At 45.1% G+C, this 72,089-nt stretch overlaps 1 protein-coding gene across 1 annotated transcript; it reads left to right on the top strand.

Moving 5' to 3' along the window:
* Positions 1 to 16,065: 16,065 nt before the first annotated feature.
* On the top strand, positions 16,066 to 60,720 carry ddo (D-aspartate oxidase). Its single transcript, XM_052024896.1, has 5 exons — positions 16,066 to 16,253; positions 23,975 to 24,149; positions 29,756 to 29,864; positions 35,577 to 35,753; positions 59,648 to 60,720. Exons 2-5 carry the CDS (start codon positions 23,978 to 23,980, stop codon positions 60,219 to 60,221), a joined length of 1,032 nt encoding a protein of 343 aa, XP_051880856.1. The 5' UTR covers positions 16,066 to 16,253; positions 23,975 to 23,977; the 3' UTR covers positions 60,222 to 60,720.
* The last annotated feature ends 11,369 nt before the right edge of the window (positions 60,721 to 72,089 follow it).

Genomic DNA, 72,089 nt, shown 5'->3' with positions numbered 1-72,089 from the left:
TCGTACAGACTGGCATAGAAGGATCTGCAGACCCTTAATATGTCCATCTGCGAGGATGTTACTTAGCTATCCTCTTCCTTAAGGCTGTGGATCACAGAGCTCCCCCTGTGCACCTTTTGGAAGAAGAAACGTAAGCACATCTCATCCTGCTCCAGTGAGCGGACCCTGGATCAGAAGATAATCTTGGAGGATTCAGAGGTGTGGAGCTGGGCTTGCTGGCTCTTTGCTGTCGGAGTCCCTCCCTCATATCCACCCCCTTCGACTGCAGAAGGAGGAGTTGCTGCAGGTCTGTCTGGAGTTGGCACAGTTCCCTCTGACCCTGTCCTGCTTTCTGGACCCCTCTGCAGATGAAGAACCTCTTGATGTTCTCCTTTGTCGCTTCCCACCAGTGCACAGGGGAGTCAAAGAGGGGTTTCACGGTTCTCCAACCTGCGTAATCCCTCTTTAGTTCCTCAATGCTCTCTGGGGTCAGCAGCTTCACGTTCAACTTCCACGTCCCCCTACCTGCCTTCTGGTCCTCCTGTAGGAGACAGGAGGCCTGAAGGAGACGGTGGTCAGAGAAGAACACCGGCATGATGTCGGTGGATCTGACCGTGATTGGCTCCGACACAAAGAGGAAGTCGATCCGGAACCAGGCTGAGCCATCCAATCTCGACCAGGTGTTTTGCGGCTGTGCTCTGCCTGCAGGGATGCTGAAGGCGTCACGCAACTTGGCATCCTTTACCGTTTCCATCAGGAGTCTGGAGGTGCTGTCCAGTCTGCTGTCAGCATTGTCAGATTGTCCAGCCGCACCGATGATGCAGTTGAAGTCACCGGCCAGAACAACTGGCCGGGGCGTCGCCAGCTGTGGTGGGAACTGCTGGAGGATGGCCAGCTGCTCACTCCGCATGGGCAAGGCATACACATTAATTAACTGGAGCGGAGTGTTCCAGTACATCACATCTGCCATGAGGAACCGCCCCCCCATCCCCCCACCACCTCTCTGACCTCGGTGATTGAGAAGTTGCCCCCCTGCATCAGAATCCCCAGGCCGGAAGCACGACAATCATTGCCCCCTGACCACACCGACAGTCCGTGAGACCACCATCGCGACCACCTCCGATAGTTGTGGAGGTGCGTAGCCCGCACTCTTGCAAGAAAATCACATCTGCCTTTACCTTGGCGAGGAACTGCAAGGCGTTAACACATCGCGCAGTGCGCTTCACACTGTGCACGTTTAGAGATGCCAGTTTTACCTCCATGGCTCTTTTGGAGTTCAGTACCACTCACATAGTCCATTTTCATTTGTTCTGGGCCCTCATGCCCACAGCTTTGGTGAACTGCCTCACCGATTCCGGGCTCAGATATTGGGAGTGGTCTCCCCCTGGGTGTGAGGCCCTGGGTGTGACCCTTGTGGCAAGGCCGGTGGTGTCGCTGGGGTGGGGAGGGGCATCCGTCTGTGCCCCTGTTCCTTTCACTGGTGGTCCAGCTTCTTTCCTCTCCCGGTGCTGGGTTGCATCAGATGTGGTGATGCTTCAGGTCTCCCGGGGCTGGGGGGCGATGGCCTCTGCGCTGCTCCTGGTCTCCCGGAGATGGGGGTCGGCGGGCAGGGCTGTTCCCTCACTTGTTCCTGTCTGTTGGTTCTCTTCCATGTTCTCTCCTCCATTTTGCCGCTTCCTCTGCCTCCGTCGTCGGCTTCTGCTGTTGCCTTCATCCTCTGACGAGGAGAGGTCTCTGGTGTCCACCTGTTGCATTATTCTTTTCTTTCCAGTCCCCTTGTTCTCTGTGGCCCGTTGTCTCTTGGGTGGTGTCTGCTCTTCCTCTTCACCACCTGCCATTCCCTTTCCTGTCCCTCCCCCACTCCCTCTTCCATTGACTCCTCCTCTTGGGGAGGGGGCTGGGAGCTCATGGCTGGGGGTTGGGAGCTCGGGGCGGTCGGGCTGTCCTCACCCCCCTGGTCTCGGTCTCATCTGGGGCCACTGTGCTGGTGGGAGGTACGTCGGTGTTCCTCGGGGTGTTGTTGGTGCTGACACCCCCTCTTATTGCCTGTGCGTAGGTACAGGCCCGTTTTGGGCAGGCCTTGTAGAGGTGGCCCTGCTTCCCTGCACAGGTTGCAACATTTGCTTTCTTGACAGTCCTTTGTTTGGTGACCTTCCTGCTTGCAGTTCTTGCAGATGACTGCGCTGCACTGGGCCGCCACGTGTCCGGGTTTGCTGCAGTTGTGACACACCCTGGGTTGTCCCGTGTACACCATGTATCCTCGGTTCCCTCTGATGGCGAACACTGGGGGGGGGGGGGGGGGGGAGGTGGATGATGGATCCATTTGCGTCAACTCTCAACTTGACCTTCATCTGGCACTTGCTGGTCCAGATCCCAAACAGGTCCTTGATGTCGACGCAGCTTCCCGTTCCCTCGACGTATCGAGCCAGGAAGGTGAGGACATCCACCACGGGCACGTGGGTTAAACATGTGCACCATTACCATGTGTTCCTTCTGGGTGGGGAGGGTGAAGAGAGGCTGCACCTTCAGCAGTGACAGCAGAGCTTCATTCTCCTTCTCCCGAAAGTCCTGCAGCAGCTTCTGCCATCCTGCCGGGTGCTTGAAGGTAACGTCAAAGTATCCGTTACCCGTGAAGTCCTGGAGGCAGTAGATGTCCTTCACCTCAAACTTGCATGTATCCAGCAGGACCTTCCTGATGAAGAGGTCCCTTGTGAAAGGGTTACCATTGCTGAGGTCCTTCACCGTCACTCTGACGGTACTGCGGATCCCTCCTCCAGAGGTGCTCGTCGCTGCCGCCACCCTGATGTGGTTGCTGAGCAGAGGAGTTAGACTGGATTCTCAATCAGTTGGCAGATTGATCAGCGTCTGCGACCAGTTTGAGTTGGCATCAAGGGCCAGAGTCAACCGCGCGAAGAGTGAGGCCATGCTCTTCGACAAGTGGCCCGACCGATCCAACGTCCCCTTCACCGTCAGGCCTGACTATCTGAAGGTGCTGGGGATCTGGTTCGGAGGGGCCGGGGCGTGCAACAAAAATTGGTGGGAGCGGATTGGGAAGGTGAAGCAGAAACTGGGACTGTGGGAACGGCGCTCCCTATCGATAACCGGGAAGAACCTGGTCATCAGGTGTGAGGTGCTCTCAGGGCTGCTGCACTTGGCACAGGTGTGGCCTGTTCCTCGCTCCTCTGGCTTGGGAATCACCCGCGCCGTTTTCCGGTTCGTCTGGGGATCCAAGATGGAGCGGGTCTGATGGGTCACCATGCACAAGTCCCGGGACAATGGGGGTAAAGGTGTCCCCAATGTCGCCCTCATCCTGATGACCACCTTCATCTGTGGCTGTATCAGGCTCCGCGTGGAACCCAAGTACGTGGGCACCAAGTGTCACTACGTACCGAGGTTCTGCCTGTCCCTGCTGTTGCGAAGGATGGGCCTGGCCCCGTGGCCACACAGCGTCCCAGTCAGCTGGACGTTGCCGCACTACCTGTCCTTCGTGGAAAAGTTCTTCTGGACCAATCCCTTGGACCATAAGTCCATCAGGAAGTGGTCAGCATGGAACATCCTGCAGACACTGCAGGAGAAGGACTCGATAGACACCGTGGGGTGGTTCCCTGAGCAGACTGTCCAGATCATCTGGCAGAATGCCTCATCTCCAGGACTCACCAACAAGCACCGAGACCTCGCTTGGCTGGCGGTGAGAGGGGCCCTCCCAGTCAGATCCGTCCTGCACGGTTGGGGCATCACCCCCAGTGCACGCTGCCCCCGGGAGGACTGCACTGGGGATGAGATGGTCGCCCACCTCTTTGCAGGCTGTGGGTTTGCGAGGAGGGTGTGGTGAAAGATGCAGGGGTCCTTGTCACGTTTCATCCCCAGCAGCAGCGTAACAGAGGATTGTCTGATCTACGGGCTGTTCCCAGGGACACACACAGAGACGGACATCAACTGCTGCTGGAAGGTCATCAACTCAGTGAAAGGCGCCCTTTGGTCTGCCTGGAAATTGTTGGTCTCCCAGCACTGCGAGATGTCCGTAGGGGAATGCTGCCGACTGGTACATTCCAGGCTGCAGGAGTACGTGCTGAGGGACGCACTGAAGCTGGGTGCAGCCAGCACGAGGGCTCGGTGGGGAAGGACGACAGTTTAGGGCTCTTCTGCTACAGGAGAAGGAGGGGCGGGGTCAGGCGAGGAAGCCGCTCAAATGTTGTAAATATGGGATTGGGGTATCACCCCAGGGAGCCACGCGTGTGGCATCGGTGCTGTGTTTTTTATATATAAAAAGGTAACACTAAGAATTGAACTGTACATGAATGTAAAGGTTTGAACAGTTTTATTATTGTATATAGTTTCTTTTATTATGAATAAAGTTTATTTTGTTAAAAAAAAATCAGCATTAGGATCCTCCTCTGTGTCAGCTGGTTAAGCTCTCATCAGGCAGCTGCTTGATCGCGAAGAGTCCTCGATATCTTCCCTTCAATGTCGGTGTCTGCAGAGATCTGCCATGATCTACCACGAACCCGTCCTGGGAGAACCACCTTTCTGATCACCTGGAACCTTGGCCTTCCTGATCACTGACGGTTCCCTGCCAGGTATTGAGCCAAGTTCATTCCAATTTCAGGTTAAGAGTTTGAATGCTTGAACCAGTGCCATTCAGATTGCCTTCCAGCAGCTCTGAGTCAAGGAGAGAGAATGCGCTACGATCTTCCCATGACTAAATAGACCCTGGAGTCGCTGGGGAGTAGGTATAGAGGAGATGTCAGGGGTAAGTTTTTTACTCAGAGAGTGGTGAGTGCGTGGAATGGGCTGCCGGAAACGGTGGTGGAGACGGATACGATAAGGTCTTTCAAGAGACTGTTAGATAGGTACATGGAGCTGAGTAAAATAGAGGGCTATGGGTAAGCCTAGTAATTTCTAGGGTAGGGACATGTTCGGCACAGCTTTGTGGGCCGAAGGGCCTGAATTGTGCTGTAGTTTTTCTATGTTCTATGTTCTATTTGTGCATTATTTCTTTCTTCTGAGATCAACTGGGCATGACTGTGTAAGGGACAAATGTAACATGATATGGATCCTTCTGACTTTCACAGGCTTGGAATATTCATGAGATGGTATGAATATATTGATTTCCCTACTGGCTGGTTTTAAAGAGGCGCTGTCTTGGAGTTCCACGATGCAATTTGCGCTGACATTGTGCCTTTAATGTAGAAAACATTCCAAGCTGCAGGAAGAGGAAAGTGAAAAAAAAGCCGACTCTTGAGAGAAGGGAGGAGAGTTCAGGGAGATGTAAAGATGGGTTTTTAGACTACCTTCAAAGACATGGAGAGACAGGTTTTGCAGAAAGGGTTCAGGAGGGCTGGCTGAAGGCTTTACCATAAATGGGGGCAAAGGAAGGACAAGAGGTGCAGGAAATCACAGTGAAACTGAATAGGCGGGTGGAAATCACACAGATTGGTTTATTTATGTAAATAAGTCACATGGTATAGAACATAATGGCATCATCGTAGGTGTTAATGATGTAAGTACAAGTTGGTTTGCCTTGTTGTTGCACTAGGATAAAGTGCTCACTCCTGTTTGAATGCTTCTGTATCCCATAAATATATTTTAGTTTGCAATTGCCAGGAAGCTGCTGTAACTCAAACTACACCTCAGATACATTACAGACAGGGGCGGCAATGTATTGGTATTGGTTTATTATTGTCACTTGTACTGAGGTACAGTGAAAAACTTGTCTTGCATACCAATCGTACAGATCAATTCATTACGCAGTGCATTTACATCGAGTTAGTACAGAGTGCATTGATGTAGTACAGGTAAAAACAACAACAGTACAGAATAAAGTGTAAAAGAAAATTATTAGTAATAGTAAGTGACATAGAATTTAAATTTAAAAGTGTAGAACGATTATAGTAAGGGTAATGAGTAGATCTGTAGAGAGCAGCTTGCAATGAGTCACCACGCTCCGGTGCCATCTGTCTAGACAGGGGTGGCAATGTCTAGACAGGGATGTTAGAATGGTGATGGGATGGCAGGGAAACTGAAGAGTGAACAAGGACTGGAGCCAGAGCAGGAAACCAGGGAAGGGGGAGGCAAGCAGAGGAGACGACTATAACAAATGGAGAAAATGGATTTAGAGAAAGGCTGGCGTTTCTACTGTGCATTCATAACTTCAAGACGTCCAAAAGTGCAGCCCATCCTCAGTGACGGCAGGGTCCCCCATGTAAGTGCTAAAGACGAAGCATTCACAGTTGTGTTCAACCAGAAGGGCTGAGCAGTGGTGTGCTGCAGGGCTCGGTGCTGGGTCCACTGTTGTTTGTCATCTATATCAACGATTTGGATGAGAATGTTCTTAACGTCGTTAGTAAGTTTGCGGACGAGGGTTATCTAAGTTTTCAAGTGGATCTAGACCAATTTGGGAAGTGGGTCAGAGAATGGCAAATGGAATTTAACTCAAGAAAGTGTGAAGTGTTGCACATTGGTCAGTTAAACCAGGGCAGGACTTGCACAATAAATGGTAGAGCCCTGGAGAGTGTTGTAGAATGGAGGGACCTAGGGGTACAGGTACATAGTTTACTAAAAGTGGAGACACAGGTAGACAGGGTGGTGAAGGTGGTGTTTAGCATGATTGCATTCATTGGTCAGGGCACTGAGTACAAGAGTTGGGACATCATGTTACAGCTGTACAATATGTTGGTGGGACCGCCCTTGGAATACTGTGAGCAGTTCTGGTCTTCTGTTATAGGAAGGATGTCATTAAGCTGCAAAGGATGTAGAAAAGACTCACAAGGAGTTACTGGGACAGGAGGGCTTGAGCTATAAGGAAAAACTGGATAGGCTGGGACGTTTTTCCCTGGAGTGTAGGAAGCTGAGGATTGACTTTATAGAGGTGTATAAAACCATAAGGGGCATAGATAAGGTGAGACCATAGGTTTAAGGTGAGAGGGGAAAGATTTAAAGGGTCCTGAAGAGCAAGTTTTTCCACACAGAAGGTGGTAGGTATATGGAACGAGTTGCCAGAGAAAGTGGTAGAGGCGGGTATAATTTCAATGTTTGAAAGACATTTGACCAGGTACATGGATAGGAAAAGTTTAGAGGTCAAGGTGCAGGCTTTGGTGAAAGCCGGGCATTGGTGAGGAGGGTGAGCAGCATCAAGGCAACATCTTTCCTTTTCTTTTAATCCACAAGTTATTAAGGAGGCAGTAGTGGCAGTCAGCAGAGTGGCATGTTCCTCCTGTGAGATGTAGGAGATCAGGGAGTAGTCAAGTATCCATGACAACTGTATCTGTAGGAAATGTGTCCAGCTGCAGATCCTGTCAGATCACATGAATAGGTTGGAGTGGCAGCTGGACTCACTGAGGAGCAGACAGGAGGCAGAGAGTGTAGGAGCTTCAGGGAGATGGTCACATTGCAAGTTCAGCCAGGTAGATGGGTGAACACCAGGAGGGGGAGGCATGGAGTGTAGGAGTCCCCTGTGGCTATTCCCCTCTCTAACAAGTAAACCGCCTTGGATACTTTTGGAGGGGATGGCATCTCAGGAGAAAGCAACAGCAACCAGATCAGTGGCACCACGACTATCTCTGTTGTACATTAGGGATGGTCAAAGTCTCAGCAAGCTGTAGTGACAGGGGACCAGATAACCATCGGCACAGATAGGTGGTTCTATGGCAGTGAGCCGGATGGTGTGTTGTCTCCCTGGTGCCAGTATAAAGGATGTCTCTGAGTGGACATTTGACATTCTGAAAGGGGAAGGTGAGCAGCCAGAGTTCACAGTTCATATTTGTACTAACAACATAGGCAGGAAGAGAGAAGAGGTCCTACAAAATGAAAATAGGGATGCAGGTTACAAAGCTGTACCTCTAAGGCTGTAGTCTTGGGATTACTCCCTGTGCCACGTGAGACAAGAACTAGGAAGGTAGTACAGTTGAATGTGTGGCTAAAGGAATGATGCAGGAGGGAAGACTTCAGATACCTGGATCATTGGACTCTCTTCTAGGGCAGGTTGCAGTCGAGGAGGAGCACCAATATCCTTGCAGGGAGGTTTTCCAGTGCTACTCAGGAGGGTTTAAACTAGTGTGGCAAAGGGGTGGGAACCAGAGCAGTAGCTCAGCAGATGAAGAGGTTGAGGGGAAGGTAGAGATTAGGTCAAGTCTAATAGGAAGAACAGTCAGGGCCAGGTTAATGAACACAGTGGGACTGGTGGTCTGAAATGTATTTACTCTTAATGCATGGAACATTAAGGCAGATGAACTTAGAGCCTGAATTAGTACATGGAACTATGATGTTGTAGCAATTACAGAAACTTGGTTGGAGCAGGGTAAGACTAGCAGCTCAATGTTCCAGGGTTTAGATGCTTCAGACATGAGAGAGAGGGATGCAAGAGGTGAGGAGTTTCATTACTGATCAGGGAGAATGTCACAGCTGCAGTTAGAGGGGACAACTTGGAGAGCTCATTCAGTGGAGCCATATGGGTAGAGCTCAGGAATAAGAAAGGTGCAATCAATTATGCTATAAGCCTCCAATATCCAGCAGGAGATAGAGGAATAGCTATGCAGGCAGATCACTGAGAGAAGTAAAAACAACAGGGTTGTTGTAGAGGGAGATTTTGTCTTCCCAATATTGACTGGGACTCTGTTAGTGCCAAGGACTTAGATGGGGCAGAATTTATTAGGTGCACCGAGGAGGGTTTTTTGAAACAATGTGTAGATAGTCCAGCTAATGGCCATACTAGACCTTGTACTGGGAATGAACCTGGCCAAGTGATCGGAGTTTCATTGGGAGAGCTTTTTGGGGACAGTGATCATAACCCTAAATTTTCCGTTATGGATAAGGATAAGACGACCTCAGGGGAAAGTGTACAGTAAATGGCAGGACTCTTAGGAGCATTGATGTACAGAGGGATCTTGGGATGCAAGTCCATAGCTCCCTGAAAGTGACAAAACAAGTGGATAAGGTGGTAAAGAAGGCATATAGCATGCTTGCTTTTATTGGTCAAGGCACTGAATATAAAAGTCAGGAAGTCACGTCTGTATAAAACTAGGCCACATTTGGAGTATTGTGTTCTGGTCACCACACTGTAGCAAGAATGTGAAGGCTTTGGAAAGGGTGCAGAAGAGGTTCACCAGGATGTGCCCTGGATTGGAGAGTATTAGCTACAAGGTTGGACGAACTTGGATTGTTTCCTCTGGAGCACTGGAGGCTGAGGGGGCGACCTGATAGAAGGATATAAAATTATGAGAGGGACAGATAAGGTAGATGGTCAGAGTCTATTTCCCCAGAAATGTCAACTACCAGAGGGCAAAACTTTAAGGCGAGAGAGAGAAAGTTTAAAGGAGATTTACAAAGCAAGGTTTGTTTGTTTTACTTTACACATATGCCTGGGACACATTGCCAGGGGAGGTGGTAGAAGCAGACATGATAGTGATGTTTAAAAGGCATTTAGACAGACACATGAACAGCAAGGAACAGAAGGGTATGGACCATATGCAGGCAGATGGGATTAGTTTGGATTGGCATCATAGTCAGCAAAGATACCATGGGCTGAAGGGCCTGTTCCTGTTCAATGTTCTATAACCCTCCATGAGTTGTGAATCCCTCAAAGAAATGAATATTCCTCTAGCAAGTGTTTTGGGCAGGCTGCCAAAGAAAGCTTACTGTACCTTTGATTAAGAGAGAGGTAATCTATCTCTATTTTGATCAGAATTCCCAGACGTTCTTTTCTCATTAGAAGCATTCTCCCCTTTCTCCATTTTAGCAACACAACTTAATGCCAGTGCTTTCCTTAACTTCCTTTCACATCCTGCATATGCTTCCCTTTACCCACATTACTAATGTTCAGAAATTGAGGGTTATCTCAAAACATGGAATCCTTTACATTGTACAACTTTCTTGTATAAATTTTATTCCAAACTCGATGTTGCTTATCATTACTTACTGAATTTTTTCATGGCTTAGACTAATTAGAAGTTGTTTTCCTGGATTTCTGTTTTGTTCAGTTTTTGTTTTCATCAGCAGGGGAGAAAATGCCTTGATAAAATAACATGTCCTTGGGTGGAATGGGAAAATACCCCCAAAAAATTATAAAGATGAAACTTCTGAAATTTTTTCTCTTTATATTCATTGTAGTTATCAAGCATTCACGGTTAAGACAACCACTGTCATTGACAGTAAAACATCAGGAAAAGAAAACAAGTTAGTTTTAGGAAGGAGACCCCCCCCCCCCCCCATTTTCTGTCCTACTTAAGCCAACTTTCTCTGTTTCTCAGTTCTGACAAGACTCCCTGACCTGAAACATTAACCCTGTTTCTTTTTCCATTGAAGTTGCCTAACCTGCTTAGTGTTTCCAGCATCTTCTGTTCTTATTTTAATCTTTTGTCAATGTTTTATTATGGAAAAAAAACATGATGATGATTAAAAGCAGGGGAGCAGGAGGCATTCACCTCCTCAGTACCTTAAAGCAAATCACAATTTTACATCTTATACAAGATTCTAGACAATGATCTGAGGTGGAGGCTGAGGAAAGACCAGATAGAAGTTTATAAAATTATGAGAGACATGATAGACTGGTACATTTTCCTCAGGGTTGAAATGTCTAATACTAGAGGGCATGCATTTAAGGGGAGAGGGGGAAAGTTCAAAGGAGATGTGTGGGGAATTTTTAAAAAAAATATACACAGAGTGATACATTTAAGAGGCTCTTAGATAGGCACATGAATATGCAGAGAATGGAGGAATATGGACCGTGTGCAGGCAGAAGAGATTAGGTGTCACTAGCTTAATTGGTTCAGCACAACATTGTGGGCTGAAGGGCCTGTTCCTGTGCTGTACTGTTCCATGTTCTATGATATAAATATCATATTGATAGCCAACAGGTGGCAGTCAGATGGAAATGATCTAAACAGAATGGAAAATGGGAATCGTTTAAGTTTACAAGAAAAGGAGTGAAAATTCTGGTAACACAGCAGGTTAACTGCATTTCCATTCAAGAATTGGCTTGCATTTTCAGAGAATGAAGGAAATGATTTTTACCATGTTTTTGAGGTGCAGCCACTTTTGTTTCAAATTCTCATTTAATTGCAGAAGAATTGCAACAGTGACTCTACTCATAACACCACAGAGCTCAATGTTCAAAATCAAAGTTGAGTTTATTGTCATATGCACAAGTACATGTGTGCACAGGTGCAATGAAAAACTTACTTGCAGCAGCATCACAGGCACATAGCATCAGATAAGCAGCATTCACAAGAAAAAAAACATAAATTATACACAATTTTTTTTTACAAGAAAACACAATAAGAACAAAAAAAAGTCCATTTTAGTGCGCAATGATCACAGTGTTGCTAAACCATGGCGATTAGAGTTGTGCGGGTTGGTTCAAGAAGCGAATGGTTGAAGGGAAGTAGCTGTTCTTGTTCATGTGAGGGACCAGGGAGGTTCAACCTTCTGCTGACTCACTTTAACTCAGGTTGTACAAAGGGGAATGTGAGTCTTGAGAAAGGATGGGGAAAACTGGTTTCAAGTTCACCATTCTGATTATTATCCTTACCTAAAGGCAGATCTGTCTTCACTGCACTGGTCCTCAGCTGTAATTCTCTCCCTAAACCATTCCACCTCTCTCCTCCTTCAAGGTGTCTAGAAAAATCTAACTCTTGCTCTCTTGTCCCAACAGCCCTTGTGGTGTGGTGTCAAGTGCTGATTGCTGGCCCTCTCGTGAAGTGCTTTGGGACAGAGCTTGCTGTGGTGGTACCTGTGATCAGATAGCCAGCTGTTACCCGTCTTAACAGGAAAATGGATCAGTTTAGGCAGTTTCTGGGGGTCAACTCCCACTGGTGGGGGACATAACTTACTTATTATGATGCAAATGAGGCTATTTGGCCCTTTGGGCCCACGCTGGCTCCCAGCAGAGCAAGACCAACAGTCCCAATCACCACCTTATTTCCCTGCATCTCTGCAACTTATTGTCTCTCATGTGCCCCGTCGACTCCCCTTTGATTCATTTTCTACTTTACCTACTGAGGGTAATGTGCAGTGGATCCCCATCACCCCATTTCTTTCCCCTCCTCCACCCTCTGCATCTGCCCATCACCCACACACACCTCCCACTGGGTCCCCTCCCCCACTGTTCCCACCTGCCCTCACACCTCCCTCACCTGCTCCAGGCTCCACCGTCCTTCCCTATCAGATTCCATCATCTTCAGCCCTTTGTTGCCTCCACCTCTCACCTCCCAGCCTCTGTCACAACTTCCACTCTCCCCTCCTCACCTGGGTCCACCCACTACTTGCCAGCTCTTGCTCCACCCCTTCCCCTCACCTCTTTATACTGGCTATATCTCCTCTACTCTTTCAGTCCACATGAAGGGTCTCAACCCGAAACGTCAACTGTCCATTTCCCTCCACAGATGCTGCCTGACCTGCTGAGTCCGTTTGTTTTTTTTTGCTCCAGATTCCAGCATCTGCAGTCTCTTGCGTCTCCATAAAGACAGCACCTGAGGTCAGGATTAATCCCAGGTCACTGAAGCTCTGAGGCAGCAGCACTAACCTCTGCACCATTGTGGAAGCTTTTTTCCCCACAGGGGTTCACGAGGATGGAATTATATTTCAGTAGAGGGTAGGTGATGGTAGCGTACACTCCACAATGCATTTGATGTAGCTCTTTCACTGCTGAAGTCACAGCAATGGTCCAAGAAAGGGAGAAGTTATTAAGGTACAAGGAGGATCATGAGAAACAGAAATCTAAAACCAGGGGACCTTCTAACAATCAGAGCCAATCCCCTTGGCTATGTGCAGAGAGTGCTGGAAATTTGGAACTGACTGGGATATGGCGAAAAAGGATTGTATGTGGAGACCACCCAATGATCAGGTCAGATCCCATTGACCTGCAGGACCACTCCTCTCTTCCGGCAGACAGCAAGCCAAGAAAACCAAATGCAAAGTAAAATCTGATATTAGAAAAAGGCAAGCAACCCAAATGTTCATCAAAAGTTTAATAAAATTAAACTGAACTGTAGTGGTGCACAGAATTTAAACCAAGTAGTGTGCAAGAGACGCCACTAAAATCCAGGATCTGGTGCTTGCAGGAGAAGCAGCAACTACATTTCAATCCGTTATTTGCTCAGGAACTGGCACCTCACTAAACACTCAGAATGCATTCCCAGGATTGAGATTGCTGGTGGAATCAGCACTAAAAAGGGGTCATTTTTGCATCTGTCCTCCCTGCTGTTCTGCTGAGCACCTGGTTGAGGGCTCAGCTCTCTGTTGGGTCTCCTGCAGCAATGAAACAGTTAGAGTGATCTCATTGCCACACGGCTCAGTGTGGAGTGAGCTACCAAGGCAACGTGCAAAGGGCTGCCTGTGAGGGTAGTAATAAGCAGGCTGCAATGAGCTGTACGGCCACTCACTGCCGCAATGTGCGGCTCATTGCTGCGGCCTGGCCGGCCTGATGAGTGAGGCCTTAACTGAGGACCAGCAGCAGCTCCTCCATGTGTCGACAGACCACTTGGATCCTATGGTCTCTCTCAACACCTCCTGTTGATGTGATGGAAGCCGCTGTCTCCCCCTCCCTTTGTTAGCTCTATACACAAGCACATGTCTGCACAGGTGCAATGAAAGCTTACTTGCAGCAGCATCACAGGCACATAGATAGCATCAGATAAGCAACATTCACAAGAACCTCAATGAAGTACTGTGCACAGTTATACTCTCTTTAGGAAAGGGTCTATTTATTGTAGAGGGAATGCAGAGGAGATTCAGGAGACTGGGCCCAGGGCGGCAGGGTTGTCATGATGTGGATTGTGCAGACTTGACCTCCAGAGTTATTCTCTCTGTTCAGAGGAATGAGAGGAGATGTCACTTAAGCCAAGAGGGCTCGGCTGGCTGGATATTTGCCATGGTTAAGGAGTTTAGAGCCAGGGTCACAGGTAGAATAAGGGATAGGCTGTTCAGGACTGAAATGGGGAGAAATTTCTTCAGTTAGAGGATAACTTGCCTTATTCTGACACAGGAGGCCATTCAGCCCATGCTTATCCACCAGAGCAATCCCATCAGTCCCATTACCCCTTTCCCTCTTTTCCCTGTTTTCTCTCATCAATTCCTTGTTTCTTTTTTGTGACCCACCTAATGAAGGAGTAGTTTACACTGGCCAATTAACCTATCAGCACATCTTTGGGATTGCGGGGGGGTGGTTATCCAGATCACCAGAGGAAACCCATGCAGTAACATGGAGTGTGTGCAATCCCTATGTGGGCAACACCTGAGGTGATGATCAAACCTGGGTCTCTGGAGCCGTGGGGCAGGGTGGTGAACCTTTAGAATCCTTTACCTTATAGAGGTGTACAGAATCATGAGGGGCATAGATAGGGTGAATGCACACAGTCATTTTCCCAGGGAAAGGGAACCAAGAACTAAAGGGCGTAGGTTTAGGAAGAGATGAAAAAGATTTAAAAGGGACACCAGGAGCAACTTCTTCACGCAGAGGGTGGTGCGTATATGGAATGAGCTGCCAGAGAAAGTAGTTGGGGCAGGTACAATAACAACATTTAAAAGACATTTGGATAAGTATATGGATAGGAGGGGCTTAAGAGGGATATGGGTCAAAAGCGGGCAAATGGGACTAGCTTAGGTGGGCACCTTGGTCAGTGTGAAAACAGTGGAAGATCAGTTGTGGAACTGATTCAAAACAGAGACTGATAAATTACTGGATGTGAAAGGAATCAAGGGATATGGGGATAGTTCAGGAAAATGGCACTGAGGTAGGGCCTTAGTCATGATCTTGATAGATGGCACAGCAGGTCTGCAGGGCTATTCCTGCTCCCAATTCTTATACTCACATCCAACAGGGTGTGGTGAGAGAGGCTGTTGGATCTGAGCAGTCTGTCAACAAATGGAACAGGCACTGCCAGCCCCCAGAAATGACCCACACTCACCATGCTGGCCAGAGTGTAGTCCTGAGTGCTCTCGGGTAGCCCCTATTCCGGGACTAACTCCACAACGACTGTGCACCATGAGATCAGCATTTCAGTGTCAGCCGGCGGGGATGAGTGGGTGGGGAAGGGTTTGGTGCCAGGGTTTCCAGCAGAGCATCATGCAACCCAAGCAGGTCAGAATGAAGTGGGCAAGTACCTGCAGGTGTCCTGACTCCAGGACCTGCAACAGCTACCATCCCATTGGACGCCAGGGTTGACATATCCATTTAGGCCACAGGTGCACCGCCCCAAAACTTGGCACTCAGGCGCAGGGAGTGGCCAGTGGAAGCTGACAGCACAGTGGCACAGCTAGCAGAGCTGGAGACACCAGAGACCGCAGATGCGGGAATCTGGATCAACAATCTGTTGGAGCAGCATTGGTGGGAGGAAAGGAATTGTTGACATTTCAGGTGGAAACCCTGTATCAGGACAGAAGATAAGATTTCTTTACTAGTCACATGTACATCGAAACACACAGTGAAAAGCACCTTTTGCGTAAAGTGTTCTGGGGGCAGCCCGCAAGTGTCGCCACTCTTCCGGCTCCAATATAGCATGCCCACAACTTCCTAACCCATACATCTTTTGGAACATGAGAGGAAACCGGAGCACCTGGAGGAAACACAGGGAGAACGTAAAAACTCCTTACAGACAGTGGCTGGAATTGAACCCGGGTCGCTGGCGCTGTAAAGCATTATGCTAACCGCTACACTACTGTGCTTGCTGCCGTACTGTACAGGACCTGCTGAATTCCTCCAGCAGGTTGTTTGTTGCTCCAGCGGCCCAGTTTTGGTCCTGACCTCTAGTCCTGTCTCTGGGGGAAGTCGCAGGTTCTCCCAGTGACCACACCAGTGCTCCAGCTTCCTCCCACATCCCAAAGACATGCGGGTTGGTGGGTTAATTGGCCACTGAAAATTGTCCCTGGTGTGTAGGTGAGTAGAGAAAACCGGGAAGGAAGTTGATAAGAATGTGGGGAAGAATAAAATAGGATTAGTGTAATTGGGTTAGAACACACCAAGTGGGCCGAAGGGCCAGTTTCCCTGCCCTGTGGCAGCCAAGGGTACATGACACAGCTACTCCCCGGGACTACACCTCCAAGCTCACTGATGGGATGAGGTGGGGAAGTTCCAGGAGGCAGGGGAGGGCGGTCTGCCGCGGGCCACCGGCTCTCCGCGCCCGGCGGGGACCGAGCCGGTTTGCCGATCAGCGAGTAACGTGACAAACCGCGGTCAGCGGAAGTTCTGCCGGAGGAACACCGGAAACTTCTGTAGGATCAGGGACTCTCCCGTCTGCAGAGAAACAGGCGTTCGTGGAAACTTCGCGCAGAACTGTGCAGAGGTTGGTTTTCTCCTGGTTGGCGGGGTCCAGGGAAGAGGGTGCATCCAAAAAAAAATAAAATTCAATACAGGGGGCTGAACTAAACTTCTCTGAACACCACTGTTCACATAATGTATCACATCATCTGCTTAATTTAATTAACAATTCATTATTGTAAGCGTTTCTTCTTTAAAATAGTGTTCAAAGCAGTCCTGTGTTAAGGTCTTCTCAGGGACGGTGTGTTTCAGACCCTCGACTGTTCAAGGTGCTTTTCTTCGCAGGTAGCAAAGTCCCCAGTGAATTTTACACCACAGCTGTGCAGGTGATTTCTCCTACAGTTTTTTTTGAGTTAGAAACTCGTCAACATGGGGAAAATAGGATATTACTCACGGAGCAGAACGACCCAGAACTCTTCAATAGTTTATTAAAACCCCAAACAATATAGTAAATCCAAGCATTACAAATTATGTTACATGAAATTACCCAAGGTACGATATAAAATGTTGCAAACAATTGTACTTTAACAGGATTTCTCTCTGTGTACCTTAAACACTTTAACGCCAAATTACAGCTGCCAACTCTCTCCCTACAGGTGGTCGTTCTAGTTCGCAGTTGCCTTACAAACTATCCTTTTAACTATAAAGAATACTTATCTCTAGATGTAGACGACTTTAGACAGAATGTGTCATGTTGTCTGTCCAGGTTATTCTGCCTCCAACTACTTGCAAGTCTCCCCCTTAGAATAGTTTAACCCTTAACCTGCATCTCTCTCTTACTGAAAATCCAAAAATCACAGATGAGATGATTTAATTAACACAGCCTTCCCCCTTAATTGGGTCAGCTTCTGTCCTGATTGACTGATAGGAATATTTGATGTCCTACCATTAGCACAACAAAGATGCTTTGATGGAGAAACTTTTTATTTTAAAAAAAAATATTAGCTATCTAAAACTTGTTAATAAATGTTTCTGCTAATATATACGCTTGTTAAGGGCAGAGCAAGATGCACTGGAATCAGGCTGTTATTTATGCAATGGCTTGTTACTTTTGTGACTTTGTCAAACAGTATGAGTCCAGGCAAAAATACATCAGGATTTCCTTTCCAGTTTACAGCCTGTTTGGAAGGTTCAGGTCTGACACTGGGGCCCCACAGCACCTTGGGATAGGAATTTCAGTTAACCTTTTGGTCAATTTTTGGTGCACCATGAGTTATGCATTCTTGCGGCAGGCATCTGACTACAGCTGTCCTTAATGCTGTTTTTAAAACCAGCTTTCAGTAGCTTATTTCTGCCGTGTTAAGGCTTTTTGGGTGTTTTGTGACAGTTGTGGTGTCTGGTTGCATGCATATCATTCAATAATAATGTTATCTTACCAATCTTTACCTCTCGCTGCCTCGGTAAAGCAGCCAGCATAATCAAAGAACCCACCCACCTCGGACATTCTCGCTTCTCCTCCCCTCCCATCGGGCAGAAGATACAAAACCCTGAAAGCACGTACCACCAGGCTCTAGGACAACTTCTATGCCACCGTTATAAGATTATTGAATGACCCCCTAGTACAATAAAATGGACTCTTAACCTCACAATCTACCTTGTTATGACCTTGCATCTTATTGTCTGCCTGCACTGCAATTCCTTTGTAACTAACACTTCATTCGGTATTGTTTTATGCTGTACTACCTCAATGCACTGTGTAATGAATTAATCTATATGAACCGTATGCAAGACAAGTTTTTCACTGTACCTCAGGACAAGTGACAATAATAAACCAATTCCATATTAGCTCATCTCAAACAAAGGCTTTTGTTACAGGCTGTAGATCTGCTGCAAAGATAAGACTAAGCAGAATATTGTTGTAATGTTTACAAAGTACATGGTTTAACTATAATTTTTACCTAAACTGTTCTATCTTTGTTTGATATTAAAATAACATGAATGGGTATCTCTGTATTCTCACACAGCCCTCCCAGTTTTCCTGATAGAATTACCTCTTTCCCATCAATCTGCCAGCCTCCCCTCTCTTTTGCAATTCATGTTTGTGCATTCCCTCTTCTCATCAGTTAATGCAGCAAACCCTTCCCTCCTAACTGCTACCCCTGCTTCTAACAATGCAGACAATATTGGTATGGGTTTATTATTGTTACTTGTACCGAGGTACAGTGAAAAACTTGTCTTGCATACTGTTTGTATAGATTAATTCAATACACAGTGCATTGAGGTAGTACAGGGTGCATTGAGGTTGTACAGGGTAAAAACTAACAGAATACAGAGTAAAGTGTCATAGCTACAGGGAAGTGCATTGCAGGAAGACAATAAGGTGCAAGGTCAAACAAAGTAGATTGTGAGGTTGAGAGTTTGTCTCATCGTATAAGGGAACCATTCAATAGTCTTATTACTATGAATATATCTTACCAATATGAATGGTGATGCTGTTTCCTGGGTCCCTCAGCGAGGTGACCCCTTTCTATTCTTACTACCCCAGGGGTGTTTGTTTCCTTGCTCAGTTAATGCAGACACTTTTCTTCCCTTTCCTGTTAGTGATGGCATCTGCTAAACCCTGGACTGAGGCGAGACTTGGCACAAGTAGACTGGAAGCAGTGACTTGAACATCAATCAGTCTCAGAGCATTGGGAGGATTCAAGGAGTTCCAATTTCCAACATGTTCCCACAAAAAAAAAGGATAGGATTGACAAATCTAGAGTGTTTGGATTAGAATGTGCTTAGAGGGTAAGATAAGATTTTAAAAAATGCTCATGTCAGACACTTAACACTGCAGAAAGCCTCAAAGAGTGTAGGGGATGTACAGGAGAAATTAGAAAGGACATTGGGAAACAGAGAAAGGGTATGGAAAAGTTACTGTTGTCGAAACAAAGAAAATCCAAAGGTGGTTTGGTCGTAGAATCCTACAGCAGGGGAACAGACTTTTAGCTCACCAAGTCTGTGCTAATCATCAAGTAATATTTTAGTTAATCCTACACCAATCCCATTTTATTCTCCTCATCTACTCCTTCCTCCTCCGTCCTGTCCACCCAGATTCTAACACTTAGCTGCATACCAGGGGCAATTTACAGTGGCCAATTAGCCAACCAACCCGCATGTCTTTGAGATGTGGGTGGAAACCAGAGACTTCAGGAAAGGGGGTGGTGCACATGCACCTGTCTACATCAGTGGTGCTGAGGTCGAGTGAACATCACCAATAGCCTGTCCTGGTCCAACCACGTAGATGCCACGGCCAAGAAAGCTCACCAGTGCCTCCACATCCTCAGGAGGCTAAAGAAATTTGGCATGTCCCCTTTGACACTCACCAATTTTTATTGATGCACCATAGAAAGCATCCTATCTGGAAGAATCACAGCTTGGTACGGCAACTGCTCTGCCCAGGACTGCAAGAAACAGCAGAGAGTTATGGACATAGCCCAGCGCATCATGGAAACCAGCCTCCCCGCCATGGACTCTGTCTATATCTCTCGCTGCCTTGGTGAGGCAGCCAGCATAATCAAAGACCACTCCCGCCTGGATCATTCTCTCTTCTCCCCTCTCCCATCAGGCAGAAGATATAGGAGCCTGAGGGCACGTACCACCAGGCTCAAGGACAGCTTCTATCCCACGGTGATAAGACTATTGAACGGTTCCCTTGTACGATGAGATGAACTCTTGACCTCACAATCTACCTTGTTTGACCTTATTGTCTACCTGCAATGCACTTCCTTGTAGCTATGACACTATACGCTGTATTCTGTTATTTTTACCCTGTACTACTTCAATGCACTGTGTAGTGAATTGATCTGTATGAACAGTATGCAAGGCAAGTTTTTCTCTGTACCTTGGGACAAGTGGCAATAATATACCAATACCACCTGGAAGAAGTCCACACAGTGATGGGGAGAATGTGTAAATTCCACATCGACAGCACCTAAAGTCAGGATTGAACCTTGGTTGCTGGAGCTGTGAAGCAGCAGCTTCACCAGTTGTGCCACTGTGTCAGCCTAATACATAAAAAGCAAAAGTTTAACTAAGGAGAAGGTAGGACTTATAGGGACCAAATGGGTTCCCTATAAAGGCAGAGTAAGTGAGCAAGCTTCTTAATGAATAAGTTGTGTCTCAAAAGAGAAGGACTGTGTTGTGGTTGAGGGGAACACGTGAACTTTGGATAAGAGAGCATCTTTGAAAATGGATGAGTCACCAAGTCCAAAGAAGCAGGGAAAGAACCCCTGACCAGCAGGTCTTAATCTTTCCCCGCTGCTGGAGTGGTGCCAGAGGTTTGTAGGACTCGGTATGTCCTTGTACCATTGTTTAAAAAGGGAGGAAGAGAGAAATTGAGGAATTGCAGGCCGTTAGCTTGACCAGAAATTTGTTGGATTCAGTTCCAAGGAGCAGTATAAAGCTTCATTGCTAAAGGCACAGATTAATCGGAGGCAGTCAGCATGAATTCGGTTTCAGGAAGGTCATGTCTGACTAAACCATAAGATGCTGGGAAAAACTGAGCTGGTCAGGCAGTAGAAAAAATAAATGGTCAACACTTTGGATCTGCGACCATTCATCAGAACTGGGAAAGAGAGAGATGCAAATTAGTTTTCAGTAGGAAAAGATGGAGGAGGGATGTGTAAAACAAAGAGAGCATTGTGATAGGATGAGTCAGAATGGCTTAATGGTGATGGTTATCAGCCCATTAAGTTTCTTGGTCTGTGTAAGGAGTTGTTACTGGTAACGTGGTGGCACTGGCTCGGTGCACTAGGCTTAACTTGTAGGATGAGAAAAACTGAGCCGACGTGATTAAGGTAAAAACACAAAAATGGAAAATGCTGGAAAGACTAAGCAAGTGAGGCAGTATCTGTGGAAAGAGAAGCTGTTAACATTTCAGATGTGGGACCCTTCATCAGAACTGAGAGAGAAATAAGGTAGCAGAGAAATGTTGGTGAAACCAGAAGAACTCTTCTGCTAGAGAAAAGAGGTTGTTGGGATAAGGTTAGACTCCTATGACTGAGTAATATGTTGCTGAAGTTGTTCTGGTGTACAGGGACATGTCCAGCAGGCCAGACTATACACAGAGAGGGGAAGAAAGAAGGTTGGCAGGCATAAAGTTGAGAGAATTCGATATTAAGCCTGGAAGGCTTCAACATGCCCAGGTGGAAGATAAGGTGATGTTTCTTGAACTTGCATTGGGTCTTGTTGTAACAGTGCAGGAAATCACATAGAAAGATCAGAGCAACAGGAAGCTCCAGGTCATTCCGACACTCTGAGTGCAGATGCTTCAAACTCAGAGCGTCACCCAATCTACATTTGTTTTCCCCAGTGCAGAGGAGGCCACATTGTGAACTCTGAACGCAATACCCTAGACTGGAAGGAGTGCAAGTAAATTGCTGCTTCACCCAGAAAGAACGTTTGTGTCCTGGATTGTGGAAACAGAAGAGGTAAATGGACAAGTGTGGCATCTCCTGCCATTGCATGGAAAATGCCATACGATGGGGACTGGTAGGCAGGGATAAAAGAGCAGAAGAGGGATCCGTGAAGGGAGCGATTCCTGTGAGATGTTGAAAGGGGAAGGGAACATGTCTAGTGACGGAATCTTGTTGGAGCTTGTGGAAATTGCCATGAATGATCTGTTGAATGAAGAGGCTGGTGGAGTGGAAGGGATCTCAGTTCTTGTTCTGTCTGAGGGAGAATGGGTGAGAGCAGAGGTGTGGGAAATCAGTGAGACTCTTTCAAGGGCTCTGTCCACTGTGGTAGAGTGGAAGCACCGGTTCAGGAAGAAAGAAGACGTTTCAGAGGCACCTATGCGAAATGTCTCATCATCGGAGCAAGTCTAGTCTGCTCGGAACTGCTATTAAGCCATTTCCATGTCTCCTAACACAGCCATGTCCTTTGTTCTACCTTCTCTCCTGCTGGATACTGATTGGTGTCTTTCTGTTTCCCAGTTCAGGTGAAGGGTCATAGATCTGAAACATTCTCTTTCCACAGATGCTGCCTGGCCTGCTTAGTTTTCCATGATTTTCTGTTTTTGTTTCAGATTTCCAGCATCTGCAGTTTTTAAAAAAAATTTTCATATCTGACTAACTTGATGGAAGGGTTTTGAGGAGTTAACAAGGAGAGTTGATAAGGGCACTACTTTTGATGTAGTCTGCACATATTCTTAAAAGGCTTTTGATGAATGAGGTCTAACATGGCAGGCTGGTTAAATAAGTAAAAGACCATCGGATCCAAAGGGGTATAGCAGATTGGATCCAAAACTGACTCAGTGGCAGGAAGCAAAAGGTAGTGGTTGACGCATCTTTTTGCGACTGACAAGATGTCACGGTGGAGTTCCACGGGACTCAGTCTTCCGTGCCTTGCATATTGTAGGTTCTATTAATGGTTTAGTGTAGCAGGCATAATGAAGGAGTTTAGATATGATACAAATATAACAGGGTGAAAGCTCTAGACTGCAGGAAGATACGGTGAGTTGGGCAGAGAAGTAACAAATGAAATTTAATCCAGAGAAGTGTGTGTGAATGCAGTTGGGGAGATGCACTAAGGCTGCGGAATTGCAATAAATAGCACAATGCTGGGATGTGTGGAGGAACAGAACGGATGTCCGCACATCCTTAAAAGTATCAGGGAAAGTCGTAAAGGTGGTTAAAATGAACGTGGGAAGTGTTGCTCTATTAGCTGAGGTAGCTAAAAGACTATGCCAGAACTTCAGATGGCACTAATCAGAGCAGGGCTTGAGGGCACTGAAACAAGTTGCCAAATGATCTCCTCCTGTTTCATGAGTTTGCTGTCATTCTGTGATTTCATGAATGCCTTGTCTTTTTGCTGTTCCATTGCTGAGCACCACAGTAGATAAGATACGGTTAGTGTAACGCTATTACGGTGCCAGTGACCTGGGTTCAATTCCCGCTGCTGCCCGTAAGGAGTTTGTACGTTCTCCCGTGTCTACTTGAGTTTCCTCTGGGTGCTCCGGTTTCCTCCCACATTCCAAAAATGAACAGGTTAGGAGCTGTGGGCATGCCATGTTAGCGCCAGAAGAGTGGTGACACTTGCGGGCTGACCCCAGCACATTCTTAGCAGTGCAAAAGATGCATTTCACTGTGTGTTTTGATGTACATGTGACTAATAAATAAATATCTTATCTTATTTCATGAATGCCTTATCTTTTTGCTGTTTCATCGCTGAGCACCACAGTCAGGTGAATGGTGCTGCTGTTTGAAGTAATTTCACCCGACATTAGGGGCACGGTAACAAAATGGTTGTTAGTGGACTAACAGACATGTATTCTGGAGCACACATGGAAGTTGTTGTGTAGTGGAAGGAATGTGCCATCTCACAGGCTACCGTCCCCCCCCCCCCCCCCACCCCATTAGACCCCACCTTCCCCAACTGTGGAGGAGACTGTGTTAACATGTTGGTGTCATCAATTGCTTCAGAAGGCACAGAATGGAAGCAGATTGTCCTCGATCCCAAGGGAACTGCTTATGAAGGAATAATAGTTCTGGACCACTGATCCAGACATGCAAATTCGGGGCAAAATTTTAAATAATTAAATAAACCAGGATGTTTTTTTTAACAAAAAAATCCTAGTCAGTAACTGGAGCCACGGATCTACCAGATTGTTGATCTAATTCATCTTTCAGATTTACAGCAGCTACAGTCACTTGATTTTCATTTATTATTGGATTGCATTTGTTGTTTTGGGGATTGTAATTGTGATCCTTGGAGTGAACGTTAATGCATTTGTCCCCCCCCCCCCCCCCCCCCCCCCTCCAGATCATGGATGAAGTCCGGGTTGCTGTGATCGGTGCCGGTGTGGTGGGGTTGTCCACTGCGCTGTGTGTTGCCGAGACTGTTCCTAACTGCTCCGTTACTGTGATTGCAGAAGAGTTCTCTCCACACACCACCAGCGATGTGGCTGCAGGAGTCCTCAGCCCACACCTCTCTCCCGGTAAGTTTACCGGGAATAAGTCTGATTCACATCTGACTTCAGGGTTTTGGTGCAAAGCAATAGGTAAGAATTAAGACCCTGCAGATTTCCGAGGAACTAAATAAACTATGTAATTGCATAGGCAATAACAAACACAAATTGCATTTATGTAGGACCTTGACATCATAAAAACATCCAGAGCACAGGAGGGCCATTGAATAAAATTTGACATCAACCTAAGCAGATATTAGGAAAGGTCACTAAAAGCCTGATGGGAGGATTTAGTGCATTGGAACAAAGGTGACACAGGAATGAAATTCTCGAACCTCCAGTCACCATAGCTGAAGGCACGGTCATCAAAGGAGCGGCAATGGAAATCAGATATCGCAAGATGTCAAGGTCGATCTCAGAAGGTTATTGGACTGGAGAGGCAGACAAGACCACGGACTGGTTAACATTGAAGGGATGTTTAACTAGATCGGGAGGCAGCAGATGACGAGAGAACAAGGCTGCTGTGGAAGGAGACAGGCAGCAAAGGTTTGGATGGACTGAGGGGTAGGGATCGTGCCATCCAGGAGAGTGAGTGTTGTGGCCACATGTCATTGAGGAATGAGCAGAAGCTGGGCCCACCAGGGGCAATTTTACAAAGGCAGGTGAAGTGCAGAGCCTAAGTAATTGCACTTCAGAGATACTTAACTGCCTGTGAAGCTCCTGTCCATGTTCCATGGTTTTAGAAAGGAGTCGTGTTAATGCAAGTCTTTTATTATTAGGTCAGAGTGACTTTCCTCCACCTCTGACAGCGAAGCAGATAGAACTGGGAAACCGAGTTGGTGGCAGAAAACAAAGATCACGTTCTTCTATTTTTATACTTTCTCATGACATTAGAAGGAGGCCATTTGGCCCATCAAGCCTGTGCAGCTCTCAGCAATCCTATCACTCCCATTCCAACACTTATTTTCCTGCTACCTATTCCCTCTCACGTGCCCATCAACTCTTCCCTGATCCTCCTCCCACCCAACTGTACACCGCAGGGGATTCACATTGGTGACATTGGTAGAGCTGCTGCCTCACAGCTCCAGATATCTGGATTCCATTCCTGACCTCCAGTGCTGTCTCCGTGGAGTGTGCACATTCTCCTTGTGACCACGTGGGTTTCCTCTGGATGCTCCAGTTTCCTCTCATGTCCCAAAGACATGCTGGCTGTTGGGTGAATTGGCCACTGTAAATATCCCCTGGTGCGGATGGGTGGTGGGAGAAATGGGGTGGGAAGATAAGATAAGATCTTTATTAGTCACATGTATATCAAAACACACAGTGAAATGCATCTTTGCTTAAAATGTTCTGGGGGCAGCCCGCCAATGTCGCCACGCTTCCAGCGCCAACATAGCATGCTCACAACTTCCTAACCAGTACGTCTTTGGAATGTGGGAGGAAACCAGAGCACCCAGAGGAAACCCACGCAGACACGCAGAGAACATAGAAACTCCTTACAGACAGCGGCTGGAATTGAACCCCGGTCGCTGGCGCTGCAATAGCGTTACGCTAACAGCTACTTTTAATGGGCATATGAGAGAATAGGTTACAGGGAAATAAGTGGGGAAGTGGAGTTGTTCTGAAACCCAGCATAGATCTGAAGAGCCAAACTGCTTCCTACATCATGAGGAAAAAGAAAACGTTCTCTGCAACGGTCCTAGCAACCACACACCACGGCTTCAAGAGGTCCCTCTGGCTTGGTAGTGGACAGAGCAGCGACTTCTATTGAAATATGGGATTTCTTTCCCCCAATGAAAGCAAATAAAACTGCAGATGTTGGAATCTCAAAGACAAAAATAGAAATGCTGGAAGAACTTGTATCATCGGATAAAGGTTCTTCCCAGCTGAAACATTAGCTGGATTCTCTCTCCACAGGTGCTGCTTGACTGGCTGAGTTCTCCCAGTACCTCTGTTTTCCCAATTAAACTGACTTGCCACAATGGTTATTGCTAGTCCTGGTGGAACAGGCAACAGCATCTTTGCCAATGCCTGATATCCGTAAGTTGTGGGATTGTGATCAATTACATTACAGCATGCTTATGGTTGACTGGCATCTTCTACTTTTGAAGTGGCTAGACCTGGGGAGAGAGTTAGACCCATACCATGTGAGCAGGAACCACTTGTGTAAATCTTCCCGTGCCATAATTTGTAGATTTAAGAAAAGTTGTGATGGATTCACTCAGCTGGCTAAAGGTCTGACTGATGGAGATCAGCACCTTAAGCACCATGGGCGGCACAGTAGCATAGCGGTTAGCGTAACGCTATCGCAGCGCCAGCGACCTGCATTCAATTCCCACCACTGTCTGTAAGGAGTTTGTGCGTTCTCCCCGTGGCTACGTGGGTTTCCTCCGGGTGCTCCGGTTTCCTCCACGTTCCAAAGACATACAGGTTAGTAGGTTAACATGGGTGTAATTGGGCGGCGCAGGCTCGTTGGGCCGGAAGGGCCTGTTACCATTCTGTGTAAACAAAAGTAAAACAAAAGATGGCAGACGTACTATGTAACAGCATTCTGAGGTTATCCTGGAGAACGTAAAAATGATTCTCCCCTCTGCTACTATTTCCTTTTGAAGATGGCCATACAATAGGGTATCAAATCATTTGTTCTACTGTGTCTAGCCTGGTTCTTTGAAGTGATGATCCAGTCAGACACACTGTGCCGCTCTTTTCTATAACCACAAGTTTGCTGCAGGAATTAATTCTCCTCTTCCTCCTTCTGTTACTGTTGGCCAAGCGGATTACTAGAGTGACAGTCATAACCGAAGTGCTGTGTTTTCAACAGAATATGCTAGTTGGGCGGAAATTCTCACTAGCAACTTGCTAGTGTTTATTTTCATTTTGATCCCAAAAGAACTTGTGAGCTGCCAACACCTGAATTTCAAAAATAAGAGATGGTATTACTGCTGCACCTTTCTCTTTCTCTCCACACTGTCTTCCTTCCTTCTATTTTCCCCCTTCTTCCCACCCTCCCCTGCTCATTCCACCGTCCTGTCTCCATCTATCCCTTCCTCGTCCTCCTTTCTCCATCCTCCATGGTGCTCCCCGCACCCTTCTCCCTTTCTCTCCTCCCTTCCCCAGAAGCAGTCTTTGACAACTTCAGAGTCACAGAAATGTTGCAGCACAAAAGGAGCCCATCAAGTCTGTGCCAAGTGGTGGTAGAGCAATCCTGTCAGTTCCATTCCCTGCTCTTGCCCCATAACCTGGAGGTTTTCTCTTTTCAGTGCCTACCCAGTCCCCTCTTGAAGGCCCTAATACTTCCTTTCCATCACCCTATAGACTGATTTGATTGACAATGTAGCTTGCCTGGGCTCCAAGATTTTGTGGGCGGGGACTGGGCTTGCTGGGAAGGATTCCTCCAGCAATTCCTCAAAGATCCCATAGGAAGGATCACACTGAATTATGCATCAATTTATTTGGATCTTAGCGGTGAGCTGGCAGTGTTCATCTCTGCCTGCAGAATCTCTGCCATTTCGGCACCATGTTCTAGAATTCACTTTCTATATCCCTCTGCCTCACAAACTTCCTCGCCTTGTTACCCAGGCTTCTGACCATCCCTCCTAATATTTCCTTTATCAACATGCCATTCATACTGTTTTTCTCTAGTTACCCCCGTGTTAAGTGTTCCAGGAGCTTTTTCAATATTAGTTGATTGAAGCATGTTGTGATTGTTCGTCTTTGATTACAGTTCCTCTTGCAGGATAGAATGTAAATGATGCCTAAATTAAGTAAAAGTAAATGTAATGCGATGAGCATATTGATGCAAAGATATAAAGCAAAAACCAATAATCCATGGTGCTGGACCTGCAGATTTTTATGGACAATTGGATGTTATTCTTACTAACACCCAAAAAGTATTTTTTTACATGTTACGCAGCAGTATAATAAATTTCCCTGTGAGCTCTGAGTTTAAAGGGGATGGGAAATATATAAGTTCTTTGGACCTTGGCTTCAGCAAACCTAGCCACGTTCCTGACCCTAGCATCCTGGACTGCAACCCCAGTTCTGGCTGTACACCTGGTCCATAGTCCCAAACTGGTCCATGCCACACTCTGAACCCTCAGCTCCGGCCGCACATCTCACTTGCACTCTGTACCCCTGGCTCACATTTAGGATTAATGAGTAAGCTGGCAGGGTTTCTGAACATTGGATGGCAGATTATCATAGTTTTACTGTACTGAATAATTCACAAATAATGTTACTGAATAAACTGTTCACAAACAATAACCCTAATTTTATTTCTCTGGTCTTATTTGCCTTGCTGGTACATAACTAACTAGTACCTACCAAGTAACTTTGCAGTCAGTTTCACCTTTCACTCTGTCACAAGGTGTTAAAATGAAAATTAGGTTGGTTTACATATTGGCAAGTAAATTCAGCCAATCCAAGACAATTTATGGAAAACTGATGAGGAAAAAGTTACACAAGAGATTCTGCAGATGCTGGAATTTGGAGCAACACACACAGAAAGTGGAGGATTCCTGATGAAGGGTCTCGGCCCAAAACGTTAACTGTTTATTTCTCTCCATAGATGCTGCCTGACCTGCTGAGTTCCCCCAGCACTTTTTGTGAAGGAAAAAGTTACCTTTTGAAACTTGTGTTTACACTTCTATAGTATTCTAACACAAAAAGTGGTTAGTTTTACATTCATTAATGAAGAACATCTATTTTTAAAACTACCTGGACTTTATAATGATGGCAAGATGGTCAGAATTTGCAGTTGTAATGCTTCAGACAATTCTGTAGACTGCATCTGCTCAGAATATAACTCTGAACAGTCTTCCATTTTAGAGTCGTACAGCACAGAAACAGGCCTTTCAGCCCAACTGGTCCATACCAACCAATGTTCCCATCTAAGATAGTCCCATTTACCCCATATCCCTCTAAACCTTTCCTATCCATGTACCTGTCCAAGTGCCTTTTAAATGTTGTTAACGTACCTGCCTCAACCACTGCCTCTGGCAGCTCATTCCACATACTGACCACCCTCTGGGTGAATGAGGTCATATGGATAGAGTTTAGCAACAAAAAGGAGGCAATCACTTTCCTGGGAGTTTACTACAGCCCTTATAAAAGTCAGCAGGAGATAGAGCAGATGTGTAGACAAATCACGGAGAGATGCAAGTCATGGGGGAATTCCTAAATATTAGCTGGGTTCGCCTCAATGTGAAAGGCGTAGAAGAGGTGGTAGTTTTAATGTGTATCCAGCAGAGAGCTCTTTGAGCCAGTATGTGGGCTTAAGGGTGATAAATCCTTAGGGCTGATGCTATGAATCCCAGGCTCAAATGGGACCAAGGGAGGAAATTGCTGGGGCTCTGACAGATTTTTAAATCTTTGCTGGCCACAGGTGAGGCACCAGAAAACGAGGAGATCAGAGGTGTTATCTTTATTCAAGAAGGGCAGCAGGAATCTTCACTGATGCTGGCTGAGTTTTTCTCTGCTTTAGCTTATAGTAGGCTTTTGTTCACCGCTGTAGATCCTGGCCTTCTCCCCGTAGCCCTGGATACATGAGATATACATTTGTGACTGCAGAACGTGCAGGCATGCAAAGGTTTTACTGACTCTTGTTTCTAAAAGGTTCATTATCTTGTTGAAATTAGAGACACCAATCGATCGTCAGAGGCGCTGGTTTAAAGACACGTTTGCCCACATCTACTCCATTGCTCAGTCGGCAGAGGCGCCTGATGTAGGTGTGCAGTTCTTGTCTGGGTAAGGAGGCAATTTTCATTACAGCATTAAACTGAGGATGTGTGATGTAATCTGCTAGAGCTTCTGTGCACATAGTCACTTTTGAGCTCTCAACTATCCAGTGAAATTTGAAGACGAGACTTTGAATGCTTCCCATCTCCTTTCTCATGGAATGGGAAAGTTCAGGGTATATTCTTTGGCTCCTGGTGTCTGTCCAGCTCTTTGAAAGAGCTATCCAATTAGTCCCAGTGCTTCCCTTCCTCTTCTCCCTCAGCCGTGGAAATTTCTTTTACTTTACAGATCTAATTCCCTTCTGAAAGTTTCTGCTGAATCTGTTTTCATTACACTTTATGGCAGAGCATTCCAGGTCACAATAACATGCCGAATTTAAAGGAAACTCTCTTTGCATCCCTTCCCCCAACAACTATACGTTTTGCCAATTTGCTGAAATCTGCCCTCCGATCGTCCCGCCTCTGGTCACAAGTTGTCAACATTTACTCCATTGTACATAATACTCAAAGAACAGAAGGCTGCTGCTTTGGTCAACATCCCACCCTCAAACAGAGCAACAAGCATTGATTAGCTGATGTGTTGTGCTTGCTGGCTTCAGTGTTTGTGTGTATGTAATAATAGGGAGTACACTTCAGAAGTAAGTCCTTGGGGAAGTTGATGTTACATGTGAGATAGCTCATTTCAAACTGTTTTACATGGAAGTGTGTAAAGAATGTGTGGAGCTGACTACTGTGGGATGCTGCTGATTGGCTGGAGGTGGCCAGATTTGGAAACTTATTCTGAAGCTACCCCGATTCACACAGAGCCAGTCACCTTTAGCATTTTCCTGGGTTGGGAGGTGCCAGGTTTGAGGATGTTGGGGGTCTGCAGCCACATTAGGCAGAGCAAGTGACACCAATCAAAAGGACAACTAGGAACGGAGTTCATGATGAATATCAGCAGGGAGAAGAGTATTGCAGCCAAGAGTCTGATTCCCTAAGTTTTAAAAGAAAGTGCATTGATTTCAGCTCTGATTATATTCAATGACTGAACATTAGAAAATAGGAGCATCCGAAGGCCAGTCAGCCCCTCAAGCCTGCTCGACCATTCTAGGCCTCAGCTCCTCTTCTCTGTCAGGTCCCCATGGCCCTCTATCCCTGATCTTCCAGAAATGTATCTCCTTCCTCCAGCCTCCACACTCTTTGGGGATAAAGAAATGCAGAGATTCACCACCCCCTGTGAGGAGAAATTCCTATGGATCTGTTTTAAATGGCCACCCCTGTATTTTGTAACTGTGCTCCCACATTTAAGATTCTCTCAGTACTGGAAACATCTTGATATCTACCCTGCTATGCCCCCTTGTGTTTCAATATGATCACCCTACATGACTGGTGGAGAGAGTTGCAAAGGCACACAGCATAAAGAAATTACTCCTCATCTCTGTGCTAAATGGCTAGCCCCTTATCCGGAGATTATCCTTATCTTTGCTGGTCTCTAAATAACAATGGCAGTGCATTCACTGAATGGGATACTTGTTCACAAGAAGTGCTGTTTAAAATTAGCTTTTGGAAGTCAGATTCAATCCTGATAAAGCCACCGACCGATTGTGCAAACTGCATGAAATCTCTATACCAGTGTTTAAAAAGAGAGATTATCCTTATCCAGAGATATGTCCTTAGGCATAGAGTCATATAGGTCCTTCTGCTCAACCTGTCCAAGCCAACCGAGATGTCTCTTTGAGCTAGTCCCACTTGCCTGCATTTGGCCCACATCCTTCTAACTCTGTTCTATCCATGTACATGTCTAAAGGTCTTTTAACCATTGTAATTGTCCCTGCCTCTACCACTACCTCTGGCAGCCTGTTCCATATACCCACCACCCTCTGTTTGCAAAATGTTTCCCCTCAGGTCCTTTTTAAATCTTTCCTCTCTCACCTTAAATCTATGTTCTCTATCTTAGATTGTGACCATCCATCGCATCTACACCGTTAATTCTTTTCAGAACAAAGTCACAGCTTGGGTGTAAACTGCTTTTTTCATAGCTGCTGGATTCAACGTCTTGTTTTGAAGCACAACCTCCACAGGGCCAGAGCTTTTCACAGCCCACACAGCCTCCTCGGGGCCAAGAGGAATCTGTGCTGTGTGGTCCTGTCTGCACAGGACAAAGGCCACAGAGCAAGGCTCTTGCCAACCTGACTTCAGCCAATGTGGCAGTGGGAGGAGGGAAACCGTAACCAATTGATATGTAACTTTGATGCTAAAGCACTCAAAAGAGTTTATTGTTCAAGGTCATGGGCGGATACATAGTTTCTCATGTCTGTGTCTCAGAAAAACATTGATTAACCTTCTCATGGAATGTGAACAGACCAAATATTATGCCCAATGAAAATTATTGAATCATTCAAAACCACCATGGTGAACGTTGAAGTCTGAAGTGACAACCGTGCTGGTATCTAAATAACAATGGCAGTGCATTCACAGAATGGGATAGTTATTTGCCAGAAGCGCTGTTTAAAATTAGCTTTCAGAAGTTGGATTCAATCCTGATAAAGCCACCAACCGACTGTGCAAACTGCATGAAATCTCTATACTAGTGTTTAAAAAGAGAGATTTGCATTTAAACAGCATGCTTCACACTCTATAGTGAGCAAAATAATTTTGACGTGTACATCGTCCTGAAGGAATTACAGACGGGTAAAGTTCGTTCTTCTTCCCACTCATTCACCTTGTGAGCAGTGCACTATACAGCAGGGACTGCAGCCTGTATCACAGGTCTCCAACAAACAGCCATGCTGCCATCTACTGCTCGGAGTGTGCATGGCACTGCGACCTGCCAAGGCCCTTGGAACAAAGGTCACCCAGAGTGATCCCAGAACTGGGAGGTTATAACCAGGCAGCCTGGGGTATTTTCTCTAGAAACGTAGAGCATGTGGGGTGATCATGATGGAATAGTCAAAGGGAAGATGCCTCCACTTGTGGGTGTGACACAAACCAGAGGCCATAAGCCTAAAATAAAGTGAAATGTGGAAATACTCAGCAGATCACAGAAAAATAGAAACCTAGAAAACAGAAGCAGGAGTAGGCACCTGACCCTTTGATCCTTCTCTGCTATTTAGTACGATCATGGCTGATCATCCAAATTCAGTATTTTGTTCCCGCTTTCAACATTTTAGGACTATATCAAACTTCTTCAATATAATTTCCTGATTTGGCTTTATCTGCCTTGTGTGGTGGAGAATTCTACCGGTTCGCCTCTCTCTGGGCGAGGAAATTTCTCCTCGTCCATTCCATGTGGCTCACTCCTTATCCCAGGGTCTTGGACTCTCCCCACCATCAGGACCATCCTTCCTGCATCTAGTCAGCCATTAGAATTGTAGATGTTTCAATGAGGTCTCCTCTTGTTCTTCTAAATTCACAGATATGAGCCCAATTGTCCCAGTCTCTCTTTGTGCAATAGCCCTGACATCCTGGCAATGTTTGGTGATCCTTTGCTTCATTCCCTCCACAGCAAAAACATCCTTCCTTAGACAAAGAGACCAAAGTGGCAAACAAGATTAGGCAGCATCTTGTTTGCCCTTACAAGAGGACATATGTTTAGCATGTGGAGACTTTGGAAAGGGTGTAGCAGAGGTTTACTGGGATGCTGCCTAGATTAGAGAGGTTGGACAAACATGGGTTGTTTTCTCTGGAGCGGTGGAGGCCAAGGGGAGACCTGAGAGAAGTTTATAAGATTGCGAGAGGCATAGATAGAGTAGACAGCTGGTATCTTTTTCCCAGGGCTGAAATGACTAATACTAGAGGGCATGCATTTAAGGTGAGAGGGGTTAAGTTCAAAGGAGATGTGCAGGGCAAGTTTTTTTTACACAGAGAGAGTAATGGGTGACTGGAATGCACTGGCGGGGTGGTAGTGGAGGCAAATACAATAGAGGTGTTTGGCATTTAATTAATAGTCTGGCACAACATCGTGGGCTGAAGGGCCTGCTCCTGTGCTGTACTGTTTTGTGCTCTAAGATGATCACCAATAAGTTCAATGGAGAACCCGAACCCTTTCTGCAGATGATGATAATGATGTGCCTTCAGCAGTTTTACTTAGCCAATCTTCATGAATACATCACTAGATTTAGGAAATGTGCACACTTTTTCATTACGTTGACGTTCAGCTTGTGGTTAAGGTGGAGAGTTAATCAGAGAAACTTTGTTTCCCAGAGTATTTGGGAGCCGCTGCCTTGGGGAGAAATTGAGGTGCCTTGAAGAGGATACTGGTTAGCCAAAGGGAGAAGTGAGGTAGGTGGGGCAGTGAGAGGGAGCTCGTGTGGATCCAGTACAGGCACTGAATGGGATACTTGTTTGTCAGAAGTGTTGTTTAAAAAATTTAGTGTTTGGAAGTCAGATTCAGTCCAGGTAAATTTGCCAATTGACGATGCAAACTGCATGAAATCTCTATGTCAACATTAAAAAAAGAGAGATTTGCATTTAAACATCATATTTCATGCTTTATAGTGAGCAAAATAATCTTGACATGTATGTAGTCCTGGTGTTATGAAGGAATTATAGACGGGATAAGTTCATTCCCCTTCCCATCCTTTCACCTTGTGAGCAGCACACTCCAGCAGGGATCGCTGCCTCATTGGGCAGAATGGCCAGAATGGTGGAGCTACCCTCTTGCCATTTGGCAATATCAGTGTGTTAAACACAAACCAAACAAGCTAGAAACACTTAGCAGGCCAAGCAGCATCTGCAGAGAGAGAGTGAAACAAAGATGATCTACCAAGTTGTGGGCCTTGCATCAAAGCTTTATTTATTCCATTTTCCTACACTGGTTTATAACAGTTCATCACAGATCACCAAATGAGGTGCAACAAATATCATTTATCAACAAAAATGGGAATTTGGATCTAAATTTTTTTTAGCTTCAAAGGTCAAAAAATCTACAAATCTGAAATAAAAATAGAAAGCACTGGAATTATTCAGCAGGTCATGCAGCATCTGTGGAGGAACAAGAGTTAACATCTTGGTTTAAAAACTTTTTATCAAAAAACTTGAAAGAAGGCAGTGCTGATGCTTGTGACCTAGCAAGTATGTGTAGGCATATGGTCTTAGTATTTGAAGAGTTCAAATTTGGGTTCTGCATTCTGGGTCATCTGATATGCTTAATGGCCCTGCCAAAGAAATCAAAGATTTACACACCACTGTGTGTCAGAATGCAATGCAGATCCATTTTTAGCTGAATTAGAGAATCTAGGATAATGTTGAGCTGCTTTCAGGACCAAGGTAACCACAAAAAGAAAGCAGATTCAGCATTAACTTGGACTAATTGAAAAGGAGAAGGTCACTAAGCAACAAAGAAAGAGGAGGGGGTGGAATTGGATAGTTCTCTCAAAGAGCCTACAAGACAAAATGAACAGAGTTACCTCTTTCTGTGCTATATGATTCTGATTTATGAAATCTATCTTGTCAAATTAAAAGTAAGGTTAAGGCATGGGGACGTTAATCAAACTAATTCAAGCTAAGGACATCAGAATTGTGGGTTTCATACTCAAACTATAGTTATATACCTGAGTTGAATACACCAAGAGCAGGACAACATTTGAAACCAGTCACTTAAGAAAGTATTAGGACAGGCAACCAAAGCTTGATTGAGTTAGTTTTTGAGACACGTCAAATAAAGAAACGTGGTGCCTTAAAGCAAGAGAGTGAATATGTTGACGTATAATTAAAAGATCTACTTTCTTTACCTTTTAAGATGGGAGATTTTTGAGGAGCCTCCTAAGGAAAGGATCCCATTTTGGTCTGATGTTATGCTGGCATTTCGTGTTATGAATAATTCTGAGCTGAAGAGATTTCCACAGGCCACGTTTGGTTGGATGTATACCACTCTGCAGTGTGACTGTACCCTGTACCTACCTTGGCTGGAGAAAAGGTAAGTCTTTCAACACTGGTACAGAGGAACCCTACTCCTTGATTGGAGAAAAATTAAGTCTTTTGATACACATACAGAGGATTCCTGTATTTCTCTTTTGAAGTTTTGATGGTGCAGTGAAGGATGTAATTTAAGGGAATGTGCCTCATGATGAATGAACCTACAATCATTCAGAGGGAGAGAAAGGATGTTGAATAAGTTTATCTAACTGTAGCCTTCTTGCATTTGCTAAACATGTTTAGATTCAGATAATTTTTTTCTGAGCGGTGGAATCTCTGATACTTCTCATTTTATTAATGAAAAGTCACTGCTGTGATAAATTCCATTAAATTTCCTAATCATTGTTGTCTGACTGTGCCATCTTCAACATATCATGCAAACTAAAATGGTACTTTGGAAGCCCTTCAGACCTTTTTGTGAACATTGTACATGTAGTACTTTCTTTATTAACAAGCTAAGAATGGTCTCAGGAGCCATTGACTCTACATTTTCACATGGCTCGATGTCTGACTTTGACTTGGGCGCATGGACTCAACTTGGTCAGCATGGACGATTTGGGCCGAAGGGCCTTTTTCCATATGGTATAACTCTATGACTGCAGTGAACTGCTACCACCTTCAGCACCAGGTTAAATTTATCATCTTTATCGTGAGGCAGGAGCAGCTGTGAGGCCTCATGAGGTGTGGAATGCAAATGACATAATTTGGTACTTCATTTTATGGTTATACATGTAACGAATGGGCTGTCAGCACTGTTAGTACCTCAGTCTTCAAGTTTCTAAATTGGTGCATGAGGCAGTCAGACTCTATTGGATTTGACAGATTATCAGTTTAAAATCATGAGGAAGACTGCTATCTAGTGGCACACTGAGGCCACGTCAATTTAGTGGTAATTTTAGAACCCTTTTAAACTGTAGTCAGTTGTCAAGTTAGGAATTCTAAAGTTGGTTGAGTAGTTTCAAAGACTTGCAATGAAGCATTAGTGTCATTTTAACAAACCCATGCGAAAATCTCATTTGGCAAGTAGATCTTTACATATTGGCAGTGACACTGCTGTTAGTTGAGGCTTGTTTGCAGTCAATGGCCCTGGTGTGTGTTTCGCTGTATCTGAAACAACACCTGAAATTCCGAATACTTAGTTACTTGTAAAACACTTTCAGTTTACTGCTTTGGGTGCAGACACAAGAGACTGCAGATGCTGGATGCTGGAATCTGGAGCAATAAACAAACTGCTGTAGGAACTCGAGGGTCTCGACCTGAAACGTCAACTATCCATTTCTCTCCAGAGATGCTGCCTGATCTATTGAGTTCCTCCAGCAGTTTGTATTTTACTAATGATTTGGTTGATTTTTTTATTAGTGCATCTGGCAGTCTGTTGCCACATTTCTCACGCAGCACCACATTCCCTGTCGTTCCTCTCCACTTGCCTCACCCACTGTGCGTCTCCTCCGATCTTTCATTAACATCTCAGTCTTAGTTAAGTGAATGATACTTAAGCACATCTCAGCCACTTGTCAAATGCTTTGCCTGGTTTCTTCTTTACAGCCCTGAGTACTGAACCAATACCTTTCTGCAACTTATTGTTTGCAATTAGACAGTGAGTTGTGACCTACTGCAATGGTCGGCAAATCCCCTTGGCTTCAAGGGAAATAAATTTATACTTAGCTTGGCTTGGTCACTAACATTCTTGCTTGAATTAGAAATTGCAAAACCCTTTCCATTATCTGATTTGACTCTCTTCAACTGTACATCTTGAGATGGTGCACTCCTGTTGCTGACGTGGGACTTCTGTGTGCTCCTGATACATTAACTTAAGATTCTCAGTGCCATCCCTGAATGTTCTTTCTCCACTTCAGGCAGACATGGGCCAGGGATTCCAGGGGCTCAGTGTGGGTGCTGTACTTTTCCAAAGAAGATTTGAGAACATCTTTGCATCTTTTCCTCTATTCGTCTGACAGAGCTTGGAGTAGAGTGTTTGGTCTGGTGACAGCTATGCAAACAACATCACTTGTATAATGGTGCCAACTGGGGTCTCAGTGCTGAGGAGATTGGCCCAGGGGTAATTGGTTTATTATTGTCACATTTACCGACATACATTGAAAAGCTTTTGTCTGCATACCATCCCGACAGATCATTCCATACATTGAGATAGTACAAATGGAAAACAAAACAGTATGCAGAATATAGTGTTTCAGTTATAGAGAAAGCGCAGTTCAGGTGGACAATAAGGTGCAAGGGCCATGATGAGGTAGACTGAGAGATCAAGAGTTCTTCTTTATCGTACAAGAGTCTTATAACAGCAGGGTACAAGCTGTCCTTGAGCCTGGTGGTACATTAGAGACTGTAAACATGATGTGGTCATATTGATGAGTGTGAATTACCTGACTGACACCTTGAACCACACTCGGTTCAAATCCATGCAGTGACTTTGCTGGCCTGCCATCATCTTTACTTTCTTCTGTTAGTTTCACACATGGTGCAGCTGGCACCAGAGCCACAGCTGTGGCAGGAGCAGAGTGACCGGTGTTGATATGATATCAGCTTCTGCAAGTGTCACTGGGTATTGGAGAGGGTATGAAGGAATTTTCTTGATGCTAAATGCTTCTAGTGCTTTTTCAAGTTTGAAGAAATTATATCCAGCGAGGCGCCAAGTCCGTAACGTTCGTGACCCTTGGCTGAAACACTTTGTCCATACAGGCAATACATCTACCCAAGAATCAATGGTGTTACCTGGGGTTGAAAAGTCAAAGTCGAGTTTATTATCATGTGCACAAGTACATGTATGAACAGGTGCAATGAAAAACTTACTTGCAGCAACATTGCAGGCACATAGCTTCAACAAGTCATAGAACAAGACAGAGCGATGATTGGCAGATGTCCATCAAACATTTGAGACATAGAACATAGAACACTACAGCACAGTACAGGCCCTTCGGCCCACAATGTTGTGCTGACATTTTGTCCTGCTCTAAGATTGATCTAACCCTTCCCTCCCACATAGTCCCCTATTTTTCCATCAGACATGCTGTGTTTACGAGCTGAGCCTCAAGCTCTGTTGAAAGCTTTCTGAAGGGGTTAGTCTCAGGCCAGCCAGGGACGTTTTGAGATTTTGGTGCATGATTACTGTCATGGTGTTGCTGGAGTTTCCCACCAGTGGGGAATTGCAAGGGAAGCAACACAAATGGTGAAGAAGATTACAGCAAAAATAGACACTCAAACTATCATGACTTACACGGCAACAAAATAATCCCAAAGCTTAGTGTTAAGACTGGCAAGCAGTTCGAAAGGAATTAATCACAGGAAGTCTTGCAGTTAATTTCTTAAAATCTTCTTTTAAGTCACATTTACCTGAAGTGATTGTTGTACTTAAGATATCTTTATTAGTCACATGTACATCAAAACACACAGTGAAATGCATCTTTTGCATAGAGTGTTCTGGGGGCAGCCCGCAAGTGTCACCACGCTTCCGGCGCCAACATAGCACGCCCACAACTTCCTAACCCGTACGTCTTTGGAATGCGGGAGGAAACCGGAGCACCTGGAGGAAACCCACACAGTCACGGGGAGAACGTACGAACTCCTTACAGACAGCGGTTGGAATTGAACCTGGGTTGCTGGTGCTGTAAAGCCAACATTACGCTAACTGCTACACTACCGTGCCTGCCCTTTGCCTTCTTCACAATAGGACTGATGCTATCATCCAATAAATCCCAACCCAACATAAAGAACAATATTAAATAAATATAGCTTGTTCATGACTACATGTATGCAGGTGATGGTTTAGATGGAGTGGCTGACCAGAGGGTGGAAAAGGAGTGTTGATGCTGGTCTGGACTCTATCTGCAAATGAGTCACGTGGATTTAAACAGTAGCTGCTTCTTGAATAATAGCAGCTGATGTTGTGACTGATACCTCAAGATTTTCAAGAAGTCCAATTTGTTTCAAATATGAAATATTTGAAAATTGTAAGCACATTTTTATAATTAAAAAAATTATATAGTTAAAATTTCTTTTCAGAAATCCCATCTTTTAATGAATCATGGTAACATTGTGAGTGTTTCTATATTTCCACATTTCCTTATGATGTAGAAGGATGACATTTCGGCCCATCTGGTCTATGCTAGCCCACAGAGCAATTCCATTCCCCACTAATTTTCAGTGTAACCTATACTCTCATTTGCAAAAACTGCCCCAACTTCTACCACTCAGCTACACACTAGGGGCAATTTACAGCGGACAATTAACCTACCAAATTGCATGTCTTTGAGATAAAGGAGGAAATCAGAGCACCCAGGGAAAACCCATGCAGTCACAGGGAGAATGTGCAAACTCCACACACACGTCAGTAGAGGTTAGGATGGAACCCAGGTCAATGGAGCTGTGAGGAAGCAGCTCTTACCAGCACGCAAACCTATTGTCTTGAGAAAGTATTAACGTTAATTCTCCATGAAATTGGTAATGTATCTGATCAATCAGATTAATAAATAGGTTATATTAGTAAATCACAAGGATGAGTTTTTCATTCATAATATACTGTATTAGAACATAGAACAGTACAGCACAGGAACAGGCCCTCAGCTCACAATGTTATGCCAAACTAATTAAACTAGTAATTAAATGCCCACCTAAATTAATCCCTTCTGCCTACACAGTGTCCATATCCCTCCATTCTCTGCACATTCATGTGACTATCCAGGAACCTCTTAAATACTATTTGTCTCCACTACCACCCATGGCAGCACATTCCATGTTCTATTGATGGCATTAAATATCTTAACTTCATTGGTTGCAATGGCTAATTAGGGCTATAAACTGTAAATGAAAACATCAAATGCTGCAAATCAATAACTTTAATGTACCAGTGATTAATTTCCTAATCTGTGCACTGAAATTATACTTATAATTAAACTTTCCTTATTTAACAAATCTTGGCTTTAATGTTTATTTTGGATGAGTTGCAAAGTAAAGTGAGATATGAACGCTTCAGCAAGTCACTGTGCTGAGGATTGGTAAGAGGTGAAAATTCAGTTACAAATTACATTCCTCCCTGGTGAGATTAGACAGTTTGCTGCGTGCATTGTGTGCTTGGTTAAATGAAGACTATTTAAAGGTTCTTTTTAAGAGTCACAGAATTAAAACCAGGGAGCATCCTGAATATTGTGGGGGATGCTTTACAGCTGCAAGCTCTCATTTTGGCGGAATTACGTGGCCATGATGAAGTATTGCAGTTCTGAGATGGTGAGCAGATCGCCTCGAAGTTAGTCGGTGAGTGGACTTGCGGTGCACTTGCAGTACCACTCTTCCCCCAGCTGGTGTCACACTCATGCCTCACTAATGGCAAAACACACAAACCATCCACATCACAGACCCCAATGAAGGAAGGTGCATGCAGTCACACAACACGGAAACAGGTCCCTTGGCCCACCGAGTCCATGCTGACTATCAAACCAGGGGAAAGCCACGCAGTCACGGGGAGAATGTGCAAACTCCACACAGACGTCAATGGGGGTCGGGATTGAACCCAGGTCAGTGGAGCTGTGAGGAAGCAACTCTATCAGGTGCCCCAGTGTGCAAACCCATTGTCTTGGGAAAGCATGAATGTCAATTCTGCATAAAAGTGGTGGTGTATCTGAACAATCGGATTAATAAATAGGTATATTAGTAAATCACAAAGACATGTTTTTCATGCTTAATGTATTCTATGGATGGCAATAAATATCTATCTACACCATCTACACTAATCCCAAGTTATCCTCCCCACATTCCCATCGACTCCCCCCAGATTCTACCACTCACTTACACACTGGGGGCAATTTAGTGTGGCCAATTGACCCACCAACTCGCACATCTTTGGGATGTGGGAGGGAAAAGGAGCACCTGGAGGAAACCCATGCAGTCAGAGGGAGAACATGCAAACAGCACACGAGGTTGAGATTGAATGCAGGCCACTGGCACTGTGAGGCAGTGGCTCTGCCAATGTGCCGCCCCAATGCGTATAAAGATTTGTGTCCACTCTTGGCAGTGGTGTTGCTAATCCAAACAAATGACTAAGGGCTGTAGTTAATTTCTGTTGTGTACTTAACATATCAGCATATTTCTGTCAGCTTGGCATTAATGCTATTGTAACAAGCATGTCATTTTTTTAAAATATTGCTAGGTTTGTTAACCAGAGGTAGAGGATTAGCCCTGACCTAAGTGAAGATAGAGCAGGCTTGAGAGACTATATGGAATTCTGTCACTTGTTACTTATGGCCTGGTGTAATCCTTATCCCTGGACAATAGTTTATGAGGAAATACAACTTGGGAGGTCAGCAGTTGTCAACCAACAGTTCTGTGTCTACACTCAGCCTCAATGCCTGCAGTCCGTCATCTGAATTCGGGTGCAGAACTAGGTCACTGTGTATCTTTATTTAGTAGTTTGGCACAAATCCTGATGTTTCGACCCGAAGCATCAACAATTTCTTTCCTTTCACGGATGCTGCTCGACCCGCTGAGTTCCTCCAGCAGATTGTTTGTTGCTCCAGATTCCAGCATCTGCAGTCTCTGATGTCTCAAATTGTTGAATAATTCTTTGGGGAAAAGTGGTGGGGTGTTCTGGTGGGCAGCACAGTGGCAAAGCTAATCGATCCTCTGCCTCACAGCTCCAGCATCCCCGGTTCAATCCTGACCCCCTGTGTTGGGGTCGGGTCTGCAGGTCCCACATTTGTTTTCATTTTGAGTGGTTAGACAGCTCCAGCCCCTCATCTGTCCCCCTGCTGTACGTCCTGAACCTCCTGGTGTGCTGCGTCTACTGTGTGGGCTACAACTAACCCTGAAGCTACCTTATACTCCTTCAGGTTCGAAGATCTCATATCGATAACAGGTGCACAGACCAGACCTCTCGGACTGCACAGCCTCGCACTTCTTAGCAAAGGCCTTACTTATCAAAGCCTGGAGATGGGCGGGTGGGGGGCAGTGCCAACAAAGTTCAAGGAACTGCCAGCACCATCTTCCCAACTCTTTGCTTTAAGATTTGGAATCAAACCTGATTGAATTAAATGCCAGGATGAGTAAAAGATACTCTGCCCTTTCTGAGCCTTTGCTGGCCTGGTCCCTGGCCTCATTCTGTTTCCTCGAAAGCTTGTGTCTCTGAGCTTTATTTCTTGCTATTCATTGCCAATTTAAATGGCTTCACGGCCTCCAACACAACAGATGAGCGAAGCTTTCCAGTTGATGAGTTAGTCTAAAGAACTGAATATTTACAACCACCATTGGTTGTAAACTTCGGTTAGACTGCACTTGGAGTATTGTGTCCAGTTCTGGTCACCATGCTACAGGAAGGAGAGGGTAGCACTAGAGCAGGTGCAGAAGAGGTTCACCAGGATGTTGCCTGAAATGGAGGGCTGTCGTTATAAGGAGAGATTGAAAAGGCTGGGTTGATTCTCACTGGAACATAGGCGTGACCTTATCGAAGTTTATGAAATTATGAGGGATGTAATAGAGTCTTATTCCCAGGACAGGGAGGTCTAGAATTAGATGGCACTGGTTTAAGGTGAGAAGGTAAAGGAGATCTGAAGGGTAAATTTTCACACAGAGGGTGGTGGTTATCTGGAACAAGCTGCCAGAGGATGTCATGTAGGCGGATGCAATTACAATCTTTAAAAGGCATTTGGATAGGTACTTAGATAGGAAAGGTGTAGAGGGTTACGGGCCTAATGTGGGCAAAGGGTGTTAGCATAGATATACATCATGGTCGGTGTGGATGAGGTGGGCTGTAAGGGCCCGTCGTCAATGCCAGCTTATTAGCAAGTCAGAATGAATACATTTACAGGAACTCAACATTAGCATAATTTAACATAGTTTAAGAAAATGTTCTATAGAGGGAAAATGCTTCTGTCATCTACTAATACTGTTCACCTAGGAGCTGTTTTCCTCCATTAGCCTCTGTTCCCTTCCTATTGGAATTCAGTTATGCAGCACTAGTTTACCGTGGTGGCCATTCCTTGGGTATGAACGGGGTCAGTGAGGACCAGGTTTCACAGCAGTGTTTCCAGTGCACTCTACCTGATGTTGTTTGCTAACATTAAGTTCTAGATTATTACATGAATAATGTTATTTGCTGCTAGTTCTACAGAGTAAACAGTATCAAACTTCAGCAACAATGATCATTGATGACTTCCATAATGCATCTTACAAGCCACAGACAGGAGACTTGAACGGTCTCTGTGAACAAATAACAAAGATGAGTTTTCAGACTTATAATCTTGAGGTCGGCACAGCAGCTGATAGCATCCTTATTTAACTTCCATCCCCTCTATTACAGCTCAGCAATGACAACACTTTCTTGTAATCACTCTTGGATAATCCATTATTCATTATACAGTACTGAATCCATAATAACTTCATAAATCAACTGTGAGCAATGAGCAAATGTTATCTCTGCTGCCTATGAATCAGGCTGTATCTCTGCGAATGTCATGATTTAGCCTTTATTATCCTTTGAAATTGTGATCAGATCATTGATTTTTTTTCCCTGAGAGAAACATCCCCCTCATGGTGTTTGGGTCTGCTCAGAGAACATAATTGCACTGTATTGCCAATATATTTTTACACGGAATACAATAGGCGGCTATTGCAGTGAAGAGACTCGCAGAATTTTCTTTTGAGTGTGCTCAGGCAACGTAATGGGAAGACACTGTTGGAACGGAGGTGCATGGGGCAGAGAGAAATGGGTCACGTTTGGTGGTGATACACGGCGTTACAGAACCAATTCACATCACGCAGGAAGTAGAAGCAAGAGCATGTGGATCGATGCTGGAATTATTTTAAGAATGAGGCTGACAGGGAGGACACAGCTTGAGACAGATTTATAGTAACAGGGCAAAGAGTTTATGAAAATGGATGGGGGAACTAAACTGAAAATTAGATCAGCAGAGCTGAAAACACTAATAAAAATATCAGACGTTGCTGGAGATCTATTTGCGGCGAGGAGGTGAAAGAGGAAGTGGCTGTGCTGTTGAAAGGTGCAGGTCAATTAAACTAATTCCCTGTATTCCGGGGGCAAAGTCAGCGGCAGGTATTGTTGAGGGGGAGGGCGATGGGAAAGCTAAAACCCAACATCCAGTTAAGGTGCACGAGAGGCTGGGAGGGTTGGAGGTTGTCCCTCTGAACAGCAGTGCATGTAAATAGCTATCGGATGGGGAAGGTGTGTCTGGGGGCCCCCGAGCATGAGTGAAACAAAGAAGGCAAGAGTTGAATGTAATGTTGACACCTGGTAGAATGTATTTTACCTGGGTAGTGCACTAAGCAGTAGAGCTAAAGGAAACAATATCCAGAGTGAGGTTGTGTTCAGCCAGAGGGAGAGGCATGTCAGTGGAATGGGAACACAACCTTTAAACCCTCCACTTCTCCCACTGTTCTGTGAGTCATGACCAATCAATGACCTAACTCCCATGGATCGGAAGGGTTTAGAGGGATGTGGGTCTAATGCAGGCGAATGGGATAAGCTTAGATGGGCATCTCGGTGGGCACGGACCAGCTGGGCCGAAGGGCCTGTTTCCAACTGTATGTCTCTATGACCTGCCTTTTCTCCATACCCCTGAAAACCAGTCACAATTGGTCTCTAGGTGGAGGTGTGCTGACTGGTTTGTGGCTCGTGGATGGAACAGAGGTACAGAGGGCCTGCAAGCCCATCAGGGAACAGAGGTGACTGCAGCCTGTACTCCCAACATTTGTTCAAAGTGACAGAGGCTGGTGGATAGACTTGAATAAGACTTTCATCACAATGAGGACATGTTTCTTATTTTCTCTAATTCTGAGCTGTGTGTGTAAAATTCCTCGCTCCACTCAAGCTGGCAGTCATTCTGGAGCAGCTTTGAAAAGCAGTACCTCCAGTTGAACACAGGGATTGACCTGATTACGTCATCAAATGTAGTGAGAAAACCCCCAAGGCTGTTGGAGGGTGAATTGATGAGAAAATCCATGGGCAAATCGGCCAGGAAGGCACAGCAGACTGTTAGTGGTTTGACGGATTAAATGTGCTGCACCTTGCTGGTCATGCAGTTGGGAATGTTCACATCCATTTTTATAAAATAAATTTGTTCCAGTGTGCAAAGCATTATTGCAGATGTCCAGCAGCCAGTTAATCCACAATCACTTTGCAATCACCAGGTATCTTTCATACAATCATTAATAAGTGCAGTACAGGAGGAGGCCATTCAGCCCACTGAGTCACTGCTGGCTTTTGCAAAGTGCAGTCCAGTTAGTCTCACTTCCCTAGTTTTCCCCACAACATTGCAGTTTTTTCCTTCTTGAGGTATTTATTCAATTCCATTTTCAAAGCTGCTCTTAGGAAGTCAGTTCCAAGTTCTAACCAAATTACTTTAAGATAAGTTCTGCTTCTCGTTCTTTTTGCTATTCACTTTATACCTGTGTCCTCTGGTGTTGACCCTGATACTACTGAAACCTGTTTCTCTTTTTAATCTAAGCACAAGCCATTGGTTTTAAATCGCTCTGCTAAATATCCTCTTAGTCTTCTCTGCTGTACCGAAAACAGTTTCTTCTGTCATTTTATCGAACTATAATCTCCCATCCCTGGCATCATGTTAGTAAATCTTATCTGAACTCCCTCTAAAGCTTTTACATCCTCATACAATGCAGTGACCAGAGTTGGACATGGTGCTTTAGCTTTGGCCACTAGGGGTTCAGCATGACTTTATTTGCTTTACACTCTTCTAAAGCCTAAGATCCCAGGTCCTTCATTAACCATTTCCAACTACCTGCAAAGATTTAATGGAAGCTCTGGCTCAGAAGGGCTTTAAGAACAAAAGCCACATAAAGACACAGGATAATGTTGGCGTTCTAACTTGCTTTCTCTCTCAAAGTATTCCAGCAGTCCTGTGAGCCATTACCAATTACTCCTGAACCCGCGCCAATTCTCCTTGTGGCCTCTGTTATCTTCGGAGGAATATTGATGACTTCCCATAAAGTAGAGCTTTGTCTCTTCTGTCATTATTTAGTAAGGCCGATGGTTCCCTGACGTGTGTCTCGCTGCTTTATTTCATCAGTGTAATTGCATTGAGTACAATCCTTCAACCAAGGACAGCTGTAAAAACCTTAACAGTCTGCCCAGCTATTTCATCAATGATCTTCAGGACTGAAGGGCAATGCTGCCTCTCGCTCTGGCAGGGATATCTTCTGAGTCACCATGTAAACAAGTGTTTTACTGACAAGATTCATGAGACACATAAAGAGGAGTTGCAGCTGCTGGAATCTGAAATTAGAGCGGAGGCTGTTGATGGCAACCACTGCTCAGTTACCATCTGTAAAGAGCTGAGGTGATAGCAGGTCGGTGTATCGTTCATCAGAAATGAGCACTAACAGCTAAGCAGGCATATTGCATTCAAAGCATAGCTCAAATCTCTCTGATCTTTGGCATGGGAGAATTAATTACAGCTGCTTTCTGATATACTGTGACATTTCTATCCACTTTCTCTTGCCATCCTTCTGAAGAACAGCCTTCCCCCTCATTTGGGCCTTTTACCCTCTCTTGACCTTTTCATCTCCAATTTCCACCTATCCTTCCACAGTCTCGTCTAACCTCCAGTAATCAACCTTCAGCTAATTGGATTCTGCAGATTCCAATGAACAAGAGGAAGGAGATTATAAATTGAGCAACAAATCGATCACACACCCATTTTCTGAGCACTTTGCACAATATTGTTCTGGAAAGGTGAGGACGGGGGAGGCAGTGTTTGGAGGAGATGGGGGCACTGACACCTGGTGATGCCCACGTTGGCTTCATCGTTTCCTTTCAGTTCCGATGAAGCAGGTCTCTGATGGTTGGACTAAACCTGGTGGGGGAAATTCCCCTTTAACTGCCAGCACAAAGCAATCGCGAGGGCATTAGCAGGTTGTACACTCTACCCCACGTGTGGTCCTGGGCTGTGAGTCGGTCACGGTGAATAACTAAGGTTCCCAGATGTGTTGCATACCAGCCACACAGAGGGAGTTCACCCCAATCAGTGTTGTTTTAGGACCTGGCTCCAGCATTTATCTGAACGTTACTGGAAACACAAATGATTTTAAAACATATGTGAACATATGAAGTACGACCAGGAGAAGGCCATTTGGTCACTCGAGCTTGCTGTGCCATTCAGTAAGATCAGTGCCAGCAATGTGGACTTGGGCACACGGGTTTCCAAAGGGAGAAGTCTTGACCTAAAGGATGTATTCCTGCCATCAGTCCTCCCTGCCACTGCGGAGGGGGGTAATCTTGCTGCAATTGCCCAGCATTGAAGCTGAAGTTCAAGTTCAAGTTACTTTATTGTCATTCACCCATATGCTATAAAACACATGGAGGAACAAAATGTCATTTCCCCCTAGACTCTCACAACAGAGAACATACATAAAACAGAAGACATACAATAAACGCAGACAAAAAAACTGTGGAAGTACAAATAGTGCAAAAAACGGTATATACAGAATACAATTTAGTGCAGAGTTAGTGCAAAACCGAGTTAGACGAAGAAAATACAGAACTCAGTGTGTTACACTAATTGTATAAACATGTTCAGCAGCAGCCAAAGTTCCTATACGCCGTTGTGCAAACCAGGGCTTTTGATGCAGTATTTGTCTGAAACTGTCTCCAGGGTATTCAGGAGCCTGACAGCCTGGGGGGAAATGCTGTTGTACAGTCAAATAGTTCTGGCCCGGATGCTCGTACCGCTTGCAAGAGATCGTATGTGGACGCTGTGCCAGGTTAAGCCCAGCAAAGGATCCTCCAGCCATTTATTTCAATCAGGTTCTCACAGCTGTGAGGAAGAAAGACAAGAACGAGGTAAGCGAGTAACTTTTATCGCAGGGGGATTGAGAGTCTGCAAGTGTCTTCCTCAAAGGACGATGGAAGCAAACTCTTTGAATAAGGCAGAAATAGATAGTTTCTTAGGGGGTGAAAGTTTACCAGGGGTAGATCAGAATGCAGAGTTGAGGCTACAACAAGATCAGCCATGATCTTGTTGAGGCAGAACAGGTTCGAGGGGACGAGTGGCCTACCACTGCTTCTAATTCATAGGTTTGCAGACCTGCTTCTAATTCATAGGTTCACATACGTTTTTTAAAATAATTTGTATTTCCAGGAATGTTACTAATTATTTTGAAGTGCTTTATAGTGTTGTAGACGATTTTAGTTTTTGAATCTTTAATACTTTGAAAGCTCGCTTTCCTTCATTTTCATGTGTTTCTGAACATTTCCATGGCTTGATGACTCTGGCAGATGGCAGAGCTGGAGGTGGATGTTTCTCGACTGTTTGGTGGATCAGGTCATGGTGACCTGTCTGTGTGACCCCAAATACTTGGTACACTGCCCTGTTGCTACACCGGGCCTTGCCTACTAGGTGTAGGAGACTTTCGCCCACTGAGTTCTTCTTTGTGGATACACGTAAGGCAAGAGCAAGAAGACTCAATGGCACTCAGCTGGCAAACACCAGAGAGAATTCTGGGCCATACTGATGTGGTGGCTTTCCACAATGAGTGGCCTGCTAGCTAAGCATCCAACGCATTGCTTTGAGTCTAGAGGCACAGAAGGCGAACCACAAAGGACAGCAGATTTTTATTTTCAAAAGCACGCTTTATTTATAGAAAATACAGTCTTACAATGTGGGACATTACATCGTCTTCATTCATTGCACCAAGTGTGTCATTACATTTGCTTGCATTCTATCAATGTCTCATCAGTTTTTCAGCCCCAAACATTACATCAGCTGTAGGAGCGAGAGGTTGTTGCACAGGGGCCAAGCCCCTCAGTCTCCAGTAGGGGTGGACACTATACTGTAGTCTTTCCCCACTTGGCCTTTGCAGTGTCTGCAGCAAGTCTCTGTTTATTTCCCCTCCCCCAACCTTGGAAAGGGCCAGTCAGCAGCATTCTGCTGCAGTCACCTGTTTGAACTGGAAGACCAACAGGTTTGAGCTGACCAAAATGCACCTTTTATCGAGTGATTGATCTTCCAGCAGCTGTCAACATTTATCTCAGTGTGCGTCTGTGGGAATTGCCTGTGGGGCACAGAGCCATGTGTAATGCATCTGGGTTCTAGAACAAGAGGGTGCTGGTTTAAGGTGAGAGGGGAGAAATTTGAAGGAGATCTGAGGAGTAAGTTTTTCACACAGAGAGTGGTGGGTATATGGGACAAGCTGCCAGAGGAGGAAGTGGAGGCAAATACAACTACAGTATTTAAAAGGCATCTGGACAGGTACTTGTATAGGAGAGGTGTGGAGGAATTTGGGCCTAATCTGAGCAAATGGGATTAGCAAAGATTGGCATCATGGTGCCATGGATGAGATGGACTGAAAGGGCTGGTTTCTGTGCTGTACAATTCTATGGTTCCATCCACTCAGTATAAACCTTTACAAAGATCACTGCATCCCTTCTTGGCCAACACACAGTCTGCAAGCAGATTTCTTTTTCTGAAGGGAATTAGTGCATTGTACAACAATCCTGTAGTTTCTTGGTTACCATTACTAATACTCCTCTCATTTGAACATAAAATACTTCAAGGCACCAGTTGTTCTTGGAGTTCTGACCAATATTTACCTCTCTAGTAACATAACTCAAGTCAAATTATTTGCTACTCTTTCTGGAATCTCATTGTATGCAAATTAGCTACCATGTTGGCTCTATTATAACAGTGATTACAAAGCAAAATATATTTCATTGCTAGAGGACACTTTGGAATGAACTGTTTGAGATGTGAAAACAACTGTATAAATGCAGGTCTTTGTTCAAGCAGCAGACATTTATAATCTCTTTCCTGTTTGTAAAGATGGATTGGCGAATATACACTCGTAATTTGACATATGTTTGGCGAATCCTTTTAAGCTCAACTTTACTCAGTATCTGGAAAAGACCCCTTCGGGAAGAAATTGTACGGCCTGCACTCTTTGAAGTCCTAAACGTGCAGAAAGTTCTGTTGTGAGAGAACCAATTAAGAACAATTACAGATGTCAGCAGAGATGGGCTCAGCACAGACAAAGAGTAGACACTGACCAGATTTGGCTCTGACAGCTGTGATTGCAGACCTACTGACTGTGTGTTAACCCAGCTAAGTGACAAGAAGACTGATATACTTCCTTTAGAATTGCACACAAAACCACTGTACTGCACTGAGCTGACTCAGTATGAATAACCTTCAACCTGTTTAAGGAAGGGCTGCTAATGCATAAATCTGTAATTCTTTTACCAAACAAACAAACATACCAAGTAACAATATGCACAGTGCAATGTTGCTTTGTGGTACTGCAGCCATTCAGAAGAGACTTGTTTCCCAGCATTGTGTTAATTGCCCTGCCTCACAGTTCTTACTCCCAATATAGCGCTCCGCAGTTATAATAAAGTGCTTCTTAGCAAAGTTTAAAGGACAATGTATTTCAACACATGAATATGAAGGGACTGGAGGGATAAATGGATGATAGACAGGAAGAGGACATTTAGTGTAAATTGGCATCAAGATCAGCATAACATTGTGGGCTGAATAGCCTGTCCAGTGCTGACTGTTCTATGTTCCTTTATTGAGCACCAGAACTATTCCATATGGCTTAATGTGCATTTACACAAATGTTAAACTTGTCGGGTAGACTCAAGAAGGGCACTTGTTTTCCCTCCCCATAGTGTCGAAGTCAAAGTCGAGTTTATTGTCATATGCACAAGTGCATGTCTGCACAGGTGCAATGAAAAACTTACTTGCAGCAGCATCACAGACACATAGCTTCATATAAGCAGCATTCACAAGAAAAACATAAAATAAACACACTTTTTACAAGAAAGAACACAACTAGAACAAAAAGAAGTGGTCATAGTGTTGCTAAACTATAGTGATTAGGGTTGTGATTAGAATGTCTCATGAAATGAACAACAACTGGGTGCCTCAGCATCTCCTTCTTGGGCAGTCCCATGGGACTGAGGATGACTTGCTCCCACTTTTGTGGGTTCTGAGGTAGGCAATGAAGCCAAGATGGGAACTGCAACCCCTTCCCCAGACGGGGCAGGAGGTGTTCGAAGGGGCTGCGATGGTGAAGAGGTGGACTTCTTTCCTGTGTTCACTGGGATTCTGTGTTCCCCAGGTGCATGGCCCTGAGTTTTTCAACACCATCCCGTATCCTCCTCCCCCACTGTGAGCTGTCATGGGCCAGCGATTCCCAGGGGTCGATGGGGATATTGCATTTCTTAAAGGAAGCTCTGAGCATATCCTTGAATCTTCTCCTCTGCTAATCTCTTCCTATGACAGAGCTTAGATTAGAGAGTCTGTTTTGGGAGGGATCTGACCTGCTCAATGGAACATCAGTGCTCCAATCATTCACAGGATATCCCTTGAACCAGTTCCCAAAATGCCCTACGTACCTAGAGTGACTAGACTTCAAAGAGTGCTTGTCTGGCGCCAAATCAGCCATAAAAACGTAATTCAACAAACAATCTGCTGGAGGAACTCAGTAAGTCAAGCAGCATCTGCGGGGGGAAAGGAATTGTCGATGTTTCAGGTCGCAACCGTCCTCGGGTCTTGATGCAGGGTTTCGACTTGAAACATCGACAGTTCCTTCCCCACCCCCCCACACAGATGCTGCTCGACCCGCTGAGTTCCTCCAGCAGAGACTGTTTGTTGATCCAGGTACCAGCATCTGCAGTCTCTTATGTCTCTATAAAAATGTAATTCTGCCTGTCTCTCCCACACCACAAGTGCTCGTCCCAATCAGAAGGGACTTTTATTATGTTACAAAGGTTGGAGACCAGGACCATATGATCACCGATAAGGTGAGCATATAAAGGCCATTCCTGCAGAGAGTAATGGAGAGTCAGGTCACATTTGAGTCTGGAAACTTATCCTGTCTGGATTTTTTTTACCCCAAAGGGCATCATTACCTCCAGAAGTTTCACAGCCACCGTCACAGAGGTTTTATTCCTAGCTTTCATGATGGGATTTGAATCCCAGACCCTCCAGCTTCTGGGCTGCCTCATCCAGTAGCATAACCTCTGTGCTACCATACAGCCAAGGATCCAGGGGTTATTTGAAGGAGAATAGTAAATCTATATCTTTTTGATCTTTCTGTGGCAAGGGGCAGATATTAGAAAGGTAATCTTTTGAAAAATTAAATGTAAGCTGATTTTCTCTACCAAGGGGATGTGATTAAGCTCGAGAGGGTGCAGAAAAGATTCACAAGCATGTTGCCTGGACGGGAGGGCTGGAGCCATTAGGAGAGACTGGGCGGACTGGGTCTGTTTTCCCTGGAGTAAAGGAGGCTGGGAGGTGACCAGATAGCCAGAGTCTATGGGAAACATAGTAAGGGTGTCTAAAACTAGAGGGCATAGGTTGAAGGTGAGAGGGAGGAGGTTTAAAGGGGATCTGAGGAATTTTCACACAAAGAATAGTTGGTATCTGAATAAGCTGTCGGAGGTGGTGGTGGAGTCAAGAACAGTAACAACATTGAAGAAGCATCCGGGTCAGGTACTTGGATGACCAGGGCGTAGAGGCTTGTGGAATTAATGCAGGCAACTGGGATTAGTATTGATAGGCATGATGGTTGGCATAGATGTGGTGGGCCAAAGGGCCTGTTTCTATGCTGTACAACTCTATGACTCAGTCTTGCTATTGCTTCAAAGTGAGTAATTGTCATTAAAAACATCTTTACTGCTGACTATTACAGAAGCATTTCGTATTTTCTTACAATGTAGAAGGAGGCTGTTCAGCCTATAGAGTCCATGCTAGCTCTCGGATCAATCCCATTAATCCCAATCCCCCCCCTTTAATTCCCTGTTATCTATTGTTTCTCACATGCCCATCAACTCCCCCCTCATTTTCCTGCCACCAATGTATATTAGGGGTAATTTACAATTAACCCACCAATCAGCAAGTCTTTGGGATGTGAGAGGACACCGGAGGAAACCTATGTGGTCACAGAGAGAAGGTGCAAACTCCCCACAGACAACACCGGAAGTCAGGATTGAACCCAGGTCACTGGAGCTGTACATATTTGAGGTAAAAATGTATCTTTGAATGGCTAGAATCCTTGCAGGAGTACGATCAGGGATTGATGGATAAGAACACAGTGGCGCTGCTGGTAGAGCCGCTGTCTCACACCTTCAATGGGATCAGTCCGGGTCCTGGGTGCTGCCTGTGTGGAGTCTGCACGTACTTCCTGTGACCACATAGGTTTCCCCGGTGCTCCAGTTCCTCCCACTTCTCAAAGTTTGGTTGGTTAATTAGCCACTAAATTGCCCTTGGAGTGTAGGTGAGTGGTAGAATTTGAGTGGAGTTGATGGAAGTAGGGTGGTGAATAAGATAAGATTTCTTTATTGGCCACATGTACATCGAAACACACAGTGAAATGCACCTTTTGCGTAGAGTGTTCTGGGGCCAGCCCGCAAGTGTCACCATGCTTCTGGCACCAACATAGCATGCTCACAACTTCCTAACCCGTTCGTCTTTGGAATGTGGGAGGAAACCAGAGCACCCGGAGGAAACCCACGCAGACATGGGGAGAATGTATAAACTCCTTACAGGCAGCGGCCGGAATTGAACCGGGGTCACTGGCACTGTAATAGTGTTATGCTAAAATAGGAGTAGTGTAGGATTAATGTAAATGGGTGCCTGATGGTTGGCGTAAGACTAAACAAACCAAAGACCTTGTTTCCATGTTGTATGACTCTAAGGCTGCTAATCTATATCACAGTACTTTTCCGGACACCACAGGAACATCCAGTCCTGCATTGAGTTACTAAGTAAGGAGTCCTACATCTTGACCCAACAGCCAGGGTTACAGCTCCAGATCACTATTAAGTACCTCTGTCGAAATATATGTGTTCAAGTGAGGGAAGGATCAGGCGGGGACGTTCTCTTCACAACTGTCCCGCTAATACATTCAGAATTGCGATGTGTGTGTGTGGGACTGAATCCACATCTGGTAAAGGGGAGAAATATTAACAAAGAAAAGATCAGGGTAACAGGCAATTCTCAATCTAAACCGGTAACTGAGAAATAAATTCTATTTGGTACATACTGAAGTACACAGTGTCATTTATGTAAAATCATCGAGCTGAGTTGAATTATATTGCTGCACGTTCATGCTCAATGTCAGCCAATTCGATCTGTAACCATGGTAACTTCCTCACTGGCACTTCCCTGAGGCAATCTGGAGTGTCTGCAATCTGAAAAGTAACTGACTCGTGACAGATATTTGTAAGTGGTGCCAGATGAGGGGACAAAGCCTCTCAGGCGGACACGGAGGTAGTCATGGAGGGAGGCAAGTCCAGGCATTGGTAGTGGTAGAATTATCCATTAATGTTGAGCCAGAGATGAGAGGGTGGTGGGACAAGATTTTCCACGGATCTTGGGATTAAAACAGCACTCGGGTTCACAGTTGAGCAGCATGAAGAGCTCACAGGGCTGAGTGAGGTTGGAGGGAGGGGAAGGAGAGATTAGTTCGCCCACTCTTGAATGGGCAGTTGAGGAGGTGTTGGAGTGGGGGCGTGGGGAAGATTAGAGCTGGGAGTGCAGTGTCAGAGATCCTCCTTGAAAGCCTGTGAGGTGTCTCAATAGCAGGCTTGGCCCATTAATTAATTACCTTTTTTAGCTCGCTTTCCCGGTTCTGACAGTCTCCGAACTGTAACATTAAGTCTGTTTCTCTTTCCACAGATGCTGCCTGACTTCCTTTGTGTTTCTATCTTTATAACATGCAACTCATTGGGGGGGGGGGGGTGTGGGTTGCCAGGAGGAGGGTTGCTGGTGGGATTGTTCCAGACAGACAGTGTCGCAAACCAGTCATCGGTAAAGTCGCACAGGAAAGACAGACTAATAGCAAATGATAACAACGAACAGAAAATCCTCCCAAAAACCTTCAATGATGCTGAAGACTATTGACCCACCGGCAACCCTGGGAGGGATTTGACTGGCCTTTCATCGTTACTGTTACCAAGTAAATGTGAGAGCCTGTGTCCCAGTGTGGTGTGCATTGGAGGTAAAGGTAATGGACCTTGTGTCACAAATGCTGGTGAACAAAAGCATTATCATGCATTTTGAAGTGAAATGTTGCAACCTATTCATAGATTAGTATAGAGTTAGCCTGTGAAGACATGACTAGTAAGCTGGTGAATATGGTCAAAGTCGAGTTTATTGGCACATGCACAAGTACATGTGTGCACAGGTGCAATGAAAAACTTACTTGCAGCAGCATAACAGGCACATAGCATCATATAAACAGCATTCCCAAGAAAAAAATTAAATTATACACAATTTTTACAAGAAAGAACACAATTAGAACAAAAAAAAAGTCCATTTTAGTGCAAAGTGATCGTAGTGTTGCTAAACTGTAGTGATTAGGGTTTTGCCTAATACTGAACTGATGTCTTCTTTTCCACTCTTTTCCTTTCCCTGCCGGCTGCTGCGTTTCTTTTTTCTTGGCTGTCTTCCTTTTCCTCTCTCCTAGATCCTGCTTCTTTCCACCCTTCTTTTCCTCCTTGCGCAGACTTGATTTGAGTATCCAACTCAGCCTGACATTTCAGTGCAGTTCTGAGGGTAGGTAACACTCTCAGGGTGCTGCCTGCCAGCTGAGTTCCGAGACTGAGTCGCTGTGTTCCTCTTGACTTGGCCACGTTTGGCATTTTTTGAAGGAGGGTTCTCCAGACATCCCAACCAGCACTAATCTTTCAACTAATATCACAGAAACGGATTATCTAGCAAATTATCCTATCGTCATTTGTGGCACCTTAGGATATTCAAAATTGGCCAATTTCATTCCCTACAAAACAACAATGACTATTTCAAAGTTATCTCAAATACCTCAAACACTTTGGATATCCTGAGATCCAGAAAGGGTTATTTAAGTACAAGTCCTTCTGGCCTGACAGTATTTTGAGCTGTGGCTGTGAAACCCATTTTTCTCAGTCTGGGGTGATTGTGATATGGGATGAGATGGTTAATGCCTGGGAGAGCTGAGATGCACTGGTGCTCAGAGTGCAGATTCCAACAGAGTGGTCTGTGCATCTGATGTTAATCTGTTTCTTTCTTCTCTTCCCAAATCTAATGGATGCCACAATATTTTATTGCCATGTTGCCTTTTAAGATTAAGATTTCTTAAGATATCTTTATTAGACACATGTACATCGAAACGCACAGTGAAATGCATCTCTTGCATAGTGTTCTGGGGGCAGCTCACAGGTGTCGCCACACTTCCAGTGCCAACATAGATGCCCACAACTTCCTAACCCATATGTCTTTGGAATGTGGGAGGAAACCTGAGCACCCGGAGGAAACCCACACAGCGACAATATACAAACTCCTTACAGACAGCGGCCAGAATTGGACCTGGGTCGCTGGTGCTCTAATAGCATTATGCTAACCGCCACACTACCGTGCCTGCCACACTCTCATAATAAGGGGTTCAACCAGTCAGGGCTTAGATGAGAAGAACCTTCCTTATCAAATGGTTTGTGAATCTTTCACATTAACTACCCAAGAGGGTTGTGGAGGCTCAGTCACCATATTTAAGGCAGAGATCAATAGATTGCTGTATATTAAGGGCGTCAAGACATATGGGTCAAACGCGGGCAGATGGGACTAGCTTGCTGGGCAACACAGTTGGCATGGACAAGTTGGGCTGAAGGTCCTGTTTCCATGCTGTATGACTCTATGACTCCATATATGGGGTTATTACAAGTCATTGAGATGAAAGATCGGCCATGATCTTATTGAATGGCAAGGCAGGTGGGGAGGGAGGGGAATGAAGGCCCACTTCTGCTTCTATTTCTCTGGTTCTGTGATTGCTATATTTATATGTTCTTATATATAATTCAAAATTATCTTGTGTCTTTCCAGCTTCTTTTCTCTCCCTTTTGTTATAGAGTTAGAAGTTATGGAGTTTTTGACTATTTTTATTGATTTTTTTGTTCACAGTGAAGATTTATCGATTGAATTAATTTTGAATGTTGCGTTTTAAAATAAAATGACCACACCAGTTTAAAAAGCCTTAGGCTGATGGTACCTCCAAGCAGGGGTCATGTATTAATGGGCTAGGCACTGAAGATATACGTTTAAAACATTCAAGCCAGTTTATCAGGTTTCATTATCTTATATCTGGCTGAGGTAATAAAAGGCAGATAATCTCATTCCAGATCCACTTAACTGGTTGAAGGGGGATAGCTTCTTTAAACAGACAAACAAAGAGGTGAAAGGAGAAGTGGCTTTCTTGACAGTGGTGAGCTAGTGAATGGGCAACAAATCAGAGACGTGTGTGGGGATCATGGAGAAATAAGGCAGAAAGGGACATTGAGACAGTCCATTAGGCAGGCATTGGAGGAAGCAGGAGCATCGTGTGTCTCAAGACCAAATCCAACCAGAAGAAAAGCCAGGATAAGTTCAGCAAGCTGCCAGATGGTGATATTGTGGCATCTCTGTAGTTACTTTCCTGTTCTTGGGGTAAATCATTAAGTTTGTGGAATCTGGAGAAGATTTGATTAAAACCACTGCTCCATATGTCCCCTTCTGCCTGAAAATAAAGCTTCTTAATGATTCACATCTGCCCGTGGCTCACTAATCCATTTCACTGCGTGAAGACTGGAGAAGCAGACGTGAAAAATGTGTTAAAAGCACAATCTCCGCTCAGGTCACAAGGGGTTTCTACAGTTCTGCCCTCAGGATACACTGTTATATAATCAGACATTCAACAGAACAGGCACAGGCTGCCTTGACAGCAGGACTTGAATGACTTACAGAGTGACCACTGTACCTGAGAGAATGTCAAGGGCAGTTTCAAAATGTGTATCACCTGCAGGTCTATGCTTGACTTACTTCTGATCTTGTTAAGTTCAGATACCATTGCCTCCTTGGAGATGCCATTACTTTTACCTCCTTCAGTTCACTTCGAATGGTTATGATTTGTTTTTAATTCAGTCACAGGCAAAGTTAATATTTAGTGTCCAATCCTATTGTGCTTGAACCGAGGGCAGTTAAGAGTCAACCACACTGGCATGGGTCTGGAGTCAGATACAGGCCAGGCGGAGCTAGGAAGGCAGACAGTGAACCAAAATGGTTTTTTTAAAAATATGATATATTTTTGAGACCCAGACTTATCTTCCAGATCTACTTAATCATTTGAATTTAAGTCCCCCGCAGCCCTGGTAGGAATCTAACTGTCTGCACATTAGTAGTCCCGTCTGTAGGTTACTATTAAGTTTACCAATGTGCTTCAGTGCCCACATAGAGTCATACGGCATGGAAACAGGCCCTTCAGCCCAACTGATCCATGCCGACTAAGATTCCCATCGAAGCTAGTCCCATTTGCCTGGGTTTGGCCCATATCCCTCTAAACCTTTTCTATCCATGTGTTGTCCAAGTACCTTTTAAATGTTAATGTACCTGCCTCAACCACTTCCTCTGGCTGCTCCATTTACGGACCACCCTCTAGGTAAAAAAATGTTGCCCCTCAGGTTCCAATTAAATCTCTTCCCTCTCACCCTCAACCTATGTCCTCTGGTTCTTGATCCCCCAACCCTGGGGAAAAGACTGTGAGCACTGGCCCTATCTATGCCCCTCATGATCTTATACATCTCAATAAGATGACCCCTCATTCTCCTACACTCCAATGAATAAAGTCCTAACATGATACAGGAGGCACCAGAGAAAGAGAGATAAGGATGGGTGGGGGAAGACAGGATGAGAGACTTGTCAGCAGTCTACAGAGGGGAGGTAGAAAATACCTCAATGTAAAGGGCACGCCAGCTTAAGTGGGGAGGGTCACAGATGCCGTCGGTAACAGGTCTTATGGGATGGATAGGGGAACGTGATACTCCCTTTTCTACTAACTCCGTTGATTAATACCAACGCTTCATTTTTCTTTGTAAAAGCGGTGTATTAACGAAGGTTGCATTGTTAATTGTAGGTTAAAGAAGGCAGGAGGCCGGCTGCAGGTGGGGAAGGTCACAGATCTCTGGGAGCTGGATGGAAAGTATGACATTGTTGTGAACTGTTCAGGCATTGGAGCCAGGGCACTCACAGAAGATATGCAAATATATCCAGTGAGGGGCCAGGTCCATAAAGTTCATGCTCCTTGGCTGAAACACTTTGTCCGTACAGGTGATGGCACCATTTATGTCTACCCAGGAATCAATAGCGTTACCTTGGGTGGAACAAGACAGAGAGGCGATTGGCGGATGTCAGTTGATCCATTCGACAGCAAGACCATTTTCGAGAAGTGCTGTGCTTACGAGCCGAGTCTTAAGCTCTGTCGGAAGCTTTCTGAAGGGGTCGGTCTGAGGCCAACCAGAGATGTTTTGAGGTTGGAGAAGGAGAAGCTGAAACGAGGCAGCCGTCAGATATTTGTGGTCCACAATTACGGCCATGGTGGGGCTGGAGTTACTTTCCACTGGGGGACGGCAAAGGAAGCAGCTCAATTGGTGAAGGAGATCATACCGGAAGTAAGACATCGACCCTCTTACACTACATCGAAGCTGTAAGAAGAGAAGCACTGAAATCTGCAGCATCACTTGCCTGTTCAGCACTCCTGGTGTATGAGTTAATTCTGTAGGAATTTTAATGGGTAATCTAGTTCACGGGTAATATAGCAATCGCAGAACCATAGAATTGAGAAAATTGAAACAAAAATTGCATATGTTGGAAATCTGAAACAAAACCAAAGGTTGCTGGAAGCACTCGAGTCTCTGAACTGGAACATTAACTGTTTCTCTCTCCACATATGCTGCCTGACCTAAGAGTTCCCAGCATTTTCTGTTTTTGTTTTTAGTTTGGAAACCTAATTTGTTTGGCAAATCATTCTGAGAAAGCCACTGTGTGTTTCTACAGTAATTAGGTGCTATGGATAATTTAGATAACAAGGTGTAACTGTACAAATCAACTGATGTATAAGCTCCACATGCTGGTACCTTACATTTTCTCAACGATTAATGTCACTGACTGTGTGATCAGAAGTTGCACATTGCTGATTGATAATTTATCTTAATACCTTTTTCCTGGTGAAAAATAGAAATGTGATGAATGTAATAAACACTTTAAATAAATTATCATCTGGCAAGATGAAAATTGGAAGTTACATGCATGTTCATCTTGAGTGTAGCCCCCTTTCAGTGATAGCCTCCCAGAACTTCAAATCAGCCTGAGTAGCAGGACTCCTAGTACAACAATGATGACACTGGAGGCTGACATACTAATTCCCAGCCCCATAGATTTACGTTCCCCATTGCATGTAGTTCAGTATAACGCAGTGGGAAAGCATCACTTGTATTTATGCCTTCATACCCGAGGTTGTATTCGACACCTCGTGGCATCGAAGAATTTAGTGTGAAAACAAAACAGACTGCAGATGCTGGAATCTGGAACAAAAAAAAAACTGAACGCTGGAAGAACTCAGCGGGTCGAACGGCATCTGTGGAGGCAAAAGGTGTAAGTGGATCAGGATGGAGAGGGAGGTGGAAAGATTGCCAGAATGTAGTTGTAGGAGAGAGGGGGTGGGACAGAGGCTGGTAGGTGATAGGTGGAACCGGATGGAGACGGGATGATGGGCAGACGTAACCAGTCGGGAGAGGAGATGGGAAAGTTGAACAAAGGGAAAAGAAGCCGAGGTGGACGGGTGAGTGTGTGTGGGAGGAGAACACTGGGGGTGGGGGGGTGGGTGCGTTACTTGAAGTTGGAAAATTCACTGTTCTTACCAGAATCTAATGCTGTCCTTTTTTCCCAATGTTGCCTAGTGCCTGGATCAATAACACTGGAGCCCTGCTCTCATGTTAACCAAGACGCAAAAAATTCTGCAGATGCTGGAATCTGGAGCAATGCACAAAAAGTGCTGGAGGAACTCAGCAGGTCAGGCAGCATCCGTGGAGGGAAATAGTCAATGTTTCAGGCCAAGACCTTTCATCAGGACTGGAAAGGGAAGAGGGCAGAAGCCAGAATAAGAAGGTGGGGGGAGGGGGAGGAGCACGAGCACACGCAGGCAGGGGACAGGTGAGTTCAGGTGAGAGGTGAGTCCGGGTGAAAGGGGGAAGGTAAGGTGGGTGGGGGAGGGGGAGAAGATGCAATAAGCTGGGAGGTGATAGGTAGAAGAGGCAAAGGGCTGAAGAAGAAGGAATCGGTAGGAGAGGGCAGTGGACCATGGAATAAAGGATGGGGGAGGGGAGGAGAGGAGATGGGCAGGTATTAACCAGGCCATTTGGACATGTTAGTTTCCATTCTTTATAACTGGGGTACTAGTTTGCCTGGCAGTTGAATTAATCAGCTGTAGCTGTGAGCATGTGAATCAGAAGGAGGAGTAGGCCACTCGGCCCATTGAACCTCCACTGCCGTTTAATATGATCATGGTTGATCAGATTCTAACCTTTCAACCTACCTCCTTACACCTTTCACCCGCTTGCTTTTCAAGGATCCATCTGCCTTTGCCTTAAGAATATTCAAAGACTTTCACCTCCCTGAGGGAGAGAATTGTGACAACTCGTGGCCCTCTGAGAAACTAAAATTGCCTTATCTCTGTCTTAACAAATAGGAACATACAAATCAGGAGCAGAAGTATGAGCAAGGCTCAGTGAACTCGCAGCACCTTAATACAGTGTGTGGGTCGAGACTAGGGGAATATTGATGTAGCTCTGTTTATACAGGACATCCAGAGGGGCACCCATCGCCATGCTGAATCCAGACACATGGGGGCAGCGTCACAGCAAGCAGACAATGTACATTGGTCAAGGTTCCACAATTATTGCAGCTGGCAGCTTGACCCTCCCGAGGAACCTCCTCATGGGGCTGGCAGAAGAAGGCGGGCAGCAAGATGTGGGTAAAGGCATGTCTGGCCGTGAGACAGAAAACTCCTCTGCACAAAGAACTTTTCATAACGCTTCTGTGATTGGGTCCAGGGCCAGGAACATCCAAGGCACAAACGCTAATCTGCAGATGTGTCCAGTACCCTTGCCAAATAAAGCAGGCCTTCCATTGACCCCAGACATACAAAATTTCAGCAATGTTTATCCACATTTAAAGTAACCTGCCCTGTGCCAGAAGAACATCAGGATATCTTCCAATATTGGCCATTTCAACCTTGCAATGAACTTTTGTGGTGTGTTTGATACGATCGTTCCTGGTGATTTCACCTATGGAAGCTACAGCTCTGAGTCCTGTCCGTGTGCTCTGTCTCATTGTTTTGCAAGTGGCGGGAGTGATGAGGTGGGTGGCTGTCTGCTGCATTGGATTGGAGATGTTCCATGGCCTTATCAGGGGTCTGGTGGGAATGTGGTTGTGTTATCTACCTGAAGGAGGGAAATCTGCAGAGCCAGGGGGCAAGATCAGAACAGTTAGACAAGTGCTAGCATATTCACAATGGGCCAAGTGGCTTCCTTTCAGACTGTGTGATCCTGTGGTTCTGACTTTGGAGCCCAAATACTTCCATACGGCACAGAATGAGGCCATTTTGGGCCATCAAGTCTATGTGAGCTCCCAAGGCTGCTGCTGTTCCTCATCTGCTGATCCTCAGCACAATCAGACATCCACGTGGGAGCTGACCACTTGGAGGGGCTGTGGGGTTGTTTAGTACCATGACCGTCTACCTTTCCAACGCTGTGGTTTCAGGGGAAGCTTCCAGCCCCAAGGTGGGAGCCCAGCATCTCGTGAAGCCTCACCATTCATGCTAAGGTTGAGTCTACGACCTCATGAAGCTTTGTCAAAGGAAAGTGGGAGTGACTGTGTTCTCCAAGCTGAATTTCAGCATGCTGAACAACCACGCAGCATTGGACAGTGAAAGATAAGGTAGATAGATAGATTTCTTTATCAGTCACATGTACATTGAAACACACAGTGAAATGCATCTTTTGAGTAGTGTTCTGGGGGCAGCCCGCAAATGTCGCCACACTTCCGGCACCAACATAGCATGCCCACAACTTCCTAACCAGTACGTCTTTGGAATGTGGGAGGAAACCGGAGCACCTGGAGGAAACCCATACCCCTGAAATTCATGTTTTTATTTCTCTCGGAACTCTTGGAGAATTAAGGAATGCAAAGGAATGGCAGGTTGAATTATTGAGTGGGGAAGAGGATTGAGAGGTCACATGACAGGCTCCTCCTGCGAACCTGTAAAGGGCATTTCACACACGCTCAGACTACGACTTGAACAGCTGATGCTGAGCTTGCTGTTAACTGAAACTTATCCCACAAACCTGCAGGTGGAAGCCCCACTGTTCTCAGTCATACCAAGTGCTCCCTCCCTGATTGGCTGAAGATGTTCGGTTTGGAATGACCCCCAGTCCCACGCACTTACTGCCTTCTCACTCACAGCAGAAGGGTCGTTAGCTTGGCAACATCTCTCCAGTTCACAGATGCTGCTGCCGCCAGTTAAAGCATGCTTCAATTGCGTGGGTTGGTGTAGCTCCAACACCAACACCGTTCAGGCCAAAACAACCTTTTTAATTGGGTCTCAATCCATCACTTTAAACATTCTCCACCACCAGTCCTCTGCGGCTGCGCTGTCTACCTTTACCGAAGACGCTGAGGCAACTTGCCAAGGGCACATCCCAAACCCACAACCACTATACACCAAAAAAAGGACAAGGGCAATAGGTGCATGGGATCGCCACCACCTGTAGGTTCCCTTCCAGTGATGACTTGGAACCACATTGTTGGTTCTTCATTGTTGCTGGGTCTAGAATGTGGGACTTTCTACCAAACAGCAAATGCACCTTCTCCAGGAGGCCTGCAGCCTGAAGGGAGACCAGAATGTCAAGCTTCTCATTTTGACTGTTTCTAAAAGCAAAGTTTTCTTGCACTTGGCTTTTTTGACTGGACTAAAACTTCACGAGACTTGGCAAAATGTCACAGTTCAACTTTGCAGCCAAACCAGTGAGCCTTTATAGGCCCACATCACTGGGGTGAAAGAGCGTAGATTAACCCACTGGAGTGGGGAACGTCTTTTGAGCATGGTTACCTGGCGGAGATTATATTTCTTTCAGAGGTTCATTGTGGATTTTCTGCCACTGATGTCACTGTTGAGTTTTGGGAAAGGTGCACACTCAATCCATCCTGAACCAGCTACCTCAGCAGCAGGTTTGCCATGAAGAAGATTTGGGAGCAATTCTTCCATTAGTATTGCTGCTTATCCAGTTGACTGCTCAAGTAGATGAAATCCCTCTCCTTGCTACACTTCAGACTCTTTCCATTAGCAGAAGAGTCCAGAATCTGAGGGCCCAGCCTCAGAATAAAGGAATGTCCCTTTAGAACTGAGATGAGGAGGAATTTCTTCAGCCAGAGGGTGGAGTTCGTGGAATTCATGAATTCGGTGAATCTGTGGAACTTGTTGCCACAGGGGGCCATGGAGGCCAAACCATTGAGTGTATTTAAGGCATAGATTGATAGGTTGGTTGGTAAGGGGGTTAAGATTTACAGAGAGATAGCAGGAGAATTGGGTTGAGAAGAAAAAAAAATCAGCCATGATTAAATGAAAGAGCAGACTTAATGGGCCGAATGGTCTAATTCTGCTGCTATACCTTATGGTCTGATGGCCTTATAGAATGTATTGGTCCTGGGGAAAACCTGGTGACTTTCATGTCGTTGGGGTTAACAAAGCAATTACCAAACACAATTTCTGCATAAACGTCAGCCTGCAATAAAATAACTCCAAAAATCAAATCAAATGTCACTCCATCAAGATAAATGTAAACATGTAAGATGTCGCCAGACCTTATCTGCACTGCAGGAGACCCCTCATTGTTCCAATTATCTGGAACTGACAGCGTTATTGCATGGGTTTGATGGATGAAACATCTCTACTTATTGAGAAGGGAAATGGCTGAGCTGGAAAGACATAAACCAAAGGCACAGCACGTCATTAGTTTCAGCTCGAGTGCTGAGATCCACTGTCAGATCAGTTTCAAGGATCTCTAGGGATTCTGTACCAGGTGCCACTGCACATGGAGCGGGAGCTCATTTTCTGCTGTATAAATGCTACAGTGGTGTTTTCCTTCATAAGAAAATGGAGTGGAAGCAATTTCCACCAGATTTCCATCATTACCTCAGCTCACCGGGGTTTATCAGTGCTTCTCGAGCCTTCCTGTGACCTGTCTTGAACCCACTTTGAGTGTGTCTAATTTAACACCATCCTGAGGCTTCCATGTTATTTGGCTTTCATATTCCATTGCATCTGGGCGCTTAAACTGAGGATTGCAAGGTGCAGAACTCTCCAAAATCAAGGTGGAACTCATGAAGTAAAAACACTTTGATTACTTGTTTCTGCGGCCAGGAAAAGCTTTTCTTAAAACACTAGTATAGCTGCTGTTCTGTATGAAACTTGTGCTGCTCCTGGCTTCCCCTCTCAGGTGTGGACTAGTTGAACTCCACTTTCCCTATAACCCTCACCCTCCCACACACTGACGGTTCTACATGCTCTGTGGTGTGGGTATATTGGTTTGGTGGCTCATCTCCGGGACTGCACTGGCAGATCACCACCATATTCTCATGGGCAATTAGTGCCAATAAATATAAGGTGGGCTGTAAGAGCTTCTCCAGGCATGGAGAAAAGAAGACCAGCGAGAGCAAATGTGGGTCCCTTGTAGACAGAGATGGGAGAATTCATAATGGGTTAAGGAAATGGCAGGGAAATTAAAGAAATATTTAGTGCCTGCTTCATGGAAAAGAATAAGTGCTAGAAACATTGGTGAAACTGAAAGCTGATCGATCCTGTGATCTACATCCCAGAGATTTAAAGGAGGCTGCTATAGACATAATGGACGCTCTGGATATCGTTCTGAATTCTATAGATTGTGGAATAATTCCTGCAGACTGGAGGATGGCTAATGTGACCTCAAGAAAGAAAGGAGAGTAAAAGCAGTGAACTACCGACCTGTTAGCCTAATGTTAGTAGAGGGTGAAGTATTGGAATCTATAATGAAAGATGTGATAACAGAACATCATGAAAAGAATATTAGGATTGAACTGTCAGCATGGATTAGGAAAGGAAAATTATGTTTGACTAATCCATTTGAGTTTTTTGGGGATGTGACTAGTAAAATGCATGAAGGGGATCCGATGGATGTGGTGTATTTAGATTTTCAGATGGATATGTTGGTCAACGAGGTTAGGCCATCTGGAAATGGGGACGATATACTGATACTGATATTGAATCAGTCATCAGACAGAAAACAGAGAGTGGGAATAAATGTCTCTTCCTCAGGTTGGCAGTCTGTAGCCAAGGCTTGTTGTGGGGATTGGCGCTTGTGTCCCAACTATTCACAACTTGGCTGAGGATAGCTAATGTCTTATTTCCAAGTCTGATACAAAACTAGGTGCGGTTGTGTGCGGGGAGGGGGATCTAAAGGGTTTCAGAGTCACAAATAAGTGGCTTGAGCCAATGCAGTCCCAGAGATGAGCCACCAAACCAATATACCCACACCACAGAGCATGCAGAACCGTCAGTGTGTGGGAGGGTGAGGGTTATGGGGAAATTGGAGTTCAACTAGTCCACACCTGAGAGGGGAAGCCAGGAGCAGCACAAGTTTCATACAGAACAGCAGCTATACTGGTGTTTTAAGAAAAGCTTTTCCTGGCTGCAGAAACAAGTAATCAAAGTGTTTTTACTTCATGAGTTCCACCTTGATCCTGGAGAGTTCTGCACCTTGCAATCCTCAGTTTAAGCGCCCAGATGCAATGGAATATGAAAGCCAAATAACATGGAAGCCTCAGGATGGTGTTAAATTAGACACATGCAAAGTGGGTTCAAGACAGGTCACAGGAAGATATCAGAGATAAGATATAATGTGGAAAAATGTGAAATTATCTACAAAAGGAGAGAATGCGTTAAATGGTGAGAGATTGGATAATGCTGGTGCAGGTGCAGCAAGACGAGAAGAGATTGAGTAGACTGGGACTGTATTCTCTAGTTTAGAAGAATGAGAGGAGATCTCATTGAAACTTACAAAGTTCTTGCAGGTCTCAACAGACTGGATGCAGAGAGGAGGTTTCCACTGGCTGAGAAGTTTACAACCAACATTAAAAGACTTCCCAGTGACAGTGCCAAGAGTTCTTCAGTGTAACAATCTGTCTTTGATGACAGTGCTTCCTTTCGATCCTTACTTTCCAAAAGGGGGTCCATCTGTTACACATTCTAGCACATGGTGACACATCAGTTCCCTCTTCCAGCTGAGGAATGGCATCATATTTATCTGCCTTTTCTGGATGACATTAACCTCCCCAACTAACACGAGCCATGTCAGTTCAGGTTCTGCCTTAGTGCCATGAATTCCAAAGTACCCACAGTGTCTTTGATACCAAGCGAAGGACTGGTTGGGTGAGGGGAGTGCACTAGTGGTCAACGAACAAGGCAGGACTGAGGATGTGGAGCTGTGGTCTCAATTCAGTAAAAATCCAAAGCTCCCTTGAATGGCACCTGGCTATGTATGTAGGCAGTTCCACCCAGGACTCCAAGGATCAGTTAATTTAGGAAGGGGTGTCTCTGCTGTGAGGAGAGACCAGTTAGGAGGTTATCAGACTGGGTTTGTTTTCCTTGGAGTGGAGAAGGCTGAGGAGGGACCTGATAGAGGTGTACAAAATTAGCGGGGCATAGCTAGAGTAGACACTTTTCCTCATAATGGAGATGTCTGCAAACAGAGGGCATAGGTTTAAGGTAAGGAGTGTTTAGAGCATAGAACACTACAGCACAGGAACAGGCCCTTCAGCCCACAATGTCTGCACTGAACACGATGCCAAATTAAACTAAATCTCTTCTGCCTGCACATGACCCAACAAAATGGATATAAGGAAGAATTTTTTCACCCAGAGGGAGGTTGGAGTTTGGAATATGCTGTCTGACAAGATGGGTGGAGGCAGAGACTCTCAGAATGTTTAAGAATTATCTAAATGAATACTTGAATTGCCAAAGCATAGCAGGCAATGGAGCAAGTGCTGGTAAATGGGATTAGTAGAGATGGGTCGACATTGACCTGGTGCCCTGAAGGAATAGTGGTGTTTAAGAGGCTTTTAGATAGCAGAGAATGGAGAGATATGGATCACGTACAGGCAGAAGAGATTAAGTTTAATTTGACATCGTGTTCAGCGCAGACATCGTGGGCCAAAGGGCCTATTCCTGTGCTGTACTGTTCTATGTTCTATATTCTGTGTTAGATTGACCTTTTGTGGGAGCTGGATAGATGAAAGGCAATGCAACAAAGTCAGTCAGTCAGTGGGGCCTGGCAATAGAGTATGTGAAGAATCCAATGTCTGAGCAGCGATCGTTCCCACAATGGCAATACGCCCACTTGGCAGAGGTTGGAGAAAGCACATCAAGAAAGCATACCAGTGCTTCTACCTCCTCAGAAGACTAAGGAAATTCAGCACATCTCCGTTGACCCTCACCAATTTTTAGAGATGCACCATAGGACACATCCTATCCGGATGCATCACGGCTTGGTATGGCAACTGCTCTGCCCAAGACCGCAAGAAGTTGCAGCAAGTTGCGAACACAGCTTTGTCCATCAGGAAGTCCAGCCTCCCTTCCATTGACTCTGTCTACACTTCCAGTTGCCTCGGAAAAGCAGCCAACATAATCAAAGACCCCTCCCACCCCATTCATTCTCTCTTCTCCCCCCATCCATTGGGCAGTAGACACAAAAGCTTGAATACACACACCACCAGGTTCAAGGACAGCCTCTACCCTGCTGTTATAAGACTCTTGAACGGATCTCTTGTACAATTAAGATGATCGCTTGATCTCTCCATGTTCTTTCTCAGTAATGGTAACTGTAACACTATATTTCACATTCTGCTATTGCCTTTCCCTTTGTACGGCCCAGATGGAAAGATCTGTATGAATGACATGCAAACAATGTTTTTCACTGTTTCTCGGTACATGTGACACCATAAACCAATTACCAGTTGGAGCAACTTGGCCGCCTCATCCTGGCCCTCTGGTGACTCCTCACGGTCACTGCCCGAGCCTTGACCAGACTGAGCAGCGGTGAGCAGTTGTTGGGTCTCTCCCAGCGGCAAAGGGAAATATTGAACTTTTTTGAGGTGTTCCTTGACCTTGTCGCTGCATCAGGGCTTTGGCTGGGTCTTGAGTTGACCATTCATGGACAAACTTGAGACACGGTGCCAACCACCACAGTCTCATCATAATAAGAGAGTCTACAAGTGTTCAGCACAATTTGTGTAGAATGCGAGCCAGTTCTGTCAAACATCTTGTTGATCTGTTGATACAAAGTGACTCCAAATGTTCTGCTGAGATTGGCAGCTATTCAATCTATGTTCCTATCTGGAATATGTGACACACATTTCACAGCCTTAGACAAGGAGCAGAGAACGTAAGCCGGATAAATGGACACCTGCGTGTTCAGGGTTAGCAACGTCGCTTCAGCCACAGGTGGTAAGTTTCCAAAGGGACAGGAGTTTTGTTGATCTTTGCATGAAGTTCTCCACCAAGGCTAGGTAGACTGATTGTCCAGCGTTTCATTATTGATGGAGATTTCATGTGGAATATTCATCCACGATGTAGCACCACTCTTTTTGTGGTATTTATTACGCTGCTGAATGTGAAGCCTGCATCAAAACGTATTCATCAAGTGAGTTAAAGACCAATGTGGAGTCATCCGTGAGGAGAAAAAATGAACAGAGTGAGAATGGTTCTCCAAAAACTTTCAACGATGAACATCCTTGACTCACTTAGTTTGATGGATTTTTCACAAAGCGTGGGAGATCTGTAGAGGAGATCCCACGAGATGTGTGGAGAAGTGCTGTGATGCAGCCTTGCTTCATTCCACTATCAATACAAAACTCCTTTGATGTTTCATTCTCACAGTGAATGAGTATCTTTCTTCCCTCATGGAACTCCCTCATCAGCACAACACCCATTCTGACAACCAAATTCACAGCGTCACAGAATAATCACACGCAGGAGGTCATTCAACCTGTCAAGTCCATACTCTATGTAATTACACTGCAGCACTACCCACTCCCTGCCCTCTCCTCATACCTCTGTAGGTTCTTTCCCCTTAGATATTTAGCCAACTCCCTTTGAAATCTACAGTAGAATCTGCCACTACTACAGCTGGCAGTATATTTCAGACCTAATAAGAGGTAAGTTTCCAAGGTAACAGGAGTTTTGTTGACTTTTACATTGTTCTATCAAGGCCAAAGGAATTTTGGTTTGTCTTGGTCAATTTTGATTTCCATATTCCAGACCCCAACTACTCAGTATTTACTAACATTTACCTCATGACTTTTGTCTTTTTTGCCAATCACCTTCATTCTGTGTCCCCTAGTTCTTAACCGTTCTACCAATGGGAACAACTTCCCTCTAATTATTCTCTCTAAACCATGATTTTAAATGCCTCCACCAGATTTCCTGGAAACTTCCAAGGAGAACAACTCTAGCTTCTCCAGTCTATCCACATCCCTGGATTACATTGTTGTAAATCTCTTCTACACTCTCTCCAAATCCCTCACATCTTTCCTAAAGTGGAGCCCAGAAGCAAACACAGTCCCAACCTGCTCAATCTCTCTCCATAACTCAGTCCCTCAAGTCCCAGCAACATCCCCGTAAATCTCCTTTGCACTCTTTCCAGCTTAATAACATCTTTCCTCTAACAGGGTGACCAAAACTGAACACAATATTCCAAATGCAGCCTCACCAATGTCTTGTATAACTGCAACATAATATCCCAGCTTCTATACTTAATGCCCTGACTGATGAAGGTCAGTGTGCCAAAAGCCTTCTTCACCACCCTGTCTATTTGAGACACTCACTTTCAGGAAACCATGTCCCTGAGCTCCAAAGTCCTTCTGTTCTACAATGCTCCCTAGGGCCCTACCATTCACTGTGACAGTCCTACCCCGATTTGTCTTACCAAAATGCAATACCTGGCACTTATCCAAATTAAACTCCATTTGCCATTTTTTGACCCAATTACCCAGCTGATCAAGATCTCTCTGTAGTTCCTGATAACCATCTTCACTGTCTACGACACCACCTATTTTAGTGTCATTTGCAAATTTACTAATCATAGTACTTTAGAAATAAACCCCAAGATCCTGTACACTTTTTTGAACCACTTTCTCAACTTGTCCTACCACTTCCAATGAACTATTCAGAAATGCTTCATTCTTCCCATCAAAATGTAACCCTTCCCATTTTGCAGTATTAAATTTCATCTGCCACCAATCTGTCTATTCCATCAGCCTATCTGTATCTTGTTGAATTATATTGTTGTCCTCCTCACTATGCCTCAAGTTTGGTGTAAGCTGAAAATATAAAAATTATGCCTTGCACTCAAATCCAAGTAATTAATCTCCGTTATGGAAAGCAACGGTCCCTGTTCCAACCTATGAGGAACTCCACTGTACACTTCCCT

The sequence above is a fragment of the Pristis pectinata genome, chromosome 10, assembly GCF_009764475.1.
Source record: "Pristis pectinata isolate sPriPec2 chromosome 10, sPriPec2.1.pri, whole genome shotgun sequence".
NCBI lineage: Eukaryota > Metazoa > Chordata > Chondrichthyes > Rhinopristiformes > Pristidae > Pristis > Pristis pectinata.
Note: the sequence above shows the minus strand (reverse complement) of the source record. Positions and strands in the feature narration are given on the sequence as shown.

Bases quoted from the DNA above. Each gene is read 5' to 3' on its own strand.
- ddo (XM_052024896.1), top strand. From the start codon at position 23,978: ATGGATGAAGTCCGGGTTGCTGTGATCGGTGCCGGTGTGGTGGGGTTG. The intron at 24,150-29,755 runs GTAAGTTTACCG...TGTTGAAATTAG, and splicing joins CAGCCCACACCTCTCTCCCG to AGACACCAATCGATCGTCAG. The intron at 35,754-59,647 runs GTAAGTCTTTCA...TGTTAATTGTAG, and splicing joins CTACCTTGGCTGGAGAAAAG to GTTAAAGAAGGCAGGAGGCC.